The 63,241-nt window shown below is 41.3% G+C and overlaps 1 long non-coding RNA gene and 3 pseudogenes across 2 annotated transcripts; 3 read left to right on the top strand and 1 right to left on the bottom strand.

Annotated features, from left to right (window-relative positions):
• Positions 1-15,904: 15,904 nt before the first annotated feature.
• LOC120594150 (uncharacterized) lies at positions 15,905-16,023 on the bottom strand (annotated as a pseudogene).
• A 12,452-nt stretch (positions 16,024-28,475) lies between these two features.
• LOC120594237 (uncharacterized) lies at positions 28,476-28,591 on the top strand (annotated as a pseudogene).
• An 18,859-nt stretch (positions 28,592-47,450) lies between these two features.
• LOC120593396 (uncharacterized) lies at positions 47,451-50,574 on the top strand. Of its 2 annotated transcripts, XR_005650358.1 has the most exons (4): positions 47,451-47,675; positions 47,840-47,984; positions 48,153-48,358; positions 49,997-50,574. It is a non-coding gene; the product is annotated as an uncharacterized LOC120593396 (long non-coding RNA). The 2 variants fall into 2 exon arrangements; XR_005650357.1 differs by having other exon boundaries at positions 47,451-47,984.
• A 952-nt stretch (positions 50,575-51,526) lies between these two features.
• On the top strand, positions 51,527-53,146 carry LOC120594087 (dehydrogenase/reductase SDR family member 2, mitochondrial-like; annotated as a pseudogene).
• The last annotated feature ends 10,095 nt before the right edge of the window (positions 53,147-63,241 follow it).

The following is a 63,241-nucleotide window of genomic DNA, read 5'->3' as shown; positions in this document are numbered from 1 at the left end:
TGGAGCACTGAAGGGGCATTGACTTCCTGGTGTGCAACACTGTGGTCAGCCCCCCCGCGGGAGCATCCTGGGGACCAGTGAGCAGGTGTGGGACAAGATGAGACCCCGGCAGCACGGAGCTGTGAGGTCCTCTCAGTCTCTCATCTCTATTCACACACCTGTATGTGTTCCCAGCTGAGAGAAGGGACCCCCCTCCCCGCCCACCATCCAGGCCCACCATCCCCCTCACCATGGGTGCTGTGATCAGGGTGAGCCATTCCTTCTTCGTGGAGTTTTTCTCTGCTGACTCCTCTCCCTCACCTTGTTTCCCTGCCCTACTTTCTCTGCACGGTTCTCCCATTTCTTGGCCTTTCCCCACCCAGCTCTCTTCCTTTCCTCTTGGGCTCAACCTCTGGCTTTTACAAGACTCTCGGATTTCAGCATCTGCCTCTCAACAGCACCCCAGAGAGCGCTGGTGTTTACAGTGCTGTGCAAATTCTCACTTCTAGCTAAAGCAGACACTAATACACGTGCTTTCCTAATGTCCTTTCCTGCTACTCCTTTCACTGACCTGATCTTCTGGAGAGTGATGTGCCCTGAGGAGAGTCTGTGCAGCCAAGGACAGTAAGGGGATTCTTAAGCCAAGTATTCCTGGTAAGCAGGACACATCCCTCGGATCCCTTCTCCTCCACAACTCTAGGGCCACACTCTGGGAGAAGAGCAGTGCAGACCCCGGCTCCACCCCACAGAACTTCAGGCAAACCGGGGACCTTACAACTCTCCTGCCCCTCCCTGCTCTGATCTCAGATCTTAGACGTCAAAGTGAAGGCCCCAGTCCTGCTGCTGAGCCAGCTGCTTCCCCACATGGAAAAGAGGGTGAGGGCTGGAGGGGCATGGAGTTGGGCTGACTCTATTTTGTTCTCCTTTCTGTCACAGGGACACTCGGGGATGGGGCCCTGAAGTGTAGTATCCCAAAGGGGAAAGGGACGGGGGAAGTGTGCTCTAGATGCTAGAATCTCTCTCTTGTTGCCTCCTGAACCACATCTTCAGGCTACCTGGTCCCCAGGGGATGTGACCAACACGGTGAAAGGGAACAGTTGGAGGGAACGTGGCCAGCAGATTCCGAACCCACAGAGGAGCCTCTGTCATCTCTGGTGTGCTCTGTCCTCAAGAAAAGCAAGATAGCTGCAAGGGATGGGGCCTGGTGTTGTAACCCTGTGCCTAACTCCTCCAAAGAGGCCAAAGGAAGCCCCCTCAGTCCCTCCCCTGCAGCCTCTGGAACCTATCATGGCCGAGCTTCTCCTGGTTTTGCTCTTCTTTTCATCTGAGTCAGCAATCAGTTCCTGCTCCGGCTCTAGAGTTAGATTTGGAACTCAGGTGACTAAATGCAATTTCCCTCCCAAGGGAGTGCCTGTCCCCAGGGCCGGTGACTGCCGCTCTAGCCTCACGCCGATGGCTCTATTCTTCCAGTCTATTCTTCAGAGATCCAGCTGCTGATTTGCCTGCCCGTGGGACCCGTCCCAAGGGGTGCTTCCCAACAGGGGAGGCTGTGTCGGCACCCTCCCAGGTCCAACCACCCCAAAGAACTCACTTCTCCCCAGAACCATCTTCCTTTCTCTTTGCTCCTTATGGTTCAGTTCCATCTCCTTATCACTTGGAGAAGCCCATTTTCTGGAAGCACCTGGCTTCTCGGCTGTGCTCACCTTCCAATGCATTACACCCATTGTCTCCTCACAGGGGAGGCTCTGTAGTGCTGATTGTCACTGCCATCTATGCCCCTCCAACAGCGAGCAGGGCTGCGCTTTGGGGCAGTGGAGTGGGTGCCAGAGTGCGAAAAGCGAATATTGATCCTGTGTGATAAAAAAATCCAAGTACACAACATTATACACCTGTTTTGTCCACATTTAAATCACACTCATTGCTGTTACCTCATTCACTCCCCACAACCCCAGGGCTGCTGTGTATGGTTGTACAGGTTGTTCAGAGAACAAGGGCACCCAGTCCAGGGACAAGTGGGTGCTGAAATTCAGTCTGTGCTCCACTTGTCAAGTCATGCACCCTGGTGCGAAGCTATATTCTCCTGAGGAAGGGGGTAGCTTTAACATTTGCATTCACTAAGCCAGGCACCAGTGGGGCTGTTTCAGCACAGAGGGGAGTTCTTTTTAAAATTCACACCAGGGGGCAGTACAGGCTATCAGCATCTCTATATGACATTGCCGTGACTGTCACCAGGCAGAGCTTATAAACTCCATGTGGCAGATAAAGCAGTTGAAACCTAGAGACCTTAACTAACTTGCCCAAGGTCGACCAGTTCATGGTACATCAGGGATCTGGCCTTGAGTCTCTTCAGTCCAGTCCCCTGACCTTGCATCTGAGCTTGCTCTTGTTGGAGCATAGGCAAACATAGTCTCTGCCTTCCTGGCTTTTCTTTAAACCCTGGCTCCATCCTGCTCCTGCTCATATTTTGTTCCTTGGGGTGGAGTGAGAGAAATGTCTGAAACACTTAAGAGCCAGCATGTTCATCCTCTGCAGCCCTGGAGGTCGAGCGAGAGCCCCTTCTCTCACCTGCAGTGTACTTTTTCTGTTTCATTTACCTTCTTCAATGCTGAGGGCCTACAATAACCAGTAAAACTGTCTGCTGGGACTTACCAAGTCCTTGGCTGTGAAGTTGGCACCAAAGGCATCTGAGTAAACTGCCTGTGCCAGGACTCATCCAGACTTACTTCAGCCACGTGGTGAGGGTTCGACTCTCCTAGCTGCTCCCACACAAACCACACTGAGCTTTCCCCAGCCAGGCCCCTCACTCTGAGGCCCAGGCTTGCACCCTCTGAGACCAACAGGTTCTCACTTCTCTGTCACAGAATCAGGGCCCCGTCCTCTATGGGGGTAGTCCCCCAGCCTCAGCACTGAGCAGGGTCAGCTTCCCACAAAGGCACTCTCTTGCCCTTCACAGTTTTATCTAGCATGGACCCACTGAAGTTTTTCAGGTTGAAAGTAATCTGGCCCTGCAAAATTCTTTTAAATTTCTCTGTGAATGGCAGTGGTAGGTGGTCTCCCCAGAGTAGACAGGACTCTGATGGTATCTTTGCTTATCAGCCATTCCTCTTATAAAGTCTGGGTTGCACAGCCCAGGAGCTGGGAGCTGGAGGGCAAGAAGAACCCCATCATACCCCTGGAGGGGCCTGGAAGGTGGGATCCAGGAGTGGAGGTGTGCTGGGCCCAAGGGCTAAGCTAGCAGGGTCAAAGATCAGAATTCATTAGTGCATGGACCGACACCTCAGTTCTGTCCTCCTTCCATGCAGGGTAGGGAGGCCAGAGGACTGTGCAGGATTCATGTCTTACCTGTGCTCTCCAGATCCAGCTACCTCACCGAGAGAACACCATGGTGGCTGCTTCTCCTCGAGGTTCTGATGTGCACCACCATGATCGGGGGCTGCCACTATGGACGTAGAGACTGCATTTTACCCTGGGAACCAGATGGTGATGGGAGAAGAGAACGAAGGCCAGGACCCTAGGAGTTGTCATAGGAACCAGGTGCTGTTTGACAGAATGCTAAGGCAGATCTAGTGTAGGGTATGACATGTGATGGGACAGAGTTGCTGCTGGGCAAATAATGAGCTGAAATCTGAGTTTGATCTTTTGTTTATTGGCAATAAACTTGTTTTGAAACTCCTTGGCTTTCTTGTGAAGAAGGCAAATATGAACAGGCACTTTGCCTATAAGCACCATCCCCCCGCATCAGCGGTCCTTTTCCTCACCACCGTCTCCATCCCCAAGAGAGCCTTCCTTCACATCTGTCATCAGTACTTGAGCATCCTGAGATGCAGGAAAAGAAAAAGTCTTTGCCTGGGGAGTTAGGGAAGTGGTGATTAAATGTCACATTCCGTCTCCCAGGAGCACAGCTAAGAGCTGGTCCCTCAGAAGGCTAGTGGCTCTAAGAGGAAATCCATCCACTTGTCTCCCTCACCACCTGGGAGCCATGAAAATAATCCAGGATTAAGAATGAACTCTCTGCTGAGTCCCTCCTCTGCCACTGTTCTTACCTTTCCGGGACTCAGCTGTTAAATAAGGGGTGGGTCTCAGAATTCCCACGCCCTCCTCCTCTGGCTTTTTGTGAGATGCACTCAGTGTTTCCAGGTCACAATGATCTTAGTGGTTCCAGCTCCCCTCAGCACATGCCACTGAGTCCTGTCACCATTGCAAGGTGATGGCCTCTCTCCTAACCAGTTTTCTATCATGGAGCAAAGAAAGCGGAGAAACTGGAGCCCTCAAGACTCCCAGCTTCGCCCCACAGTGTGTGTGCCTTTCAGTCCAATGTCCGTTGCTTGCTCCTCTGAGCTCACACCGCCAGCTCCACAGGTTCATCAGCGCCGTGCTGCGACCCTTCCCTTACACCTCTCCCTTGGCTGACTCAGTCTCCCAGCTCCCTCACTGATTTCCCCCAATAGCTTTTAAAACTGCCACCCTCTTTCTCCAACAGCTGCACTTCTGTTCACTCTAAGCAATGACCTTGCCACATACTTCACAGAGAGAACAATGGCAATGAGATGGTATTTGTCAACTTGTCCCACTCTGGCCCAAAACTTACTTGCATTTACTTCTATTTCTACCTGAAAGATCACACATCAATGGAAGATGCGTATCTCCCTTCTCCAGGGGAATCCTTTCACAATCTCTTGGGATTTTGTCTTCTTCCAGCCTTCTGGGCACCTCATTCCATGAACCACCTTTTATCTGCAGCTTCGATCTCTTCAGAGCTCTTGAAAAACAAAACAGAACCATTCGACAGAACAAAACACAAACTCATATCTCTAATTATTCTAGAGCCATCACATTATTTCTTCTTTCCCATAATAGTCCCTCCTTCCTATGTCTTCCGCAGGTTTTTTCATTATCAATGCACTTGCTGATATTTTATTTTCCTGCCTTTTTAGGTATTTAGGAATTTAACATGCAGATCTCTGGTGCTCTCCGCATACTCAAATACTCAGTAGAGTTTTCAGGGATTATTCTCCAGTCACAGAAGTAAGCCTCGAAGCCTACTGCTATCTTATTGTTTTATTTTTTCTTTTCTGTCTCAGACATTGGCCATTTCTGCACTACTACTACAATGTGCCTGCCATCGTGGGCCTCACTGCCTGCCCAGTCCTGCTCCAAGGAAATTTTTTTCTAGGTCTCTGGGGAGTGAGGGAAGGAGTATTTGTCATAGAATTTCCTTCAGGTTCTGGAAACAAGTTAGTGTTCATAAGTGTCACCTTCCGGACAAGCTTCCAGGACACATCTATGACCTGCTCAAGATAGTTTAAAGTGTGCTGTCTCCTTGGACAACTCACAAAAAATCTGGGCAGTGTCTCATTGCCTGACATTTTGGGGCCCCAGCAGTCCATCCTAAGGCTCTAATTAGACAAAGAAGTTTCCCCTCTGTTCTGGTTGTTATCTCAAGGCTCACAAAGGGACAGTCTGTGAGGGCAAAGGGCAGAGATGCAAAACTGATGAAGCAGGAGAAGGAGACAGACTGCACCACATGAGGAAGGATGGGAACTATTGGAGGAATAAAATCAAATACCAGGGAATTGGGAAAAGTTTGTGGGAGAGGGGAGGGGATGAGACAAAGAGAAAGAGAGAGTAGCCATAGGTTGTATATATGTGAGATAATATGGATAGGTGGAACTTGAAGATTCCTGGGCCCCAGAGAGTGTGTTAATTTGTATAAAGAGGCCAGCATTCCGAGAAGAGAAGTAAGACCCACATCCCTTCCTAATGGACTTAAAAAATCAGGTTCCTGGGGACAACTTAATCAAGGCCCAATAAAGCTTCTAGCATATAATACAGGAGAATATGTTCATTATCTCGTGGTAGGGAAAGATTTCTTTAAGAGGATGCAAGAACACCAGCCATACAGGAAAAATCAATACATTTGACTACATTAAAATTAAGAACTTTTTATCAAAAGACACTAGTAAGAGTATAAAAATGTAAGCTACAAAGTAGAAGAAAATACAACCACTGAACAGAAGAAAATGGGGAGAAGACTTTGACACTTAATGAAATAGGATTTCTGAATACCCATAAACATATGAAAAGGTGCTCAGCCATATTAGTAATCAGGGAAATTCAAATTGAAAAGGCAATGAAATACACCAGAAAATTAGGAAAAAAACTGACCATATCAAATGTTGGTGAAGATATGGAGCAACAGGAGTGCAAATACACTTTGGGGAAGTTTAAATGGATGCCACCACTGTGAAAAACAGTATGGCACTGTCTACTAAAGTGAAACATTTTTCATGGAACAGCAATTCCACTTCTAGATCCATAAAAAACAGAAATGTGTGCACTTGTATCACTTCATTTTTAATAGACCTAAACTGAAACAACCCAATATCCAACAAAAGTAGAATGTATAAATAAATTGTGGTCTAGTCATATGATGGCATACTTTGCAGATATGAAAAGGAAAAAAATGAACATGGACTGTTTCTGAACAAGGAATGAATGTACAGTAACATGGACTACATGTACATCAATGTAATATCGAGTGAAATTAACCAGTCACAAAGTTAAAAGAGAAGTTAAAAGAAAAGATGCAAAACTAAACCATCGTGTTTAGGGATACATTGAGTGCTTAGTGGTAGAAACATAAAGAGAAGCAAGGCAGTGATTGTCAAATGGCAATATTGAGGGAGGAATAGTAGAGAGAAGGGGTGCATGGTGTTTGAGGGGAGATGAAAGAGTTGTTGGGGTGCTGGCAGTGTCCGTTTACTGGCCTGGGTGGTGGCTGTGGGGGTATTTATCTTGAAATAATCATTGTGCTTGTTGCACATTTTTGTTTTGGGTTTCCCTTTGCATATGTGCTCTACTTCGCAAATTAAAAGTAAAAAAAAAAACTTTATCTTCATAGCAAAGAAGACACGGATGTTTGGAGTGGATCTGCTTGCAAAACTCTGGAAGCTGTAGTGTGTGTGTGTGTGGGTGTGTGTGTGTGTGTGTGTGTATCGGTGGGACAAAGTGGTGGCACTTTGTTCTCTGGTATTGCAATTGGAACCACTTTTTTCTCCTTCATTTTTTCTATTGGGGCTTTTTACCAATCATTTGACAGCTGATGCTGGAAAATCTGGCTCTGAAAGAGAATTCAAGGACCTGGTTATCCATCTAAAGAAAATCATCAAGTCTGATCAAGTTCAGAGTATACATCAAAGATTCAAGTTCTCTAGATGTGGCCTTATAATCGGTAAATGCTGCTCCAACGAGTCTGTAAAGAAACCAGAGCTGTCCTCCTAGGGCCTCAGCAGTGTGTAGATATGGAAGTTTGTTGTGCTATGGCAGAGCTGCAGATGTTGATTCAGTTGATACAGATTAGATCTCAGATCCAGTGCTCTGGGACAATTGACTTTGGAATCAAAACTACTAAAGATGAAGATGGTAAACCATTCTTAGAGTTTATGTGGTCTAGGATTCTTAGAAGTAGGAACTACCTTTCATGTTTGTCCTGCATGATGAATTGTGAAAACTGGATATAGAAAGAGAGGGAATCGATTGGTTATAGTACTTACCATACATCATTAGGAACCGTTGACCAAAAACAAATTCCTTTGTGTCTTTATTCTGGTCATGTTTATACAGTGTTTAAGGGAAACTCCATAAAAGAGGACTGTGATCAATTGTTTATACATTTTAACTAATGGCCCAGAATACTTCTTATATTTCAGTTTGGGAGAAAGCAATAAATAATAACTGTGAGTCCATGGGGGACAAATTAGCTCAAGCAAGTTTATAAACCGTCACATTTATGAGCTATTTTAAAAGCCCTAAGATGTACTCATGGATTATTTTAAAACAACGAAGAAAACCATTAATACCTAAGCGGTATATATAATTTTCTATGGTTCAATTTCTAACTGTTCTGTTCTTAGAGATTTTACTATAAATGTTGAAGCAAGAGCAGGTTAGAATCAGGTGTGGCAGAGGTTGGCTGTCACCAGTGCTGATATTGCTCCCATAGAGTTCTGCCCATCTTGTTCCTTTGTCCTTGATCTCCCTTAGATCATTTTTTCCTATTACAAAGAGGCACACATGTGCCTGAAAAAGCTGATGTGTTGTTAAAATAAATATCGTAATTGATCAGTACATACCTAATTCACCACCTCTATCACTATTCGTTTTTGTATCTACCTAACTGTACATGCTTGTAGTTTTTATTTATCAGTTATATCTATGTTTCTATTTATTTATCTAGATAACTGGCAACTTCTTATGGTCCAACTAAATAGCTATCCCTTCATCCACCTGCTATCTCTGTTCAGGTAAGAACCTGTTCTCCTTAACACCCACCTGCTCCAAATAGTCATCTCATCATATCCTGAAAGGAGTTGAGGAGGGTGGATGGAGAAGACCCCTCTGAGTTTAAGCTCCAGGGCTGCTCCACCTGCCTGGCTTACACCTCACCCTACCAAGCATGTGTTTGGCACTGAGGGGGACAAGTGCTCCACCAGAAGTGCCCAGAACAAGCAGGAAGGAGTTCACAGGCTATATGACTTTGGGAAGAGAAAGTGAAGATGTGTGTAAAAGGAGAAGGGATGGATAGGAGTGTCTCTAAACTTCCATTCTGTTTCTGAATGATACCCTGTGGGCTCCAGATCCTTATCGGAGGCTCTCTCTGCTTTATGAGTAGGGATACCTCAGTCTTAAGGCCTCCTTCTAGCTTTCTTGCTAGAAGTGAGGTCAAAGTTTCCATGATGATTTCAGGTCAGAGACAAAAAACTAGCCAATTTGTGCCAAATTGGCCAAAATGCACAGCTGATTCAAAAGCCACAAATTTAAGGAAGGCATTTTACTCATCTTTACTAGTACAACTTTAACAACTGTGGCTGAATCTTATATGTAATTAAATGGAGATATAGACTTTAATATTTTTTAGGTGTTGTCACATTTCTAAATTTTTTCATGAGGGATAAATTTAAAAAATGTTTTTAGGTCAGATGTGTGGTTAAATATGTCTGTTTATCATGAACTTAACACACCATTCAGGGCTGGAATTGGATATTTAACAACAATCACATTTTCTTAAACAGAATAGAAACATGGTTTGAAAAGTGTATGCTTATTTGTGGGGAAAATGGAATAAACACTTGAAAGTGGAACTTTTTTGGAAAACCTGTGTCACATACATAGTTGTGTATTTCTTAGAGGATACATGTGCCATCAGCAGAGCCCAAATTGTTTAAGAATTGAGCTTTTCCACTTCGCTCTGTGTTGGGCAAGTCCAACTGCCTGTGCTGCTCTAGGCTAAGGTGCAATTGAGGATGCTTTGACTATTGGAAATATAAATCTAAGTTATTATTGATATATATTACATATCATTTTTAGTTGGTAGTGTTTTTGAATCGAATATCTGTAAGTGCCAAGAGTAATATAACTCTTCAACATATATAGTTGCTGCTGCACTCATTAATCTTGGATTCTTATTAATTCATTGATTCATTCACCAGTTTTTATTGAGAACCAAATAAGTGTCAAATGCTGTCACAGGGTTTGGGGATATGAAATATAGACTAATTCCTGACCTCAGGATGCATCCAATCTAGTAGGTAAATAGACATATTGACATGTCAGAGTGTGATAAGTGCTGTAATTGTGGCCATATGGAGGATAAGCATATGGCCTCGCCTCCTCATCTAAGTGAGAAAAGAAGAGTCGAAGGCTGAAATGCACAGCAGTTAAGCCAGGGAAACAAGAAAGAGAATGGCATTCTTGACAGGGGAAATGTCACGTGTGAAATCACAATGCATTTAGGGAACTGGGTTTGGTATACCTGGGGCTAAGACACAAAGAAGAAGGAGCAGTAGGAAATGAGATAGAGCTGAAGCCGGAGCAAGAAATCCCTCAATGTCAAGCCGAGGATGTTGGACCCAGTCTTAAGGACAATGGAGAGGCATTGGAGGGAGTTTTTCTTATCCTTTACGAATGAGACAACATTTTGTGGCTCCCAGCTTTATGCAAGCTTACATTGAGTTCCTGGCCATGTTCAGGCCTGAGGCATACAGTTTTTAAAACTCTGGACTTTATGTTTCAAGACTCTCCATTCATTCATCATGGAATATCTACCCTGTGCCTGGCATCACAATGGGTACTATTAATACAAGGTTGAATAAGAAAAGTGAATTGATTAATGTAGTATTCTGCTATAACAGATAAATTCCAAAATTGTAATGATTTAATACAAGGGTCAGCAAACGACCACCCATAGCCCAAATCTAGCCTGCTGCCTGTTTTTATAAAGTTTTATTGGAACACAGCCATGTTCACTTATTTAGGTATTGGCTATGGCTGCTTTCACACAACAATGGCAGAATTGAGTAGTTGCAACATAGACCATGTAGCCTGCAAAACCTAAATATTTACTATCTGGCCCTTTACAGAAAAAGTTTGCTGACCCCTTGACTGCATATGGTAGAAGTTTATTTTTTTTATATAAAGTCCAATTGGAGGCTGAAAGTAGTTCTGCTCCACAGAATCATTCAGAGACTCAGGCCGATGGAGGCTCTGAGGCTCTGACATCTTCAACAGGTCACTTCCAAGCTAACCCTGACACCAATATCTGGGAAGCCAAGAGGGGAGAGAAGTCACGGAGAATCACCTGTGAAGGTTTTAAGTGTCAATCAACAATTCTACTTACTTCTATTGGCCAGAACTCAGTCACATTGTTCTATATAGATACAAAGGAGTCTAGGGAATGTTGGTCCTGGCTAGGCAGCACTCTGTAGTGATAACTCTACATTATGAAAGGGGAATCTGAGACTTTGGTAGAAAGCCATCCATCTGCCACAACATGCTCTCTGCTTAGGAAGCTTGTGCTTCCACTAAGATGACCATGCATGCACAAACAATCAGAGAGTGATTTTTTAAGGGGCTTAAATCATGATGACTTCATCAGTAGCCCAGTAATCACTGAGCCTAACAGGATACATCATAATCAAATGTGTGACTACAGTACAAAGATGAGACATAGTCTCTGTTCTCATTACTGTCTAATAGATGGAAAATATCAAAGAGACAGCTAATGAAAATAAATACAAATGTCTACTGAATGTCTATCATATGCTATTCTGGACATTTTGAATATAAGATCTCTTTAAATATGTGCCATGGCCAGAGGAAGCCAACATCAGATTCATCCATGCTGGCTATATGAGTGTTTTCCCTCCTCTGCCTCTACGCCCTCTGGAGGAGCAGAGGCAGCCTGGGGAGAAGCCTGAGGTAGGGAAAGAGAGAGAAGAGGACCACTCAGCCTCCTCTATAAGTGCTTCTGTGTGAATCCGATTTTAGCTGGAAAAGGAAGAAGTTTTGTTGAGAACAGAGTCTAGAATTTTTATTATTATGTTGGACTGGACCAGTTAATTACTAAAGTGAGACTATTCTTGTGACTGAAGGAGACTGGAAGACTTTTATTGTCTAGGAGGAATTTCATCCCGCATCAGTGCCATGCTTCTCTCAGGAACCCAACCTTGAGGCCACCACAACCTCTGAAAGTCAGTTGTCTCTGCAACCACAGTAGTGGCAAAATAAGGAATATGTGCAGTGACTATTTCATTTACTTCTGAATAGAAGTCTTGCATAGGGTCCTCTGGTTGGTGGAGCCAATGCAGAGATGGCAGGGGAACTTGTTTTCTGGCTGGAGAGACTGGAGTCAGGGGTGGGGACTCATTAGTCAGAAATTCTCTAAACATTAAAAGAATCTTCAAAGGTGCCGGGCAGTCAGAAGACAGTCAGTGGTTCAAGTTTTAACAAGAGTTTAAAAAATAAGTATATACATGTCTGGGATATGTTGGGGCAGATGGTATAGTACAAAGATTGGTGGTTCTAAACTCAACGAGTAGTGACCTTGGGCTAGTTAGTGAACTTCTTTGTGCCTCACTCCTTTAATATGTCAAATGAGAAAGTGGGCTAAGTAATTTCTAAAGGAGTACAGCTGTATTTGCACTAGTTAAAACTTTCAAGTCAATCAGAAATTGAGGAAAGGCTGTGCCCTTCCACAAGTTTTGGGCATGGGAAGGTGACTTGGGAAAAATGTGAAAATGGGGACAATTTCATCAAAGAACAGTCTATTCTCAGACAATACCATAGGACACTGAATTATAAGAACTCGCTGAATTCTGATTTGCACTTTGGAATGGCATTTGGTTTGCATTTGGGCATACCTTTGCTGCACTCTCTTCCATTCACTCCTGTTGAAGATGGTGGTGGCTGATACACTGAAAACAGAACAAATTGAGGCTTGTTGAGCTTGGTCTGCTCCTGTCTCATCCCCTGTCCCACCTCCTAGCTTCCCTCAGAAGACCTTTTTCCCATCAGGTAATTTTAGCTGTTGATTGCTAGAAACGCACTTCTATGACATAGTCACTTTCAAAGATTATCCTAAAGCAGTACAGCAGAGTTCCTCAGGAATGGGGGGCAAGTGCTCCCATAAATGCCAGTGATATCCCAGGAAAGGCTGAAGTTTCGCTTTTGTTTTCGTTCTTAAAATTATCCTGCATCTTTCTAGTTCTAGAACGGTTTCCTTGGGTCTACATAGATGATACCTAATGATCCTGAGTCTCTAGACAAGAGGGAGCAAACCTCAGACTGATGTGGTAAATGAGTTTCTAATATGCAGTCCACATCTCTTGTGTCCCTTCAATTTCAAACTTTCACTGTGGGTCTAGAGGAGAAAGTACAATAAGGGCAACACGCAAATGACTAAGACCCACTTTTTATGATTAGGAGGAAATTTAATGTTCTGATTAAAGATAAGATGTCAAAATAATTTTCCCATCGAATCAGTTACCTAGCTGTTTGGAAAGCAGCAGAAAAGTAATGGCACGATATATAATGGCCTCTTAGGAAATTGGAAGTCCATTTAAAAATGAGTGAATTTGAAAAACTTAGTGGCGAACGGGAATCTCAGAATAAGTACATGGAGAAAAACTTAGCAAAATGTTTTTCTTGATGAAAATAGCAGTATTTACTTATGTTCAAAGTATTTTGAAGGGACAGAAATGTAGGGATGCCACCTAAGATCACGTCCATAGGAAAGTTGCAGGAACTGGAAATTTTAGGCTCCATAATTAATTGAGCTCAAATTATTTCCACCTTTTCTGTGTCTCCAATGAGAAGATTTTAGATGAGAAAGAGGAGCTCAGTAAACTTGGAGTTTACAAAGAATGGACAGATTTATGTGTTGGGAGCATCAATAAATGCAAGGTAAATAGGACCACAAGGGGCTGGTCCTTCCTCTGAAGTCATACTTTTCTTTGAAAGAATTTCTTAAGTGATTCTAACAAATGGAAAGACATATGTCATTGACAATGTCCTCAAGAAGATCTCTACAACAATTATAGTATCTGTTTCATAACTACCAGTCTGCTGATTGATCACAGAAGAAAGGCCAGATCAGAAGCCTAGATGTAGAAAAGACATAAAATAACTAAAGGCATTTGTCAAACAACTTTGATGAAAGATGAATTAAAGAAAAATGGGATAGATCCTTCCACACTCATAAAAATGGCCACTGTGCTCCCAAAGACTTCTATTTCCCAGCTCCTGATGGCAGGGATCGCTAATTTCCTATCTACAGTCTTAGTCCCATTTTGTTTCTCTGTCAGTCCCCACTGAGGCAAGTGCTGCATTAACATCTCAGTCCTAATTCATCTTCGTAAGCCCAGCCACTTCCATTTTATTTCCCACATCTCCATCCCTGCCAGTCCACAGGGGCACGTGGCCAGCTCCCCTGTCACCCTTCCTCCCCTTCAGGTTGGTGCAGCCCTTTAGCCAGGTCCTCTGTTGGTTCCCATGCCTAGAATCTGAACAGATTGCTGGTCTAGGATCTAGATCTAGGGCTTACCTTGAATCCCAAATAGATAGATGAAATCCTGCTGCCCATGGATGGGCATCCTAGGTCACAACCATCTGCTCCAGGGAATCTCTAGTCCTGAAAATAACAGCCAGGATAATCCTCACTGATGAAACTCTCCCTCTCTCCAGAAATGCTGTTGTAACTTACACCTTCATTTGTCATGTTTTTCACACACTTCACTTGAACTGAACTTCCAGAGACCTCTTTGGATCGTCAGCTCATGTCAAGAACTTATTCACTGTTGTCTTTTAACTACGTCTGACATATTTTGCAGGTTACGTGAAGGATTCTTTAAAAACTCTAGAGAAGGGAGATCTGTGATAGATTCCACCTGTTCTATGATTAGCTACAGTTGCTCACCACCTTCACCAAAGGGGAACCTGTATATCCTCTGTTCTGAAAATGGATGAAATGGTCCAGCTGCCCATGTCATTCCCGATTCAGCCACATAGGTCTCAACTGGTATTCTTTAAAGAAAGTCTTCCTGTTTGACAATTGTCATTCTGTGCAGTTTCTACATATTTAAAAAAATCTGTTTATCCCCCTCTCCTCTTATTCATAATTACAATAGTCAGAATTGAAAAGGAATGAAAAAAAATAAGAAAATAATTCAAGAGAAATTGTTAAATTTGGAGACCTAATTTCCAAATAAAAGGGACTTTTTAAAGGTGAAAAAATTGACAAAAGGATCAAAATCAATACTCAGAGAAAATATACTATATTTGAAAAAAAAAATTGCAGAGAGTACTTCCAAAATCCTAGGCAAAATCAATAACAAAAGCAACACCATGACAGTTTCATAAAAATGTAAAACTATAAGGAGAAAAAAAGAAGTTTCTTTTTTTCTGCAAGTTTTCAAGCAGAAAAAGTAGGTCATTTTCAAAGAGCAAAATATCAGACTAGCTTTGGCTTTTTCCATTGCAATGAGCAATGCCAGATGACAATGCAATGAGATCTTCTATGGAAGGGATAAACTGCAATTCAAAAATAATGGACCACATCAAGCCATTTGTATAGGGAGGCAACAGAAGGACATTCTCAGACATACCCAATTTCAAAAAATATGGCAGCCAAGGGCCTTTTTTGAAAAGATTGCTCAAAGCTACAATATGTAATATGCAAAGCTAAAATTAGAGGAAGAGATTTGAATGGATAATGGATAAAAAATGAACCCCATGAAAATTATTGATACCAATTACTGTTAAAGAAGTAAGGAAGTAACTGTAGAAGGGTTATTTTTGATACCAGTGTAATTATTTGAAGAAAAGTAAGATACAGAAAGCATTAAAGAAACATGAAAGAAAAAAAGTGAGAATTATCAGATTTAATTATGAATGGGAAATCAACATAGATAAAAAGAGTAGTATCCTTTGTTTTCCACAAAGAGAAGTGGAGCGTACTTTGATTAGGGAAAGAGGGGCTAGAGTGCTTAGTGTTTTAAGATATTCACATGTGGCTTTAGAATATTCTTTTTTTGTCTTCCAAAACATTTTAAATGATAAAGTAGAAAATATAGCCCATAACCAAAGAGACAAAGATGTCTACTATACAGTGAAAGAATTAAGACCCAATGTACCAAATACTAGATTTAATATAAATAATCTAAACCATTAAAAGGCTGTTTCTGCCTAAATCAATAAGCAAAATTAATATCCCAAAGGTTAAAGTTAGAAAGGTGGATCCGAGATAGGTCATTTAAAAACAGTAAAAATGAATAAATAAAAACAGAAAAAAGAAATTAAAATATTTAAAAATTAATACCCAGTAAGAGAGTTAGAAACAAAATTGAGTAAGTATGATATAAAGTTTCAATAATAAAATTACCAATATTTGATTAAATGAAACTGTGAATAGACATTAGACATATAAGAAATTTTCCATTGCTATATTCTTTTTCATCTTGTAGAGAACTGAACCAAGCACAACAAAAGATTATTTTTATTTATTTTTATTTTTTGGGTGAGGCAACCCTTGGTTGACTTCACAGATTGCATGGACTTTGACAGTTTACAGTCTCTTATTTTTTATTTTTTACATCTACAGCACCTGGTCTTCCTAGATGGTCTCCTATCCAAGTACTAACCAGGCCCAACTTTGCTTAGCTTCCGAGATCAGATGAAATCAAGCTTGTTCAGGGTGGCAGAGCCGTAGACAAAAGATTATTTTTTATTCTCATTGATCTATCATAGACTTTTTTTTGTGATTCTGTGGACAAAAACTGATTATATAATAAGATGTATATTCTTGGCTTTTAATTTCTCTGCAAACTTGTATGTTAACTTAATATTATTGTGAGGGTCAGGAGGCAGACATATATAAAGCCCGCAACTGGGTAACATTGACCAGAAATAGTTAATCTTGATATAAACTGTTAAAACATCATTGGGTTATGTTCACCAGGCTTTTGGTGAGCTTGATAAGTATTTCCAGGAACTCTGGTTTAGTTTAGTGTAATGGTGAAAGTGAATATTAAGGCTGGAAATAGATCTTTTTTATGTATCATTATTAGGTACTAATTTTCTCATTTGGATTAGTATTGAGCTAACTGGAAGAACAATATCATCCATAGTATTTTTTTTTTTTTGACAAGAGAATAACATATCCACATAGGAACAACTCCATTCCATTTACAGAGCTTACCAGAGAATAGAGATTCTGCAAAAGAATTTGACCCTGTTCCTTAAATAAGGTACTATCTAGACTTGCTGGAATGATCACTTTGTAAGTTATAGGAACGTTTAATCACTATATTGTACACCTAAAACTAATATACTATTCTATATCAAGTGTAATTGAAAAAAAATTTAAAGCTTTAATTTGAAGGAGTAGATAGCTCTGAAATGCATCATTTATTAAGCTCTGAGGCATGTTCTGAAAAGAGTGTGAACAGGGCTCAGCATAACAAAAGGCCAAGTCTGGCCTGGGAAGGGGCTGAGGACCTGATGCTACAATCAGGAAAATGTTTCTGCTTATGAATGTTAATTAAGGCTCTAAAGTCTCTGAGATTCAATGTCTGTCTTTGGGAGGTGGGGTGTCAAAAGTTACCCATCAGATGATTAGGATTAATGAGAAGACATATTGTCCTTACAATGTCTGGAGCCTCCAGAAGGACAGGACTTGGAGGTGAATGCTCACTCTAACATTTCTATTAGACTTCCTGCAAAAGTCTTTGTGATTATTTAGATGGAATAACCCATTCACTGTGTCTCACTGATATAAGGCGAGAAGGAGTTAGACCCTAGAGCCAGCTTTCTAACCAAGATTCAAAATCCAGAAGTAATAAAAGAAATGAATAAAACAAACCAGGACTCTTAGGAGAAATGGTTGATTCCAGGACTGGGACAGGAAAAATATACTATGAGCCTGGAATGTCTTGTGGAGACAGTAGGTAAAAAAGTACTGAAAAAAAAAGGGAAGAGATATGTTGGTGTGTTGAAAGGACACAAAAGCCCACCTGAAGGAGCTGCCAATGGCCAAAGGTGAAATAATTTGAGCAAGACTATAAGTGATGACAGTGTTAGATTATAAACCATAGAATAAAATAAATGTCCATGAGTCCATAGTGATATAAATACATGATTGAGTAAATACACGAGTGAAGAGGAACAGAAATGCAATTAATAAATTAGGAGGAGTGAGGGAAATGAAAAATTATCATTAGGCAAACACCAGAGTAATATTGTTGCAGGCAAGATCCATCTCTCAATGCTAAAATTAGTGAGCAAAAGCTTAAAGAGAAACAGGATACCTGCTTAGCCTCAAAATATCTCTGTGCAAAGGTATTTATGAATTACAAAGGGAAAAATATTTTTATTACTGTGGAGAAATCTGGAAGACACCATCTTAACCAAGAAATCAAGGTTAATATCATCAGTAATGCAACACATTAACATCATGTACCCCCTGCTGAGATGGCCCAGGAAGGGCACAACATCACTTCTGTAGTATCCTTGCTAAAATGCGTAATCTCAAATGAATCATGAGAAAGCATAAGACAAACCCGAATTGATAGGCATTCTACAAAATCACTGAGCTGTACTCTTCAGAAGTATCAAAGTTATGAAAGATCAAGAAAGGCAACTGGCTAGAGGACACTAAGGAGAGAGATCAACGAAACGCGATATGGGATCCTGGATTGGATCTTGGGTCAGATAAATCTGGTGAGATTTGAACAAGCTATGCAGTTCAGTTAACACTGTTGCATTGATGTCAATGCCTTGGTCTTGAGCATCATACTATGGCTCTGTGAGATGTTAGGAAAAGCTAGGCGTAGGGCACATGTAAACCCTCTGTATTATTTTTGTGATTTTTCTGAAATTTTGCAATAATTTCAAAATTAAAAGTTTTTAAAAATCTAAAAGAATAAACTTTTCTTATAATTGACTTTTAAAAACAATATTAATATAAGAAGCACTTATAAATGGGAAGAACAAGAAATTCAGTGATTTCTGAAACTATTTTTCTGCTTCTTGTACTTTAAATATGTAGTTCTTCAAAAAAATGTTTCTTGGCAAAGCTGTAATAAAAAATCGAATTTAACTATGAGTTTAATTAATGGTCTTGTTACTATGTTATAAGAAGTAAGTATCTTATAAATAACTTTAAAGTTTTGATATCAGTTATATAATTACACAAGAAAATATTTATAATCAAGATGTGTCTTTGGATAAATTAAACTGACTTAACAATTTTTATTTAAAAGCAGTTCTATTATCTTCTCCCTGACTTCTACTATATAAAAATGTTTATATAACATTCCAGGTTATGAAAGTCTTGAATTTATTTTCTCATGAAAAGCTTAATTAATTTGAATTTCCTAAGTTTCCTCTATCAGTTATTTTGGTCAAATAAATTAACACCACTTTATAAAATTGCAAAATTATGTGTTCAACTACATTACTTGATAATATGTAATGTGTTTATAAAAGATTAATTTTTATGATTCAACAAATGGCTTAACATGTCAACTTAAATTATAGTTTCTAGATCCTTAGTTAATTTTCAGACCTTAAGCCAATATAAATTAGAGTTAACTAATAAATAATCTGTGGACAACATAATTTTAATATACCTATGCACTTATTTAGCTCTTTACATGATAGCATCAATTACCAGATTTTAAAAAAATGTACAAATGCCCTTAAGTTAAAAATAGATATTTATTTTTGCAATGAATCTTCTTTAACACCTCAAGTTAGTACTTGAGAATATCCTATCTGGAATATAAAACAGTCTCTATAACTTGAGACTTTGATGCTAGAAGCTGGGTTTTGGGATAACACATGGGCATTTAAAATAGTACGTGATGTCAGGAAGCCTGTAGTAATCAATTGGAGGTATTCAAGAACAAAATTAATTTTGTATTTTACTGTATTTACTTTATTAGGGTATCAAAGGAGAGATATGTCTCCCAGTGTGTAAATATCAATAACCTCTCTTCTGAAAGCAGGTACTGCACACCTTGGTGGTGAGGGAGGAACTTGGTATAACATTTGTGGGGAGCCATTTGGAGATATTTATTCTAACTGGTTATTGAATATGCTGGTCTTAGTGGGGTGCAAGCTGCAGGAGAAAAGCACGATATTTATTCATAACCCTACCTTTCTTCCATGTTAAGTTGAATCTCCAGTTTCTAAACTCTAACGAAACCTTGGCTAGATCCGATAGCTTTTCTAGTCACTTGCAGTCATTAGTGACTTTTCCAGGTATTAACAAGTTTGGTCCAATTTCACATCAAATCTTTAATCTCACTCAATTTAAACTTTCTCCCCAACTCCTGGCTCAGTCCTGACTCAGGCTCAGAAACCTGAAACCCAGAAAGGGGGTTCTGATTGGCTTTTCCCTCTTTCCCCCTTGTTCTTTTCCTCTCTCTCTCCCTTACTCATTCTGTGACGTCTGGCTCCCTGCGGGGCTGGCTCAGGTGGGAGAAGGACAGGCACAGGGTGGAAAAAGTCTTTGGGGGACTGGGATAGTTGTAATCTGGCCATGGTGCCCTCTGGGTGTGGCTGAGCTGGGAATTCACGACACACAATGATGGAGATACTTGAGAACACTGAGGGCCGCAACTCACCACCAGTCACACTCAGGCTGCGACGATGTATTTGAGTGTGTCTATTTCACAGTGTCCACAGCCCTTCTCTCCTATAGTGCACACACTCTAGGAGGTGATCTGCTTCCCATGAATGTTAGTGTCACCTGCTACCCTCCTCCCAGACCCAGGCCTTCCCTCTGGTCCAAGACACCAATACTGATGATCCTGGTTCTCTTTGCCTAACTCCATCTCGTACAGTAAATTCTCATCTGGGTTTCTTGTCTGTCCCTGCAATCTGCCTCCTTTGAGGCTCCCCCAGCCATCAGACATTTCTCTATGTATGAATCCCAGGGCCCTTCAACCCTTATGGAAAGAAATAGCTATGACTAGATAGGAGAAGTGTCATTCTGTCTCCCTCACCTGCAACATCTGAGCTCCCGTTGTTGATGGAACAGGATCCTGTATGTATTCAATATGACAATGCATTTATTTAAGCTGAAGCACTGCTTAAAACTTAGAAACCTCCAGAAATATCATTCAAGACCCTCCATATTCTGGCAACGGTCTATCTTTACAATCTTTCCTTTCCTTCACATATACCTGTTGTCCAACACCAAATCGCATCCCCATCCCTGATGTGTCTCATGCTCTGTTGACGCGTCATGAACAGCCTCGTCCTCCCATGCTTGTTCCTCAAGTCTGAAACGCTGCAGTAGACAGCCATACATAGAACGAAAATCCTCTCATTCCAGAGGCCTATAGCACTTTGACTGAACTTTGGTATAACCATTGTTTATTCTTGCTGCAAATATTCACTGAATGAAATTATTAAAAGTCAATATAGCATAGTGGCAAAGAACACTGGAGTAACATTGCCTGGGTCCACATTGCCACTTGCTAGTTGCGTAAGCTCTGGCATGTTACTTCATCTTTCTGTGCCTCAGTTTCCTGATATGTAAAAACCGGGATAACGAACTACTGCTCTTTGAGGGATATTATGAGAATTAAATTCATTCATTCATGCAAAGCACTTAGAATAATGCCTGAACAAGTAAGGACTCAGTAAGTTTTAGTTATCGTTATATATTTTATGTTTAAAATATAGCACAGCACTCATTCCATTAAGTTGCCTCCTGGTCACTTTCTCTGGGTCAGCATATAGGACAAATACAAAAGCTTAACATCTGACTCCAATCACACTGAGCCTGACAGGCTTTCTTGAAGCATGCTTTGACACCTTCATTTTTAACAATTTTTATCCAGCAGAGAATCGTCCCAGAATACATGAGCTGGACACTTTTTTTGTCCTGACTACATCAAGTTTTCTTGGCTTCAACTCTCATCGAATGGTGACTATTTGGAACTTACTACACACCAGGGCTCTGCTAGGACTGGATATGCCATTATGAGCAAAACATATGTGATCCTGTCCTCAATACAACTTAAGGAAGACAAACATTAAATACATATAAAAAATGCACAACTAAATATACAACAAAACTACGGTAAGTGCTTGAAGAAATCGAGTGGAAAGGAAGCAAAACAAGAAGCACCTAATTTACGTTGGGAGGTTAGTGAAGATCCATTTAAAGAAGGGATGTTTAATCATAGACCTGAAATATCAGCAAGTTTAGCCAGGTGAGGAGTGACAGGAAGAATCTAGGTGTGTGCAAAGTCCAGAAGGAAAGGAAAAGCTTGTTGACATCAAGGAAATGGGCCTCAGCCTAGGGAGAGAGATGAGACCCGAGAGGGAGGTGGGGCCAGATCACGTGGGGCTCATAGGCCACATCAGGGATCTGCGATTCTATTCTAAGTATTGGAAAGCCACTGAAGGGTTTTATGCAGTGGAGTGATGTTGGTTGTACATCTTTAGAAGATTGCTCTGGCTGCAGTGTGAGGTATGGGATTGAAAAGCAGTGAAAATAAGTGAATTTCAGTCCCCTTGCAACATCAGAGGTATCTCCCAAAACCTATTACTAAACAACAACAACAAAAATGCGAATCACAAGAGAATGCATTCAGATTGATTCCATTTATATAAAGGTCAAAAAATAGGCAAAATGGAGCAAAACATTAAAGATCTGTACATATCTGTTACAAATATAAAGAAACGCAAGAAAACAGTTATCTCAAAATTCAGGATAGTCGTTACTTCTGGGTGACGTGGCAGAGTTTCTGTTGTAGAAGGGGCATATGGGAGGCTTTAAGGGCATTTGGAAATATTCTATTTCTTAAGCTGAATGGTGGGTACATGAATATTTGTCCTTTAAACTGTTCATTTACATTATATTTACTCTTCCCTATGTGTGATATATTTCATGGTAAATATTTAGGTTACCTAACTCCAAAAACTTTTGCGAAATGTTAAAATATGAAAAAGTTGAGTGATGAATGTGTAAGTGCACGTTATATCACTTTATTTTTTCTATTTACCTGAAATACTCCAATAATAATAATAAATAACAAAGAGAAATGATGTAATAACAAATGACAAAAGGAAATAATAATAAATAACAAAGAGAAAATAGCTCTCAAGAGGGAGAAAGGAGGGAGAGCAGAGGTTGGGCGACATTGCACGACTCCAAGGACCCCTTCCTATTGTAACCTGTTGTGCAGGTAGAGTGTGCTCAAGGGGTGTGCTTACATAGGCTACAACGTAAATGTTGCCTACTGGAGCTCTGCAATGCAATGGCCTTGCCACTAGAGGAAGCTACTGCAGAAGTCTACACTGTAGATAACAATGACTTGGGCCAAGATAGTGGCAGTGGGGATTGAGAAAAATAAGACATTCAAGTTACATTTAGGAGGTAGAAGAGAGGACTTGATAACAAACTGGATGTTTCAGTGTATCAAAGGGAGGAGAGACACATCTGCTCCGCATCGTTTGGCTTTTCACAAAATGCAGTTCCAAGAGCTGGGAGTCTGCTGGGTCACAAATGCTTCACAGATGCTAATAATGCCTCACTTGAAGACTTTGAAACTTTGATACAACTCTCTCAGCGTGTGGTTTTTCCATAATCACCCCAAAGACCTTTGAATTCTGTTTTCATGCTAGATTCCCCAACAGCAACTGCCGAACAGCTGTGGAGGGAGTGTGAAACAGAGAAGAGACTCCTGTAGCACCCCAGAGGCTGACCGACTTAAAATACTTATAGAACTTCACTTGCATATTCATTCCTGCTAAACACCATAATTTATATTCACAGATTTAAGTTCCTAAGTTGTAGGTTTCACTTAGGAAAATAGCTGCTGGTACATACCACAATGCCTGCCCCCTGGTGTGTTCTCACTGGTTCCTGCTTTTCAGCTTCAATCAGCCTTCTCGACACCCTTGAATTGGCAGCCACTCCAGAACAAGGCATGGCAGTGGTGCTGGCCTGCCCTGGTTAGAAGAGACAGCCTAGGTGCCCCTTCTCACCAGCATATTCTTCCGTGGAGGCACAGACATTTGTGCAGTGATGGGAAAAAGGTCGATTTGGCACCGTACTCTAAGCTCAGCCCATCAGTTGGGACCACAGAGTTGCCCAGTGCACTGTGGTGTGGCTGTGGACACTTGGGATACCTGTGTGGGAGCGGACAGACCAAAAGGACAATCCTTTCTCTTTCATTTTTTCAAAAAATTTACTGAGGGCTTCTCTGGTGGGAGGCACTTGCTATAAAAACTAAACATGACAGTCAAAATATCACTTGTATTTCGTGAACTTGTATTGAATGTTCTGAGAGATAATTTGAACGGTCATAATCTTTCTTACCCATGCACTAAATTTTTCTGCCTTTCATTAAAGTTTTGCTTGTGTAACAGTCTTTTATCCATTGAACTGGGAGAGTTTATATTCAATTTGTCTTTATTTTTAGCGAGGAAATATCACTAAGTTGATTTTCAAAAGCAGCTATTTCTACCAAGAGTATGTTAAAGCCCATGGTCTTAAGCTGATACCCATAATCCGATGGTGTTTCTTCTGGCTTTTTTTACCCAGGGGCAAAGGAATAGTAATGATCTGTGTTCTTGGATTCTGTAGACAAGTGATGAATGGGGAACTGAGTGAAACACCACAGCAGCTAGATTCAATTCAATTCACCAATGTCTATTGACATTGTGAATAGGCCACAGTGGGAATATCATGATTCATATTGACTTTAATACAAAAACCTGACAAAGAAAGCAAATGAAAAGAATATCATAGACCAATTTTACTTGTGAATATAGATAGGAAAAATAAAGTGTTAGAGTAGATTCAACAGTATGTTAAAAGAATAATACATATGGTCAAAGAGTTTTATTTCTGAAATGAAAATACAGTTTACTATAAAGAAATTGATTATATTGATAAATTACAAGAGAAAAAACAATGAAATAATTTCCGAAGATGCCAAAAAGGGACTTAATATAATTTAACAGGCATTTCTAATTAAATAAAAGCTGTAAGTGTATTACAATAAAAAAGAATATAGGAGAAACCAAAAGCAACAATGAATTAGCAGTGACACACTAATGGCCATTGCATTAAAGTCAGGAAGAAGACAATGATATTTGCTATTACTCCTATTTAATATCGTGCAGGAAACCAATTTAACAGGTCAAGTTTAAAAAAAACTCTAAAAATATTAAAAAAGAAGAGACAAACTTTTCATTATTTTCAGATGTTATCATCATCTTCCTAATAAATTCAAGAAAATGGCCCCCAAAATTATTAGAGAAATAAGACTAACATAGTAACAAATTACAAAATAAGCATTCTAAAATGAAGAGCTTCTTATATACTGGCAACAGCCAGTGAAAAATACCTGAGAAGAATCCATTCACAATTGCCACCATAAAACCCTAACACACCTAGGAATAAGTGTAAATCAAAAAGAAACATATAAAATCTATATGAAGAAAATTGTTCAATGTTGCTGAAGGACAGAGAGGAAAACTTGAATGTGTAGAGGGATGTACCAGGTTCATAGATGAGAAAATTTGATATTATCGCAATGGCAATTTTTTACTAAATAAATTTTTTAATTCAAGGCAACCCCATTAAAAATATTCTACATTTGAAGTTGTAAAAATTGGAATCTACAATAAACATTTGTACATGGCTCCGCTCGATTTACCAATCGTTAACATCCTGCCATATTTTTTTCATTTCATACACTCATATTTTCTGAACTATTTGAATGTAAGTTGCAGGCACCGATGGCCTCTACTTCAACATGCAACTTCTAAGAATTAAAGCATTTGACACATCTGTAGTATTGGTTTCACACTTGAGATATTTAACAATAATTCTCTAATACCATCAAAAACAGTGCTTATAGACCTTTACTGTGCATGCGAGCACCTGGGGATCTTGTCAAAATGCAGATTCTGATTCAGCAGGTCTGGGATGGGAGCCAAGTTCTACATTTCTAAGAAGTCCCCAAATAATGATGCTGCTGCTGCTGCTCTGTGACCACGCTTCAAGTTGCAAGGATCAACAAAAGATTTCAGATCCAATGTTCTCTAACGAGCCCCCCCAAAGTCTTTCGCAGCTGTTTTTTTTCTTTCAATTCAGAATCCAGTCAAGTTTCACGTATTGCCATTGATTGCTACATATCACCCATCTTCTAATATCTAGAACAGTCCCCCGGTTTTTCATTGTTTGAAAAGTACAGGACAATTGTTTGGTAGAATGTCCCATATTTTAGATTTCTTTGATAGTTTACTCATGATTATCTTCAGGTAAAACTGTTTGGCAAGAACAAAGCATAGCCGATGTCATGTACTTCCTATTGCACAACAGCAGAAAACATACGTGTCAAGTGCTGCTCTGTTGTTTTGTATTTCTACTTTAAAAAATTTTTATTTTAGCAGAGATTTTGATTTACAGAAAAGTTGTAAAGGTAGTGCAGAGAGTTTTAATGTTCCCTACATCCAGTTTCCCCTATTATTAACATCTTACATTCATGTGGTTCCTTTGTTACAATTAATCAACCAATAATAATTTGTTATTAACTAAAGTCCATACTTTGCTTACTTAGATTTTCTTAGTTTTTATCCAAAATCAGGATTCCATTCAGGATACCATATTACATTTAATCATCATGTCTCCTTAGGCTCTTCTTGACTGTGACAGTTTCTCAGACTTTACTTGTCTTTGGTTACCTCGGTATTTTTCAGGAGTTCTTGTCAGATATTTTGTAGAATGTCCTCAGTTGGGATTTTTTCCTGACGTTTTTTCATGGTTAGAGTGAGGTTATGGGCCTTGGGGAGAAAGACCACAAAGAGGTAAAGTGCCATTCTCATTACATCGTATCAAGGGTATATACCAACAACTTTCTCCATTATGAAGTCACTAATTTTCCCCATTTTGCAAGCTGTGCTCTTTGGAGGAAGTCACTACATACAGTCCACACAGAAGTGAAGAGTTATGTTTCACTTCCTAGTGAGTGGAACATTTACATAACTTACCTGAAATTCTGCATCAAAGATTTGTCTATTTGCCTTTCTATTTATTTATGCAATCATTTATTTATATCGATATGGATGCATGTATATTATTTCATACTTTAGATTATAATCTAATACTCTTTTATTTATTTTGTTGCTCTAATTGTTCCAGCTTGACCAGTGGGCTTATTTTTTGTTGACACACACATTCTAAATTTTGCATAGAATTGCAAGTGTCAAGAACAGCAAAGAAAAGCGAAGTTCAATAATTTACAGAAATCAAGACATTTTACAAAGCTAAAATAATTAAGCCAGTGTGGTATTGGTACAACTATAGAAAAATATACTAATGAAATAGAAGAGTCTCAAAAGAGAGCCATGCATATATTGTCATCGGATTTATGACAAAGGATCCACAGGAATATAGTGGGAAAAGAATAGTCCTTACGATAAGTGGTGCTGGATTAATTGCATATTCAAATAGATATAAATGAACATTTGTACCTATTTCAAACTATATACAAAGTTCAATTCCAAATTAACCATATGTTAAATGTGAAAGGTGAAACAAATAAAGCTTATCGAAGATGACATAGGTTCATAGAAAGCACCTCCTCTCTGTGTCCTCACATGGTGGAAGGGGTGAGAGATCTCTCTGGAGTCTCTTTTATAAAGGCACTAATCCCATTTGTGAGGGCTCTGCCCCATGACTTATGCATCTCCAAAAAGGCCCGCTTCCTGACACCATCACATTGGCATTAGGGTTTCGACACATGAATTTGGAGGAACACAAACATTCAGACTACAGCATATATTAATTCCTGTAAAGTCTTGGGGAACTTAGTATTTCCAAGTGTTATGAATGGGTTTAACGTTCATTCTTTTATTCACAGTATTTATTGAGGACCCACTGTCAGCCAGATACTGTATAAGGTACTAGCGGTATGACAATGAGCAAAACAGACCAAATCCTTAACCTCAAGGAGCTTACAGACTGGTTGTTAAGTAAGGGCCAGATGTTAATCAAATGATCGCATTCATTTATTAATTACAAACCATGATGATTATGGTTTACCTAAGTTGAAGAGATAAAACTAAGAGTTTGGGAAGACCAAGGCAGCCAGAGTTTGTAGGACAGAGGATTGGAGAGGAGAGAGCTGCAGAGAGAGGACTTCACAGGTCTACAGAAGGTGCCTCTTGAGTAGTTAGAGTACTGATCACACATGCATGTGAGGAAACTAACCAAGGCCAGAGAAAGAACCACCAGAAAGGTGCCAAGGTGCTCTCACAGGTCCAAGAATAGTGCTTGTTTTCATGAGCCAGATTACAAATCTTATTATTCATGAAGCATTGGGCAGAGTGCTCGCAGGGGTCTTGCCTCAAGAGTGGAGAAAAATTATTCCTACACTGGGCACTGCTCTGATCTCATTTAACAAACTTTAAAAACAAGATCCAAGAGGTTCAAACTGTTCTCAAGTAACTTAACTGCATCCCAGAATAAAATTCAAGAGTTATTAATGAGAATACAAAAATATCCAGCACCTAACAAGATAAAATTCATAATGTATGGCTTCTAATCAAAAATCACAAGGCATGCAAAGAAGCAGGAAAATTCAATCATAAGAAGAAACCAATTAATCCCAACTGACACAGAAGTGACACAGATGTTAGGATTAACAGACGAGGACATTAAAATAGATATTATATAGCTATATTCCATATGTCCACAAAGTTACGTAGAGACATGGAAGATTTTATTTTTAAAGATCTAATTTGAACTTCTAGAAATTAACGCTATAATGCACGAGATGAAAAATATACTGGATGGGATTAACAGCAGACTAAACATTACAGAAGAAAAAAACAGTGAATTTAAAAACAACAATAGAAGCTATCTATTTGAAACACACACAAAAAGAATTTTTAAAAAAATGAACAAATCATCAGTGAGTTGGGACAACTTCAAGTGACATATCTACACATTACTGGAGTCCCCAAGAAGAGGGGGGATGGGGAGGGGGTGAAACAGGAAAAAAATATTCAAAGAAATAATGGCTGAAAGAGTTCTAAATTTGGACGTAGTTCCATAGTGTAGCGGTTAGCATGTCTGCTTTACACACAGAAGGTCCTGGGTTTGTGCCCCAATGGAACCATGGTTCATGGTCTACAGCCATGCCATCCTGAACAAGCCTGATGTCTGATCTCGGAAGCTAAGCAGGGTTGGGCCTGGTTAGTACTTGGATGGGAGACCACCTAGGAAGGCCAGGTGCTGTAGGCGTAAATAATAATAATAAATAATAATTAAAAAAGAGTTCTAAATTTGATGAAAACTATAAACCCACATATTCAAGGAGCTTACTGAACCCAAAATACACAAAAAATATAGAGAAAACTATAGCAAGGCACATTATAGTCAAAATTTTCAAAACCAGTGAGAAAGAGAACATCCTGAACCTTCATGAATACAAGAATCATTTCATTAGTTTTGATACTTTGGCTACAGGCTCTAGAGTAACCCAATGATTCCCAGAATAAATGTAGGGGGGACCTTTTGCCTCCTACATTCATAACCCCCTCCACCCAGGCTTCTCAGACTGATGGCGGAGCCCTGAGGAAACATTGTTTAAGAGAAGGAAGGAACCTCAGCTCCCAGTGAGTAACTTCTGTTACTCACAAAGTTTCATTGCAGGTAGTAGCCCTTCTACCCTCCCCAGGTGATTAAGTCATCATGAATTCCAAATCTACCTGCATGAGAGACCTTGTTTGTCAAAGGGGTGAGAAAGACAAATACTCCACGAGTTATTTGAGCATGGACAAGATCATAAACAGTCCAACTTCTAGCCTTCCTGGTATAGCACAGTGAATAGTGTTCTAATGATCTGAGCAGAAGCCTATTTTTACCTAATTAAAATCAATGACATACTTTCCGGCATCTTCACCATCACGCTTTTACAAGGAGAACCTGATATCTCTATGCATTTCACTGTTTTGATGCAGTGGTGAGTAATTTGTGACTCAGAATGAGAGAGACAGTCATATAACCTCAGAACTGTGTACCTTCACCCTATTCCTGATCCCACAGTGAGGCTTTGGGAGCTGAGCTGTGGTTTGGTAACGTCTACTGCCTATGTTACTTGGCAATTTAAAAGAAAGCCCTTTGAAGAGAGAATTGGATAGGAGCTTTGGAAAGCTAGGGTTTTCAAGGAAAGTAGCATTTGTTAAATTAAAGAAAATTGAGATGAAGCGCCTCCTGCCCCTTCCTCAGGTTCAGGGTGAGGTGGGTAGGCGTTGGCAACAAGGGGCTAGGTCTTCCCAGAGAGATATCTTTATCAACCTATTTCGAAATGGAGTAATGTCCCTCTCCATACTCTGATTCCTTTTTTATGTCCTTAAACTGAGAGGATTTTAAAAGTTATGGCACAGGTTTTTAAACATTTTCTTTGAATATTTGCACATGGTGACTTGGCTTTGAAATTCCTCATCTATAGTATCTGGGTGTTGTTAAAATTAAATACAAACGGAAACCAGCCTTGAAAATTCCCTGAGCACACAAACCCCATTTAGTCATAATAAATAAAGGATAATTTAGCTTATTTTGCAAGACTAACTTGACCTTGGTCATTTCTTCCTTATACCTATGAAAATTACAAGCAAAACTTGAACTGATTTGGGAGGCTGAGATGAGGTAACCACTGATCAATTCCCTATCATTTAAGAAAATTCTAGTTATTATAACTTATCACTATGATGAAGAACAGTCACTGCTTTCTCACTATGTAAATTACTTTATAACAACATACTCCTGAGCCTCCTTCCATGTCTTAGTTTGAATGCTCCCAGTTTGTAAACTGCCTTTTTTGTGTATGTACAATAAATTTTTACTAATTACTATTTCAAAGATTCATTGGTTTTTACTTCTGCTATTTATAAATCTTTGACAGTCCTTTGATCATAATTCCAATTTTAACATCCTGTTATATATAAATATAAATTAAAAATTGACAGAATTACAAGGGAATAAAGGCAAGTCCATAACATGAAAGGAGATCTTAATATATTATTTTTTGGGAACCGACATCAAGTGGACAACATTGATAAATAAATATAAAACATTTATAATTAAACCTAACAAAATATGCACAAGACTTTCCAGAAAAAAATTTTCATTGAATGTAAATAGATGTTTAAGTTTCTGGATGAGAAAATGTAACATTGTAAAGATGTCAATTATTCTCAAAATTAGTCTATAAATTCAAAGCAATCCCAACTGAAACTCCAGCAGGATTTTTAGGGAATATGTTCTAAAATGGCAGTGGAAAAATAAAGGCACACTAATAGTTTAGAACATTTCGAAAGAGAAGAACACGGGTCTGTTTGTGTGCCCTTTAGTCTGCATGACTCCATAGCCTGCTGGTTCTGTTCTATTGGCTTGCATCTTTTTCTGATCTTGTCTAGTCTAAGACCTGGACCATGACTCTTGAACTTAGAAGCTGAAAATGTGGTGCTCTATTCATTGAACTTTCCCAACCGTCTAATTCTTCACTAGGTATGATAGTTTTAAAATATATTCACAATTTCATTGACACACTTCCTTTCAAGTGGTAGAGCCAAATTCCTATGCCTTTGTGTGTTAGTTTGGCTTAGTAACTTGATCCTAATGGATAGAATGAAGTGGAAGTGACAATGTGCAACTTGGGAGAGTAGGTTAAAAGTGGTATTACAACTTTCTGCTTATTCTTCATTGGATCATTCACTCTGGGACAAGCCAGTTGCCATATCGTGAGGTCCTTCAAGCAGCCCATAACGAAGCCCATGTGGTGAAGAACCGAGGCCTCCTGCCAGTAGCCATGTGAGCGAGCCATCTTTAAAGTAGATACTTCAATCCTTTTCAGCCCTGGCTAACATCTTGATTGCAACAGCTCAAGAGACTGTGAGCCAGACCTACCCAAATAAATTGGCCCACAGAAACTATGAACTAATAAATACTTGTTCTTTTAAGTCACTAAGTTTTGGAATAATTTGTTACACAGCAAAGGCAACTAATACATTGAAGGATTGGCAACATCTTATCTCATGGCTAAAATGGAGGTAATTGGAGAAAAAAAAACATCCAGAACCCCCCAACACCATCAAATTCATATGTTGAAGTCCTAATTCCTAGTACCTCAGAATATGACTGTATTTAACATAAGGTTTTTAAAGAGGTAATTAAGATTAAACAAGGTTATTGGGGTTATATCCAGTATGGTATAAGAAGAAGAGATTAGGACACAGACATACATGGAGGAAAGACCATGTGAAGACAAAGGGAGAAATTATCCATCTCTAAGTCAAGGAGAGAGACCTGAGAATGAAACCAAACCTGCTAACACTTTGATCTTGGACTTCTAGCTTCCAGAACTGTGAGGAAATAAAATTCCGTTGTTTAAGCCACACAGTCTGTGGTATTTTGTTATGGTAGCCCTGGAAAACTAATAAAATATTTCAAATAATTATTTCATCACATTCTTCTATTGGTAAAGATTTACCATCCAAAGAAAAGAGCACTTACTTTCAATAGAAGTTTCAAACTCCCTTCCAAACAGGTAGAAATTAAGTCTCTGTCTAAAATTGCACTATACAATGCATTAGCCACTAACCATATGCAACTACTGAGAATTGGAAATGTGACCAATGTGACTGAAAAGCTAAATTTTAAAATTAAAATTAATTTTAATTTTAACTTAAAACTTCTGCTTGGTTCAGTTATTGGAAAAGTTTTAGGTGTGTTTGGAACAACTTGGGCATGTAAATCTACTTTTTCAATCATAAAGTTTATTAAATTTAAATACATACTAAGTACTTTAAGTTTTGCACCCAAATTGACATGTGTTATAAGTATAAGATATATACTGGATTTCAAAAAATAAGATGAAAAAATGAATGTAAAAGATCTCTCTAATAACTTTAATATTGATTACATGTTGAAAGAATATTTTGGATAAATTAGTTTAAATAAAATGTGTTATTTAAATTAATTTTATCTATTTCTTTTAAAATTTTTTAATATGGCTACTAGAAAATTTAAAATTACACATGTGGCTCACATTATATTTCTATTTCTCTCATTATAAAACATTCACTGAATGGACTCAATAGAAGAATGATGATGACAGAGGAAAAAATCAGAGAACTTAAAGATAGTCCCAGGAGATGAGAAAAGATGCAGTGCCAAAAAAAAAAAAATGTTTAAAAAACAATGGCTAAAATTTTCCCAAATTTGATCAAAGACATAAACCTACAGATCAAGAACATGTGAGAACTCTTAAATAGGAAAACCAGCGAAAAACAAACAAGGAAATCTACACCTAGGTACATCATAATCTAACTGCTATAAACTAAAGACAGAAAAATCCTGAAAGCAGCCAGGGAAAAACAAAGTGTTACCTAGAGGGAACTATAATTTACATAACTGTAGATTTCTCGTGGAGTCAGAGGAAGTGGCTATGCAACATTTTTAAAGTGCTGTAAAAACATAACTGTCAGCCTAAAATTCTATTTTCAGTGAAAATATCCTTTAGAAATGAAGGAGAAATAAAGATATTCTCAGATGAAGGGAAACAAAGAGAATTCACAGCCAGTGGACCTGGTCTAAGAGAAGGGCAACAGGAATGATAAACACTGAGTAAATATAGTAGACTATTCTTTCAAGTTCTTCAAAATACGTTTGATGGTCAAAAGCATAAATTGTAACATTGTCTGATGGGATTTTCAATGTATGTATAAGTAATATATAAGACAAATACAGCATAAAGTAGGGAGGGGAAAGGATCCTATAAGGTGGTAAGTTATCTACATTCCAATTAACGTGGTAAAATGATGCTAAATAGACAGTTAAAAGTTATGTATTTTGTTATCCTAGAGCAACAAGTAAAAAAGAAAAACTATGCTAAGAGATATGATCAAAATTACAATAAAGAAATCTAACTAGAGGATTCTGAGAAACATGGCGGAGTGAGGGAAGCTCTCAGATCTCTCCCCTTGAAACAACAATAAGCTAAACATCTAAAACTCAACAAAAACATCCAAACTGGACACCAGCACGTCTGAGCACGGGATCTGCGCATAAGAGCTACCACAGGTCAGAACCCCGGGTGTCGGGCGGTGGACTGGGAGAAATAAAGAAGCTGCCTATCGCAGCTGCTGGAGCTCCCTGCAGAAGGAGGGGGAGGGGAGAAAGTACGGCGACTTCTCTGCCTGAGAGTAATGAGTTCCAAGCAGCCAGTGACAGGGCCCGGTCATCAGGGCAGAAAGCAGAGAAGCCAGACAGGACCGCAGAGAAACAAGTTGATTTTTACCAGCCGCGGTTGCAAAACTAAGGCTAAGCCGCAGCCCCCAACGACCAACCCAGGGCCCCTCCCCGCATACCCTCCATGACCCATCACCGCAGAGCCCCAGGGGAATTTGAGCAAATGCTGCCGAGACTGTCACTGACACTAACAGGGACTGAAACTGAGGGTAACGAGCATGATTAAATACAAGAAAATAAAAAAAGGTATTATATAAAGCAGGGATCCAAGAGTCTTAAACGCCATCTACTGGAAACCAAAAGAAATCTAACTATGGGCAGTGAACATACAATGCAATGTGTGTGTGTGTGTGTGTGTGTGTGTTATATATATATATATATATATATTATATATATATATATAATATATATATATATAATATATATATATATAATATTATATATATATAATATTATATATATATATATAATATACATATATATATATACACACATATATATATATATATGCCTTGCTGTCGAATTGTACTCCTGAAACTTACTGGATTTTATTAACCAATGTCACCATAATAAAAATAAAAATATATATAAAAATAAAAAATAAAATGATTAAATGATTTAAAAAATCACAATAAATAAATTAAAATGGAATATTTAAAAGATAGCCAAATAACTCAAAAGAAAGCAGATGAAAGAAAACTAGTGTCCTCCATGCACAGAACATTCTAACACCAAATTTGTGGGTTTTCAACACCAAGAAATTCTCTAGTTCTCTGCAGACACTGAACTAGGTGTCCGACAATTTAATTCAATTCTGACACTAACTACCCAGAGTTAATGCAGACTCAACAGGTTAAAGTCTCTGTCTCACAAACTGCACCCCACTTCAGATGCCAGTCTGGGCCTTCCATGCATCTGACTGGCTGGCTATAAAACAGGTGTTCCTACAAATCCCTCTTCGATTTCAATAATTTGTTATAACAGCTCATGTAAGTCAGGGAAACACTTTACTTACTATTACCAGTTTATTATAAGGGATACAACTCAGGAACAGCCAAATGGAAGAGATGCTCAGGGCAGAGTATGTGGGAAGGGGTGTGGCGCTTCCATGCCCCTCAGGGTGCTCTACCCTTCCAGCACCTCCATGTGCTCACCAATCCAGGAGCAATCTGAACCCCTTCTTTTAGGGTTTTTATGGAAGTTTCATTAAGTATGCATGGTTGATTAAATCATTGGCCTTTGATAATTAAGTCAGTCTCCAGCCCCATCACCTCTCCCAAGGGTAGTTGAGGTAGGTCGGTTGAAATGTGGGGTGAAAGGTCAAACCCTCTAATCACATGGTTGTTCCTGTGGCAACCAGCCCCCAGCCTCCAAGCGTCACCTAATTAGTGATAAAAGACATTTATCACTGTAAAGACTCTAAGAGTTTTAGGAGCTCTGTGCCGAGAACTGGGAAAGATGGCCAGCTATTATATTTCTTCTTATATCACCACATCACAACAAGAAAGGGGAAACAGAAACAAAACAGAGAGAACAAGGAAAAACAAATTTATAAAATGGTATACCTTAATCCAAACATATTCATTGCATTGGAAAAGGTCTGGAAATATATTCAAATTGAAAGTAGTTCTCAAAAAATCACTGGGACTGAAGAGGAGAAACAGTATCAAGAGAAACTTTTTTCTGTATAATTTTAATTTTGACAAAAATGTATTTATGTATCACTCTGTCATTAAAAATAAATGAAATTGAATTAATTTTAAAAGAACATATTGTTTCACAATGTGCTGATGATACCATCTGGGAATTAGACATTTTTAGGTCTCCTGACTCAGGAGTGTACTCAACAGTTTTTAGCAGAATTTGTCAAATGAAGTTATTAGTATTTCAATCTATTTCCTATTAGTGCCATTTATCTTCTACTCCCATTTTTCCTCCTCTTCCTAAATTTCAACCCTCAGGTCTGGAGGCCTATAACACTAAAGATTGCATATCTATCTGATCTCTCTTTCCTTCACCCATCCCAACATCATACCAGTTTTCTAGAATTTTATATTTTCAAAATTTAAAATATTCTCAGGTATAGCTTTTGTATTAAATATGTTAAGCAGTTTTTTCATTGGTATTTTTAATGTAGCTTTGGAGCAGTGTTTTTCAAATTGTGGGTCTCAAGCAGTAGTGGGTCGTAAAACGAATGCAGCAGGTCTCAATTTGATGCAGGACAGGGCAAATTCCTCTGAGTTGTAGGGAACTCAAGCCCTGCACCGAGAGAGAGAGTTCTTGGTTGAGAAGCAAGAAAGAATTCAAACGCACCCCAGAGTTAGAGTCAAAAGGAAATTTATTAGGAAGGAGTAATGCTCCATGGACAGAGTGTAGTCTCCTCTCAGAGACAGAGAGTGAGAGAGCCTGAGAGAGACTCAGAGGGACAGACAGAGAAAGGGACAGAGGCAGTGAGAGGGACAGAATAAAGACACTGAGAGAACTGAGAAAAGACACTGGGAGGGACCGCCAGTGTTTAGGGAATTCAGTTTATATATCGATTTTAGTTTCTATGAATTACAGTTTAAAGACTTTGTCTACCCATTTTCCTTTGATGATATGGACATACAGTGTGAAAGAATAAAAGCATATGTAGTACACAAGGCCTGCTGGCAGTTTCCAGCCTCTAATTCAGAGGTTCCCCATGGTTTTAGCTGTAGGGAATGTATGATTTTATTTTGGGTAGGATACCATTTAAAGGCTCTGTTTTCCTTTCATGGTAGGGGTAAATGGTTAGTTAACAATTCCAGGGGAAATTTTCCTTTGTTCTGCAGGTTTCCTCGTGGTCTGCTGTAGGGCTGATCAGCATATTGCCGTCTCTGAATATAGCTTGATTTACATTTTAGTTCTCTTGTCTCCTCCCTACATTAAATTCACATTTATTTTTTAAGAAATGAATAGAATAGAAAATATCAGAGTACCGTGAAACTATAGTGAGGGTGAAAATTGTTTTGTGAAATTTTTGTTTCATTCATGTGCGTATAGCGAGTTGTAATAAAAATGTACTTCTGTGGGTTGAGGAGGCGCTGGAGGGGAAAGATTAAAAAAACACTGCTTTAGTGAAAACATTTAAAAGAAATTTGATGCAACTTACCTTCTTTTCTTCTAATACTTAACACCATGCTTATTTAATAACTAGCCAACAGATTCTTAGCTATGTAGGCCTAAACCTGTTAAGTAACTGGAATTTTTACAAATGGTGACATTCAGTCATTCATTCAATCAATACTTATTTAGCATCTATAATGTGCTAGACCTCAATGAAAGACCCTGGAAATTTCAGGAGACCGCCCCCCACCCTCACCCCAGTCTCTTGAATGGAATAATGAACAAAAATTAAAAAGATGTTTGTACAGGGATTCACAATTCAACTCAGCATAGGATTCCCTGGGTGGGGATGCAAACCTTCTGGGGCCAGAAATCATTCTCTTCACTTAAATTGGCTTGGCGCTATCCCCTATTGCAATAGATTTGAACAAAGTTTTCTTTGCATGTTTAACTTTGTCCAGGGAAATTTTTGCTTTGACACAGCCATGGTCTAGCCAGGAAAAAAAAAAAAAATACTTGGACTGGGAGACAGAGAGCTGGATTAAGATACCCCTTTGCTTCTAAGTTACAGAGACTTTGGGCAAAGCACTTCATTTCACTAAGCTCCAGGATTTTCAAAATTTAGAGGATGAAAAAAAAAATGATCTTCAAGATCTCTTTTGGCACCAAGGTTTTTTGATGGCCAGATGCGCTTGATTTACACTAGGGTTGAACATATAAATGCCCAGAGAAACATATAGCAATTTGAATCCTTGGGTGAGTTGTCATGAGAGCTGAACAATTTAAAACATTGAGGACTAACTGGACCATACATTATAACTCTGTTCTTTTTTTTGGTCCTTAGAAGACTGAGAGGTTCTTCAGGAACAATGAATGTGGTCCAAGGTGAGAAACTCTTGTCACAGACCCCAAGGTTCTACCCTCCTCAGACTCCCCAGAGACACTTGTTTCCAAGAGGCACATTCGAGGCCATTTAAAAATATTTTTTCTCTACAGATTCTTTTTAGTTGTCATAAACGCTACTGTGTTCTATCATGGGTCAGACACCAAGACAGCTGGTGGGGATTTGGAACAAGAAGGATCAGAGCAGAGATAGAAACCCAAATAAGCAGTTGAGGGATTGTAATGACCATTTCCCGCTGTTTAACTCACTGTGCATTTTTACTGTGTAAACCCAGCATTGACTCATTCTCCCCAAACAGAAAGGTCATTCACTCACCCAGAAGAAACATTGAGAACCTATGATGTGCCAGGCACTGAGCTGGTTACTGGGACAAACCTACTGTAACAAAGATACCATGGTCCAGTGGAGAGCCATACGTTTTATAATTACACAAATAAATATTTAAATTTCAATATGGTAAGTTCAGTGATGACATGGGGGTTGGGGGATTAACTTAGGCAAAAGGGTCAGAAGAGGATGAGGAGAAATTAAAACCCCATGTGCACTGCTGATTAGAATGAAAAATGATGCAGCTGCTGTGGAAAACGGTACGGATGTTCCTCAAATATTAAACATAAAATTATGATGTGGTCCAGCAACTCGACTTCTGAGTGTATTCCCAAAAGAATTAAAACTAGAATCTCAAAGAGATATTTGTAAACTCATAGTAACAGCAGCATTATTCACAGTAGCCATAGTGTGAAAGCAAACCAAGTGTACATTGATGGAAGAATGGATAAACAAAACATGGTATATGCATACAATGGAATATTATTCAGCCTTTAAAAGAAAGAAAATTCTGAGAGAGAACCAGAATTCTGAGATGGAAACATGGTACAAACAGCAAGCCTAGTCGCCTGGGAGTCTAGATGAACAGAAGCCCTACAACTAGAGAGAGAAATAAGAAATCACCCTGCAATGTTTGGTGGCAAAAGAGGACGAAGACACGAGGCTGTCCTGTCCCTAGTGACTGAGTGTGACAGAGGCCACGGCAGCGGCAGCTGGCAGCTGCAGATGCCTTTTAAAGTGGCTGTGTCGCAACTGGACTTTCTCAGTGACAGACCTGCTCACTCTGAGCACCAGCTCCCGGTTGGCTGTTTGGGGGTCACCAGAGACTTACAGGGGGACACTGAATTGTCAGAGCAAGGGCCAGAGGCAAGGTTTTCTACTGGGCAAAAGTGCTGGCAGTACCCATTGAACCTTTGTTGAACAGAGGTTGCTCCTCCCAGAAGTCTGTGAAACTCTGCCTCTCTCAACTCGCGGCCCTGCCCAAGCCACATCCAGGTGTGTCCTTGGTGAGTCCAGTGCTCTTTGCTGAGCAGTTGATCTTGGTTTCTGATGTGGCTTCTTGAAACAATTATAAGCACAGCATCTGTGGATTGCTTGCTGAATCTTAACAGGTGGCCCCAGAGGGACACAGGCTGGGGCTAAACTTGGCCCGCAGCTGGATCCCTCTCAGGGCTGTGCTGCTGGACACTTGCTACACAAAGCCGTGCTAGTAAGACCGGGAGACTTAGAAACAGATACAGAAAGGCAACCCAAATGGGAAACAAAGAAGCTGAAACCATATGAAAGAACAGAACAGGGATCAAGGAGGAATGGAGTTAAGCAATCTCACAGACGCAGAGTTCAAAACACTGGTTATAAAGATGCTCAAAAATGGAAATGGAAATTATAAAAGGGAACCAGTCAGAAATGAAGAATACATTCTCTGAGATGAAGAGTATATTAGAGGGAATCAGCAAAGAGGAGGAAGAAGAGGATCAAAACACTGATATAGAGGATGGGGAAGCCAAGAACACCCAATCAGAACATCAAGAAAAAAGTTACCAAGAATATAATAATAATTTAAGAAGTCTATGGGACACAATTAAGGGTAACAACATCTGTGTCATAGGGGTACCTGAAAATGGAGAACAAGAAGTTAAATATATATTTGAAGAAATAAAGATGGAAAACTTACCTAATCTGGTGAAAGAAATAGATGTACGCCCCAGGAAGCTCAGAGAATCCCAAAAAAGAGGAACCCAAAAAGGCCTACACCACGATACATTATAATTAAAATGCCAAAGTTTAGATAGAAAGAGAGAATCTTAAAAGCAGCAAGAGAAAAAGCAGTGGGTTACTTACAAGGGAGCACCCATGAGACTGGCAGCTGATTTCTCAAAAGAAACTACATAAGACAAAAGGGCTTGGCGCAAAATCTTCAATGTGATGAAAACCCAGGATCTACAACCACAAATATTTTATCCAGCAAAGCTCTCATTTAGAGTTGAAGGACAGATGAAGAGCTTCCCAAACAAAAATGAGCTAAAGGAATTTATCAACATCAAGCCAGTATTACAGGAAATGTTGGAGGGACTTCTTTAAGAAGAAAAAACATGTATCAAAAACATGAATAAAAAATGGTAATAACTACATATTTATCAACAAGTACCTCAAATGGAAAAGAATTAAGTGCTCCAACCAAAAGATAGAGTGGTTGAATGGATAAGAAAACAAGACCCCTACATATGCTACCTACGAGAGACTCATTTCAGATTGAAAGACACACACAGACTAAAGAGAATGGATGGAAAAAGATATTGCCTTGATGGACCTAGAGGGTATTGTGCTGAATGAAATGTCAGATAGAAAAAGACAAATATCGCATTGTTTCATGTACATGAAAAAAATGGAAACAAACTCATAGAAACAGAAAATATTTTGAGGGCTACTACATGGGGAGGGTGTGGGGGGATGATGAAAAAGGCAAAGGGATTAAGAAATACAAATGGATAGATACAAAATGGTCATGGAGGTATAAAGTGTAGCAGAAGTCAATAATGTTGTAAACAATATATAAGGGGGAAGAGGGGTATCTGATGTAGTGGGGTAACCCCTTCGTGAGTTATACAGATCTCTAATCACTATTCTGTACAACTGAAATTAACATATTGTTGTATGCCAACTGTAATTGAAAAAAACGCATTGAATTGTACAATGTAAATATGAGCAACTAATTGTTTATTATATTTCAATAAAGCTGGGGGTGGGGAAGAAAGGAAATTCTGACACATACTACAACATAAACCAACCTTGAAGACATTATGCTAAGTGAAATACTCTGGTCACAAAGGGATAAATTCATAGGGACAGAAAGTAAAATGATGGTTTCCAGAGGCTGGGAAGAAGAAAGAAAGGGAAGTTATTGTTCAATGGGTACAAAATTTCCGTTTGGGAAGATGATAAAAGTTCTGGAGATGGATGACAGCAATGGTTGCACAGCAATGTGAATGTACTTAATGTCACTGACCTATTCACTTAAAAATGGTTATAATGGTAAATTTATGTTATGTGTATCTTGCTATAGATTTTTTAAAAGCTCAAGCTTAAAAGATGATTATGAGACAGACAAGGAAGAGGGACATGAAGAGACTTCTAGGCAGGGGACAATATACACAATCTTGCATATAGATACATTTCAATTTTGAGGCTAGAAAGAAGGCCAGCACTGCTGGAGGGTGGGGTGTTGGCAGAAGGCAAGGGATATGGTGAAAAATGAAGCTGAGGAGGTAGTTAATCTCACAGCCAATCGGTCACCAAACCTCACAGACCAAACCACAGAAACCATCCCTGGATATATGCTGCCCCTGTTTTAGTCAAGAACCTAGACATCTTTTGATAGAACTAAAACCACCTCTTAACTGGGTTCCCTCCTGACCTCCAGTCTTTTCGTATTTGCCTACCAATGTACCACATGGATGAGACACCAGGTTCTGGAGGTAGATGGACTAGGTGTGAATCCTGGTTTTGCCACCTGCTAATTATAACCTTGGAAAAATCACTTGGCATTCTTAAATGTCCAAGGTTAATTTTGGCAAATAATAGTTCCTGCACCATAGGATCTTTGTGAAGATTCAAAGAGCAGCATGTACAAAGCTCAGGCAACAAATTCAAGTCTATAAGAAATGTAATTTTATTCTACTGTGATTAAACAATTTTAATTTTGAGCCACCATTCTGATAGCTGCCAGAAAGTTAATCTCCACCAACACAAGGAAGGTATCCTTGAGGCTTTCATTTCAGAGACTTTCAAGAGCCACAGCATGGGATGGGGAGGAGCCATCCAATCAGAACCTTGAGAGCAGGATCGAGGGCGAGCAGTTTATTTCAGAGGTGATCCCAGGAAGCACCAGCAGGTAAGAGCGGCATGGGTCACAGAGAAAAGGAAGCCTGAGTGAGCAAGTAACTGCTTTGGGCTACTGATAGGTTTGCCAGATAAAAGACACAACTCCTGGTTAAATTTGAATTTCAGATAAACAATAAATAATTTCTTATTATGTACATGTCCCATGATTGAAGGGACATAATTATACAAAACATATATATATATTTATAATTTATCTGAAATTCAAATTTAACTGAGTGTTCTGTATTTTTATGCTTGCTAAATCTGGCAACCCTAGCCATGGGGCTCAGTCCCCACTGAGAACTTCTCATGGAATGTGCCTCAAAGATGGAACATGCCCCAGAGTTGTCCCCAGTGATGGATGTAGAAAATGGGGTTATTTATCTACTCGCTCCCATTCAGCATTGGTTGAGGACTCCCCTGGCATTTCTGGCTTCCCCTGCTCCGAAGCTGAATGTCCTCTGGTCAGCCAAAGCCCTTGGGCATAGTTCCGGGTGCTTGCCGTGAGAATGGTGGGTACTGAGGGAAAAGGGACAGGGCACTGGCAGTGTATGCTACAATGGTCTTCATCACAGAATAAGACTGATACTGAGACATCGCACCCTCTTGTTGTCCTGTGTTTCTTTTGACGCTGACAGCCCATTTCCCCAAGGTCATAAAAGCTCAGATGTGCTAAAAAACAAAGGAAATGAGGATCCATAATACTAAACAAGAGTTCCTGTGTGACACACACACTCATATCTGTTTTCTTGAGGAAGCAGTCCCCATATGGCCCGAGACGAAGAGTGGATATCTATCCCTGTCATTCAATATCATTCACTGCAGTAATCTTAGACTATAGCCAGACTGCGCATTAGCCAACCAGCTCATCTTCAGTGAAGTGCCTGGATCATACTGCACTCCAGCAAACAGAAGAAGGCTGTGAGAGGAGAGGCAATAAGAACTGACCCTATGTGTCCTGCTCCATCAAGAGTGACTGCTATTATGCGGCAAGGACCTCTGGTCACAGGCCTGGAAGAATTATCCAGAAGCTGCCTTACTTACTATTCTAATAAACCTGTGAGGAGTGAGAGCTGTCCCCAACCACCATCATGTGTCGACCATCATGAGAGGACAGGGGGCTGCCGCAGCAGTGTTCTGTCAGTGAGGGCTCTCCTGGTAAAGGAGAAACATTTCCGTATTCCAAGGAGAGAGGAATTAGAAGCTTACACAATGATTGGAAGGGTTGAGGAAGCAATATGGAAACGGCTGCTGGTTCATGAAATCGGACCTTTATTGGCACACTCTAACCCAGAGTCATATAGGAAAATGACACTGGGAAGCGGAGCTCCAGGCTTCCCTGCAATGCAGAGAATGGAGAAAAGGGTAGATGATACCAAATTGACAAAGACAATCTGGTACAAGCAAATTAAGCCAAATACCCACATCCAGAGCAAAAGGCACAAAGATGTCATTACACATGACTCCTCATGTGTTAGAAAAGAACCTCATGGACGCTGTGAGCAGAATCCCTAGGACAAATCAAGTCCATGCAGATGTGGGGGCTTAATAATTCAACCAGCTTCTATTTCTCTCTCAAATGTCAAACCACCTGGAGTCTCGGCTATGGATCTGACACACACATAATTCCCATGTGGCACAGACTATATATCCCTCAGACTGGTCATACCCTAAAACATAATTTGCCTCTTCAAAGCCCAGGCCCAAGAGAGCAAGGTCTAGAAAGAGAAAGGACTGTCCTTCTCCCTTGCCTAAGTCCCTGGGGCACCGCTTTGCAAGACCCAGAGCCTGCCTGATAATTGACACAAATATCCATGGCCATCTGCTTTCAGTGACACCAGAGGAGTATGGCCTGAACCTACGGCCCCATAGGACAGCCATGTCACTGTGCAAAAAAATAACAATTCACCACATAAGACATAAGTATACACAGAAGCAGGGGTTCATTCTGTTACACTCTCAGACGTCTAAGGAGGCAGATGGTAGTATAATAAGTGCAGAAGAGTAAGGAGATTTAGAGGAGGAAGGTGAATTCAGTTGGACGCGGTGAGTTTAAGCTGTCTTTGGGAGAGCCAGGTAGAGGCAGTCAATAACACCCTGGGGCCAGGATTCTGTTTGTTCTTGTTGAGAATGCACAACAAAATCACCATACTGCAAACTCCCTAGCCCTTCCCAGATTCACTCTTGTTCCTCCAGGCATTTCACGCCCTGAGATCATACTGCTACAATCGTCTCCCCAGGAGCCGCACAGCTCTGTCTCCCTCTCCACCCCTCTCTTCTCTCATTCTCCTGCCATGTCAACCGTAACTGTTTACCAATGGACCATGCATGTTTGAGGCCAAGCTACTGAGTGTAACGACTTGGTTGTCGCAGAGCAGTCATTTGAAAAATATGTGTTAAATTGAATTGAACCAAGCTGATGGGAAAGGCTAAAGTTGTTTAAATTTTTACACCTTAAGCTGTTTCCAAATCAGATTTGAGGAGAAGCTAGTCAGGGCCAGGCCGAGCCAGAAGCAAGAAGAGACCATTTATAACCCTTTGTGCTGACACATCCAAATCCACCAGCTAATTAATCCTAGTTCACCAGCTAACTGCTATACAGCAGAAAGAAGAATCCAGGTGACAGGAGGACACTGTGATCAACTCTGGAGACATGGAGTTCTGGCTTAGAAGGAAGCAACTCACTCTTTCCCCACCTCAGCCTTACACACTAGCCTGGTCATGCTTTCCCCGTGTCTGAGACAAGATGTGGTTAGTTATCTTTGCCCCCTGGCTTCCCTTTTAATTTGGTTAGAAGGCTAGATCCATACTGCTGGCCTGGGTGCAGAAGCATTGACCTCTAGTACCTGCCTCTTCTGGGGTTCCGAAAATCATAGGACAGCACTGAACAGGACGGAACTGAGGGCTATAACTGTGCTTTGTCATTATGTCGAGAATCCAAGCCCAATCCAACACCAGTCATAATGCTGTGTCTTGGCGGGTTCCTTAGAAATCAGAACTCCAGGCAAAGCTTACATGCTAACACTTTATTGAGGGGCAAGGTGGCAAAAGTGAAGAACAGAGGGCAGAGAGTGGGGGAGGGAGGGCAAGCAAATTCAAAGGGGCATATTTCAGAGCTGTCCACAGCCTCACAAGAAACACGGCCAGTTGGTCACTCATGCATGATGTCTGGGAGAGGCTGAGAGAATCACAATGCCTCAGAACAGTCTGCCTGGAACAGAAAGGACAAGGACTTTATCTGTTGACTCCTTCCCATCTCCTGTCTCTCACTGGTCCAGGTTCACTCCATGGGGTGTGAACTCTCCTGTACTTCCTGGTTTGTTGCCAGCTGCTGGCTGGGGGAGGCCAGAGCTTTCATAGGTCCGATAAAGTCAGATCACTTTTCTAGAATCCTTGTGGACATAAAGTATGGGAGAAAAAGCACTATGTTCTTACCTCCCTTTGCACTCCTCATATGTTTTTTTAACTGAGTACAATCCAAATGAGATAGTTTGTGCTCACTTGGGGCTGTAGTTGTGATGACTTAGTGTCTCTGCCAGTGCTTCCCATGTTTAAAGTCTCTGATGGATTTCTCAAGGACTTGAAGCCACTTTTAAGAAACAGGAGGAAAATCTTAAAGAGTCTAGTGCTCTTTAATACATTTAGGTATTTTAAAATAATACACATTCAAATTTTTAATGTCAAATAAGTATTAAGAAGATAATCACAAAGTCCAGTGAATCGGACACAAGCTCTCTGCAACCCTTTTATTCTTCCCATTGCTGCAGCAATAGGCTTCATGCAGGTGTAAAACGACATCACCTTCCTCAGCCTCATCATGTCTCTCTCGCTCTTCCCAGTGTGTCTCTAACGCTGTGGCATGGGACTCATGGGCAGTCTGAAACAGCAAGGGAGTTAATGAGCCCTGGGACTTGCCTGGATCAATGGTGGAGGAAGCTGGTGGATAAATGTGCCTGCCTCCCAACCTTTCAGTGGTGATTCCGAAGTACTTTCTCTGTGGTTTCTCGGAGGATCCAGAGGGCTCGAGCCCCACCCCTCACAGTGTTGACCACCTGGAGAATGCACCTTTGCATTGGCTTTCCTTTACTTCAGACGTTTTAATCAACACCTCAAGATGTGCCTTTAAGCCACAAAAGATTGGTTAATTCTACTGTGAAACATTTTAAAACTTCTGGTTGGTAGATGACAAAGAATTGAGAAAGAATATTCACAACACATCTAATAAAAGGACTTATTTCTTTAATGCATGAAAGTGAGGCACAGGAAAAGTATTAACCTAGGAGAGAATGTATAGGCCGAATGAACTGAATGAAGTGCCTTACTGTGGAGGTTAAGGGGCCATTTTACAGGCCACAAAAAAAGTGGCAAATTTAAGTGCAACCCAATTTTTTATACACAAACTTGAAAATTTGTAAGAAATTTTGAGGTTTTGTTGAAAGACATGGTTAATGGTGAAAAATGCAAAAGATTCTCAAGCAACTCGAAAGGAGAAAGACAATGAAAACTAGTCTTCTTGGAAAAGCTCTTCACGGAAATGGATGACAAACTATCAATTTGAGCAAATGTCTCCTAAAATAATCCAGTTCTGTTTACTGAGTCCATAGTTTTCATGCAAATCTCTGGTAAGAATTAGGGTCTCGGTCAGATTAATCTCCTGAAGGAAAAAGCTCTGACTGTGTGGCATGACTTCACCCACTGTTTACTTGGTAAATTTATGGAAGTAAAATATCCTGCCACGAATCCATCTTAGTAAATTCACAAGTCTGAGGCATTTTCCAATGGTCTGGTCACTCATGAATAAGATGACAGTGGGACCTGGGCCCGCAGAGCTGAGGGAAGACTTCAAACTGGTGGTTAATCTATGAAGGTGAGATGCCCCAGGAATCCCAGCTCCGAGAAGCCGGTGCCAGGTGTTTATGACTTCTCTCTTGGGAGCACCCCAGTTCATTCTGTCGCTCTTATGAAAATAGAAATGGCCTGGCACACCTGCCACTGAAACCCAGGACCCTGCTGTCCACACCATCTTTGCTAAGGCTGCTGAATCTTCAGACCACATCCTCAGTGATTTAGACTCCTGTCCCGAGGTTGGGTTTACGAAGGGAGGCAGAATTCACAAGGAGGTAGATTTTCAGCCGGAAGTCTGAACCACCAATTTGGGTACCGGGAGGAAGAAAGAGGAAACACAGAGGTCTCTGCCTCAGTAAAAGCCAGGACAGGATACACCTCCTGAAAAGGCTGGCAGATGAGTGAGTGGACTCTCACCCGATCATAACTCCAACCCACAGCCAGCACTGCCACCCATCCCCACAGCCAAGGTGCCCTCCACTCCTAGAAGGTGACTGCTGCCTGTTGGTACCTGGCAGGGGGAGGGGTGGAAGAAGGAGAGTGTAGGTTGTGAGGGCGGGCGAAGGAGGTAGAGGCAGTACATAGCAAGGCAATGTTCTTGCCCTGAGACTAGCTCCGGGACATTTGGCAATAATAGAGAATTATTATCTAACATAAATCCAAACATTTGAAAGTACAAGATGTTAAGAACATGATTCATGCCGTCAACTCCAAACATCCTTGCAGCAGAAGACAAATATTTACACCCTCCACGTAAGAGAATGAGCAGTAGAAGACTGACAAAGATCCCTTAGTTCTATCTGTTTATAAGCTGTGACACGGGAACAGAGACTCTCTTATTTCCTCTAAAACTAAGTCTCTGTGTCCTCCTCCAGCACGCTCTGCTAGTACACCAGCACCTCTTTTCTCCCCTTCCCTTTTCCTTCCTCGCATAGACTTCTAAACTAGCAGTATGTCAACCGGGTGTGTTTTGTAGACCCAAAGAATTGTTTTAAACTTTGAATTAGTTGTCGACGTTTGATAAATCATGTAAGTCCATGTAAACATCTAAATTTCCAGCTCATTTTATTATTTGGATTAACTGTCTGAACTCTCTAAAAAATTAGAATGTGAAATCTCTGTCCTGGAATCCCTCTGGGGACACGCTTGTCTCGCCGAGACACAAAAGCTGTCTTGTCTTTTTCTACTTACAGTCAGCATCATAGACTGTTGGGATGGGACAAGACTTAAGATATTTGTCATCACTCTTCACTTCATTCTACAGAGGAGCAAACGAATGGATAGGAGATCATAGAACGTAGTCAAGGTTATAGATGAGTTAGCAAAACCAGGAGAGAGGTAAGTAAACCTTTCTCATTTCTCCCTTAGTTATATTGTCTTGACATCTGCTGTGCCCGCTCCTGTTAAATTTGGGTATCTATAGTCTACTGGTGTATGTTCCACTATTAGGTAAGAGAGGAGAGCAATTATTCTTTAATATAACCCAGATATTCCTACCTTCTCTAGCTACCAGGGATCACGCTTCCCGTAGAATGAGTCTCACTGAATCCTCACCCTGCCGACTTGTAGAAAATCCCATCTTTTACCAAGATTCCTTTCCTCAATATTGCCGATCATCTCCAAGGAATGTCGAAAGGTCCCACGAATCCATCCATCCAGATTTTCCCTTCCCCTTGCCTGGTCCCCTTGCCTGCCTTTCAACTCTACCACAGGTGAGTCGTTTCATTTCATCACTAGCTTGTCCACTCAGATAATTCTCCCCTCAAACAGCTTTCTTTCAAGTCTGGACATAGAGATACACTTCCAGATTTCTGCTGTGTCACATTTCACAAAACTTTGCTTTGGCCTTATAAAATAACAGGATCAAGTTTCACTGCAGGAAAGAAATTGTGTAACTGTAATTGATTGCATCTGCTCTCCACCTAGGTTCCGCAGGTTATGACCATCCACAGGAAATTGCCCATTAACTAATGCCCGTGTTTGCCATCCCTCCACCCCCGCACTTGCAGCAAAGCTGCAGGGCCCAAACATGGGCCTTTGACTATTTCTCTATTTAGGAAGTCGGGCTCTTCTGAGCCAAAAGAGGAAAATCTAAGTTTAAGACCAGCTTGCTATCAATTTACAGAGATGATGAATCCCTCCACAATAAAGAAAAGCTATTGCTTTTGTTTTTTTTTTGTTTTTTTTTTGCATAGCAGTCTGTTTCTTTTCTGTCTTGTATCTCTCTACTCCAGAATAGTATTTTGGCTTGGCTTTGCGTAACCAAAAGGCCTAGTGAAATGTTTTCACAATGTCAAAAAAGCAAGACCTCTGCTCCCCAAGGATAAATTCGAACCTTCACCTTTAACAAAACAGAAAAATTGCTGGAGTTTTAAAATGTTTTCCTTCCTACTTTTAGCCACCCAGTTTTTAAAAAATTACATGTATATAAAATAGACTTAACTTCAATTAGAAGAACCAAGAAAAACATTTTATAGAGTTTCCTGGGAGGTAAAAGTTTATGTTTTTAATATGTCCAGGTTGATATGGTTCGTGGGGAGTGAATGAATAGTGAGGTTAAGTGTGGTGATAGAATAAAGAAAAATCTCTGAGATTGAAAGGAAAGAGGCCCACACGGGGAAGAGCAGACCACCAAATTTTAAAGCTCATCAAATACATTGCCCTACTCTTTACTAAATAATTTAGGAAACTACAGCCCTGAGAAGTAGGTGATTTAGCCAAAAGGAGACATCTAATTAGTGGCGGGGACAAGTGAATAAATCAGACCTCTTGACTCACTTTGCATTTTTCTTTCCACCACATCGGGCTGCCTTCAGCAGACGACAGGTAGATAAGGGAATGACAGAGAGGCTTCTGAAACAGAAGTTCAAGCGCCTCCCTAAAAAGATAGTGATGTCTGTTTCACCTTATAACTACGAACCCTCTGGGGGAACACCTTAGGGTGTTAATGGTCAGGGCGAGGGATATCTGGAGCTGGGAGACAGGACACCTGCATGTCTACACATTGACCGAATGTCAGCAAGTTGTGAGTCGTCGATTCCCTAATGAGAAATTTATTTCTATTCGACACGTGGTAAATGTTTTATTGTATGAGATTCTGACACTCTACAAAAATGCTTTTTTAAAAGTTATCAGATGTGAGAGGAAGAGAGGAGAGTGGGGGTTACTATTTAATGGGCACAGAGTTTCAGTGGGGAGATGAAAAAGTTTCAGAGATGGATGGTGGTGATAGTTGTACAAAAATATGAGTGTATTTAACGACACAGAACTCTGCACTTAAAAATGTTTACAATAATAAACTTCATGTTCTGTGTATTTTACCACAATAAAAACTTTTTTTTTTTTTTTAGGAAAGAAGTTAACAGCATTTGGGAGGATGTGATCCCCAGATGCCATGGCAGAAATGACTTGCCAAGGCAGTTCCTACTTCAGCCACAATCAGGCGGCTGAGGGGTCAGGAGTGCCATCACGGACATTGGCTCCAGAAGAAGATGCCAGGGCCACAGTCCATGCCTAGCTGCTACCCTTATGAAGCTGGGGACTGGATATTCATGTCCTTTTAAGAACCAATAATGATAAGTATCACATTACCATGGTATGTAGGTTCCATTGGATACATTTAAAAGAGTGATATAGTTTTATTTCAAAATATGAATATTTTAAGTATGCTAGAAATTACTTCCTTTATAGTGATTTAAATTTAAACATTAATATAAGAATTGTGAGGGCTGAATTAGCTTTTCAGAATCTTTCCAGGGGTTCATGAGCAAAAAGTGTGAGACCAGAGGTGGTTCCACAGAGCAGTGGTTAGCATGTCTGCTTTACACACAGGAGGTCCTGGGTTCGAGCCCCAGTGGAGCCACGGTCCATACCCCGGGTGCGCCTGCCCCCCACTCCCCCACCCCAGTGTGCCAGGACCCGAGTGCGCCAGGACCCGGATGTGCTAGGCCCCCTGGTTCTGGCAGGCCCCAGGCTCGCAATGCGAGCACGTGGGAGGAGACGCCTGGCCTTCAGAGATTCAGTTCTTAAGGGGAAACAGCAACATCTCTAGGTTAGCGGTGGAAGTGGGGGGAGGGGTGGGAATTAAAAAAAAAGTGTGAGACCACTGCTTGCTCTGGCACTGTGATTATTTTTGCACGTATGACAGTTGTGTAGGCAAGAGAACACTGTACTTTGCGCCAACCGGCTGCGAGTCCCATCACTCACAAGGCTGGCTCTCCCACCCACGTCATTCAGGTCTCCACTCCGAAGTCACTTCCTCCAAAGCCTTCTCTGATCCTCTTGTAAAGCGGTATGCCATTGTCCTTCCACCCTAAATTTGCCTGACTTTTCAGCCCAGCACCTATCTACTACAAAATGACGTGTATTTCTTTGTTCGCTGTCTGCCTCCCCGCTTAGAAAGTGAGCTCCCTAAGGGCAGGACCTGGGTCTCCCTTGTTCACTGTGGCACCTCCTGAGTCTAGGACTGTGCCTGGCACAGAGAGGTAGATTAGTGCATCTGCAACATTCCAGCCCCAGGAGTTGCCTAAGCCTTATAGCTTGGTTCTGCAGGAGATGACGTTGCAGCCGAGCAGACACCAGGCGAGATGTGGCGGGCAGAAGCAAGGAGCGTCAGGGCTGCAAATAACATGCAACTGTTCATCCAGGCTTCGAGTGCAGAGACAGAAGCAGCGCGGCTGCAGCCTCCAGCAACTTCTGCTTTCCTAGCTCTTAAAAAGTCTTTGTAGACCAAATACAGTTTGGAAACTATGAGATCGAGACTGTTTTAAGAACTTTAAGCATGAACAGTATGGCTAGGCATTTTAAAGAAAGCAAACCATTTTTAGTCTCTTAGAAACCACTGCTGCAAGCCAACTGTGTTGCAATCTCAGAGCCAGGAGATGGGTGTCAGGGCGAAATCTCGAAGGACGAGGTATCGCGTTCTGACAGAGGTCGGGAGTGAGGAAACAGCAGCAGGTACAGAAAGAGGTCCCTGAACTGATGTAGCAGAGAGGATTCATTGCAGGGTAAGTGGGGACTTCCATATTGGATCTGTCATAACCTCTGAACGAGGCCTCCTCTAGCTAAGTCCTTCAAAAGGGAGACCAGACAGAGGTCAGCATGTTTAAGCCAGTGACCCAGGTGTGGAGGAGCCTCCTGCCCCTTGAAGTCTCACTCTCACAGAGGAGCACCAGCAGCAGAGCCACCACAGGGCGGGGACACTCGTCAATCAGATCACTGTGATCACAGGGTCCACAAATGGGTAAGCGCTCTAAGTTAGGGGTCCACAGGGTGACAAGTGATCTCGGGGCTGTTTGCCCCATGGCCTGACTCACCCCATTACTCCTTATCCTCTGACCATAATAGAAAGACGGAGGGGCTATCGGATCCGGGCTATGGAGAGAATCCAAACACAGGGGATGGGAACAGGGACTCTGAGACAGGAAAACAGTCCGAAGAAAGGGGCTTAGCCCAAAGCTCAATTGTCAAATCCTCTCTCCATCTCAGACCCTAGGATCAGCCTTACGATGTCCAGGCGTCTGGCCCAAGACGGGGCCCATGTGGCAGTCAGCAGCCGGAAGCAGCAGACTGTGGACTAGGCTGTGGCAACGCTGCAGGGGGAGGGGCTGAGCGTGACAGGTACCGTGTGCCACATTGGGGAAGGCCGAGGACCTGGAGCAGCTGGTGGCCAAGATAAGGGACGGAGGAGGGGGCTGTGTGTGCAGAAGAAGGAGCAGGGGTTATTTTAAAGACATAACCTGGTCAAATGCACAAGCGCAGGAATTAAAAGCTGACCATGTCCTTGGCATTGGTTACTGAAGAGGCCCACCATACACCCAAACGAGTTCACAGATCTAGGCAAAGAGAGATGTTTCAGGTCTGATGATGGTGCTCTGCCCTCACTTGCTGTGGTCCCCTCCTGGATTTGACCAGGCATAACCCCGGGGGCAGCAAACAGGAATCACCTCCCACTGCAGCAGAAAACTTACTTTGCTCCTTGACCCTGGCCCTCACTGTCCCCTTCTCCCCAAGGGCCCTGGAACACTGCTGGGGTGTCGACTTCCTGGTGTGCATGGTAGCGGTCAACCCCTTGGTAGGAAGTACCTTGGGGAGCAGTGAGCAAGTCTGGGACAAGATCAAGTCTGGGTAAGCTGGGTGGGGCATGTCAGACGTCATCTGCACCCTCTGTGTGACCCTCTCTCCATTTTGGCTCACACAAATCCACCTCCCCTCACAGACTCACAAGCATAGATCAAGGCCAGGTGCCTGGACTCTGATCCTCAATTCCCCATCTGTGAGATGGAAGTAAGAGTGTCTACACTGCAGTTCTGGTCCCCACTGTCCATGAGCTCCCAGTTTGCAGGGAGGGTCCAACAGAGAACCAAATAATCACAATAAATGCGGAGCACAAAAAAAGGAATGACTCCCTTTCTTGTCCAAGAATGCTCCATGCCCAAAGCTAGAACCCTGAAATCTAGCTGTATTAGTTTCCTAGGGCTGCCGTAGCAAAGTGCCACGAACCGGATGGCTTAAACCATGGAAATATATTCTCTCACTGTCCTGGAGATCAAGATGTCAGCAGAGTTGGTTCCTTCTGAGGACTACGAGAGAATCTGTTCTGTGCCTTTCCCTAGCTACTGGTGGTTTGCTGGCAATCTTTGGTGTTACTTGGCTTATAGAAACATCATTCCTATCTCCGCCTTCATCTTCACATGGTTCTCCGTGTGTGTGTGTGTGTGTGTGTGTGTGTGTGTGTGTGTGTGTCTGTGTGTGTGTGTGTGTGTGTGTGTGTCTCCATACTTTCCCTTTTTCGGAACACCATTCATTTTGAATTAGGGCCCATCCTATGACTGCAACTTAACTTCATCTGCAATGATCCCATTTCTAATTAAGGTCACATTCTGAGGTACTAGGGGTGAGGGCTTTAACATAGAAATTTTGGGCTTACACAATTCAGCTCGTAACACCAGCCATCTCCAGACTCAGCTAGCCAGTGCCTCTTCAGACCCAGGTGGATCATTCTTTCCAACTGGTGCCCGTGGAGACACGGGGAGACTTCTTGCAGACTCTGGGGTCTTCCGCCTGCAGAGTCAGACTGATCCCTGTATTTCTGCAGCTTCAGAATGACTCCCCACCATACGTATGTCAAAGAAAGCCAGAACTCTCCCCACTTCCCATTGTCAGAAGCCATCATGTCCATGTTCTAATGTGATATCTTTGTAATACAGTGAGAACATGCATTCGACTGAATGTCTCCCTTCCCCCACCCTCATTTGCTCTTATATCAGATCCTGAATGTCAATATGAAGTCCCCAGCCCTGCTGCTGAGCCAGCTGCTGCCCCACATGGAGAACAGGGGGCTCGGGGAGGGAAGGGGATAAGGAAGAACACATCTGGTGTCAAATATGGAGCAGAAGAGCTAGAGTGAGAGGGGCCAGATGTTGAGTTAGACCTTCCCACTGGGCAGCAGGCTCAGCTGAGCCAGTAATACAAGAGAAGGAGGAGTCTGACTTTCAGACTCTGGGTCAGCTAAACAAACAAAAGAATTCTACCCATTAGCATCATTCTCTCATATCTAGAGTCCCAGGAAACCTGGGAAGGACTCTACTGGAAGCAGAACAGGGATCTACAGACAGAAAGGCCCAGAGTCCTCACAGCTGTCCTGGAATCAGAGAAATGCAAGTGGTCTCTCTAGAAGAGTAAAAGTTTGACTTCATATTTCTAGGTCACTGAAGAGAAAAAAATTCTGTCTTCTCACATTTTCCCCCAATTTCTAGAGTACCCGGAAATCAGGCAGGGGCTCTAACGGAAGAGAGAAGTAGGATCCTCACGACATGAAGGCCCGGAGTTTCCACAACTGTCTTGGAGTTGGGGGAACTACAAGTGGCCTCTCTTGGACTACAGCAAGTCAGGGCACAAAATTTTAGGCCGATGACTCTGAAGTACTCCGCAGCCTGCCCATAACAAAAGCAGTGGAGTTTCCCAGTCAGTCCCACTCAACTCTTATCTCTTAAACTTCTTAACTTTTGGACCAGCCATGTCCTCCATCATCTCCCCCATAGTTCCTGCTTTGTGTGTGCTGCACAGAGCAAGCCGTAGAACCATGGGTGAGCGAAGGGAAGAGGTTAGAGAGAAGGCTGGACAAGCACGATTTTACTAAATTATGAACAGCCTTGAATATTGTGATAAGGAATTTTGTTCTTATTCAAGAAGCAAGGGTGAAAATCGTATGATGGCTTGCTATAATTATTTTAGGTATACTTTACCTTCTTTCTAAATTAAAAGAGAGCACGAAGAGAAGACACCTGAGGGACAAAAGAAGTATCTCGATTCATAGGCCTAGGCAGAAGAGACACCAAGGGAAAGGTGATAGGTACGTAGAGCAGAAAAAGAGAGTGTGGCTTTCTCAAGAGGACCAAACAGGTTCCAGAAAGGAAATTTTAGTCTACAGTATTTGATGTGACAGGAAACTGGAGAGTAGTCAAGGTAAAGGTCTGAATAAGAGTCATTAGACTTGATAAATGATAAAGCATTGAAGATCCTTGAGGAAAATTTTTCCAGAGGATTTTGGGCAGGGTTGTGGGAGAACATGGAACTTCTGGGATCCACACTCCAGTGGATCCTCTGGGAAATAATTTTAATATTACTCCTAAGTATGCCTCATGTAGAACACCCTCAAAGCCAGAAAAGAGAACAATAGTCTAGAATAAGGAAAAATGTTGGCTGTATCTCATAAAAGTTGTCCATACTAGTACTCCTTAGTGAATATTGAGCATCCAAGTGTGGCATGAAAACATAAAGTTGGTCCTGGCCCTCAAGATGCTCCAGGACCAAGGAGACGGGCTGGAGGGAGGTAGAAGAAGACTCTAATCTGGACTTAAACTCCTTTTGTTCACTTTCATGGTCCGCAGTCTCCACTTCTGTCCATGTTCCACCTATGTGTATTTGCCCCATTCATATGTGGTTCCATCTGTACTTATCCCAGAAAGAAACTGCCCAGTCCACCATACTTTCAAATATGCCAGAAAGAATACTCTGCCCTAGACTACAGCCATCAGCAGCAGATGGGAGGGCATGGGAGCAACAGCACATAGAACCAAACCCCACACCAAGGAGAGGTGAACAGGACACTGTCAAGACTCAAGACTTTACGTTTATTGGTAAAACTCTTTATTGCTAGTAATAGTAATATCCCAGCACAGACGAGGAGCAGGCAGATCAGATTTGTTGATAATTCAGGAAGCCACTGAAAGGTTTATGACTCAGCACATGTCAGAGCTCAGCCTGGCCAGGCTCAGGCTAGGTCAAGCCTCAGAGACCTGCCCTCCCTCCACAGTGACAAGGATCAGTAAGGACCTTCTGTATTGGTCAGTCCAGGGGAGCAAGCCCAGGCCAACACAGACAGGGACAAACTGAATGAAAATGGATGCTGAGGACTGAGATAATTAACCCTAGGTTTGCTCAAACACAAGGAGTCATAACCAGACCTGTGTGCGAAGCTGGGGAGGGGAAAGTCACTATCTTTAAGCCAGATCTCCATGCTTCTGAACTCCCTGTGCCACAGCAGAATTCCAGAATTTCAGGAAATATTTCTGGGTGCAGGCAGAACTGCTGGTCTCTACTTGCCTTTTGCTTAGCCTGATCCCTAAATCTGGCTTTTCTTCAATCTGATTGGGAGACAGCTAAGCCAAACATACTTAGCTTTCTATATTAATTCAAATATTATGAAACAAGTACGGGGTGGCCATGTTATCACACAGTGACCTAGGTCTCAAATCCTTATGTGCCATTGGTAAACAGGTGCCATTATGGTTTAAAAAATCAAGAAAGCTGGTACACTGTGATGGGGAGAAAGGTAGATCTGCAAGGACACCCGAAAACACTAAGTAGTTGCAATAACCATGGGGATTAAAGACTGTGTGAATATAACAGACTGATTCGGTGCTCACCAATTCCATTTCCTTGCCTGCAGACTTAGGAAGCCTCCCTGACAATTAAGTTGAAGCTATATAATAATTTCTGCCTGTGCCTGCCCCCTAAAATTTCCTACAAGAACTTTGACTCACTCTCTCTCCCGTTTGCATGAAGGATTCTGAAATGATGGAGTTGCAAGATACAAGCAGCCAGAGTCTCTGACTTAACTACTTGAAGAAAAGCTGCCCGCAAGTGCCACAGAACCTGCATTGAACTGTGACACCAGCAATAAATTCTTATTGGTTTAAGTCACCGAGATTTGGGGATTGTTTATTAGCCGGTACAGCTTAGCCTGTCCTATTACCATGAGCAAGTGTGGAGCTGGGAGGGTCAGGCAGCCACTTTCCCCACCACTGGTAGTGACCTCAAGCATAAATAGACTCCTTGAAACCCAGGAAAAAAGGAAGGAATTGGACTTCTTAGGCAGGTGTTAGTCAGGGGACAGGAGCCTCTTCGTGGTCCATAGCCTCTCTGGCGATTGTCACTGGGATGGCTATGGCTTCTCTTTCGGGCAAAATCCTTCCTACTCATAGGGCTATGGCCTCCCCAGTTGACCTCACAGGTAGATGGTGGCACCACCTGCCACCAGCTTCAGAGGAATAACATCTTTAGGGGGGAAGCAAATGCAGAGACTCGGGTGTCAGAATATTACAATGCACAGGTATCCACCAGGGCATGGTAGCTAGGAGACTATTTCTAGAGGTCATCCAGGATATGAATTAGGTAGATTTCTTTATTCCTCCTGTTTAAAACTTTTCCTTCCCCACCTCTGGACACCTGCCAGGTTGTTTCACTGTGGTAGTACTGTTTACCAATTGCATTTACACTTTCTGAGACTAAGGCAGTGTGGCCGCTTGGTAAACTTCTGTTGAATTAATAGAGATGACTGAGTCAGCTTGGATTAGAGTCACACCCTTGGCATCTCCAAATCAGATTTGAAGAGAAGCCAGTGGCCATACTAATCCCAAGGCAGAAAGAGAACAGCCCAGTCCCACAGTAGGACCAGGGGTACCACGGTCAACTGCAGAGTCATAAAGTTCTGACTTAGAAGGAAGAACTCTTCCCTTCCCCCAGCCCCTTACACTGTCCAGCTCTGTTTCCTGTGTCTGAACCAAAATGCTGGTGATGCGAAATCATTACATTTCCCCCAGTGGCCCTGAGGAATTGGCACTTTTGGAAAGACAGGACATTCCCAGAGAAACGAAGAGATACAAAACCTGAGGGCACTGACCAAACCTCGTAATTTTATAGAGAATCCAACCTTGGTTAACAGAAATGTGACAGGATTTAACAATGGAGCAACTCATTTCTTTGTGAATTACTTGTATAACAGTAAACGGATATTAAACTGAGTGAGGGTCTCAGTTCAGACTCTGCAGGCAGATGAAGTCATATCAGTCCTCCCCTGACACACCCATCGGAATATGATATATGGTTCTTAGATGCTACCAGGATTCCAAACCAACCCAAACATAGCTCTCTTTGCTCCCTTACATTTATACAGAAGCAGAACTCCTGTGAGGAATAAATTTGAGTCCTTTTGACAGCAAGAGTTACTACAGCATGCCTGAGGACATGGGGCCTCCCTGACTGAGACCAGCTGGCAGGACCACTGATGCAGCCTGAGACGGGGAGAATCAAGAAGTGGAATTAGATTTCAGCCGAACCAGAACCCGCCCCTCACCCCAGCCCAAAATTGGGTTTATGTCTCCGGAAAAGGGCTCGAGGAGGCTCTAAGTGGTAATATTGACAGATTGCATCAATTATGTGCTATCCCTTTGACCAGGTGTAACCCAGGAGAAAGGGCATTATCCCTACACACTCACACACACTCACATACCCCTTTTATAAGAATAACCCAGTGAGAACGGTTCCCCTAACTGCGAAGGCGGAGGCGCTGGGGTGGGGGACTGAGGAGTTGCCAAGAGATGATATACAAACGGATTCTTAACCAGGCTGCTTTGTCTTAAGTCCTAGAATTTAATTCACAAATTATTTGAAGCCCAAAATAGGAGTGCAAGATATTAACCTGCTCCCCACTTCTTTTCTTGATTTCTGGATATTCTTACATAGCATTCAATCATTTTTAAAACAAAAATTGCAAGAATAAAATTTAAATGGGTTATAATACCACTTCCCAGACATTTGTTGTTAACTATTTATAAGCGAAAGCAATATGATACATGGATATAGTTAGATAAGTCACAAATATTACAGAAAGGTATAAAAATTTTTTTTCTCAACCTGCCAATTTCACTCCCTAAAGGCAACCGCTACTTATATATCACTCAGAAAAATATCGTGTGCGCATATTTATATCTTTTTATTTATATCAAATGATTTATGTAGGCTAGTCTGCACATCGTACCTACTAATACATTTTGGAAATAAACATATATAGATCTACTTCATCCTGTTAATAGATGCATAGTGTTCTGTCATGGGGACAGATATACCATAATCTATTTAATCAACTTCCTGTTAATAAATATTAGATAGTTTCCAACTAAGTTATTTTGTTGTGTTTTGAGTTTTTAAATATAAATAATTCCAATATAAACATTCCTGTACACATATGTTGGCACATTTTTGAAAGTACATCCATAAAGTAAATTTCTATATCAAATAGGAAGAGATTTGTATTTGAAGAGATTTCCCACATTGCCTTTTCAATGTGATCCTCCCGCTCCCAGTGTGTGACAGCAGTTTATCTTGCTTAATTATCAGGGTCAGTTAGTCCTGTCAGGATGGTGAATCCTCTGTTTCCTTGTTGTCCCTTGTCACAAGGAGCCCAAAGCATACAGATGGCAGCTAAAGCTATCGTTCAATAGAATTCTTGCTTTTTTCCCCAAGTGAAAGGGTTTCCTCTTTGAGAATGCTTTAAATTCACAGAGCTCAGAGATGTACGGGCAACTTGGGGAAAACTTTTTCCCCAAGTTGGTGACTGGGAGTGACCTAAACAAAGCCACTTCTGCTCCAGCCCTTGGTTCCCAGAGGAAAGTGAGGGTTCAAGATTCTGGGGTATCAACTCTGATGGCCCATCTCATGTATAGGGTCTCCTTCTCTCCAACCCGGTGTCCTGTCCTTGGCGTAACAGACCTGCCTTAGTTGGGAGTTGAACCTCAAGGAGCTCTTCTGCTTTTCATAGTTAAGCCCTGAACCTGATTTTCAGCTTTCTCTGCTCCCTCGCTGCAGGAAATAAGAGCCTCTTTGTATGCCTCCAAGGAGGTCCTCCAGCTTTGAACCTAGCTTTTAATAATTGATTAATCACTCTCGGTATTTCCTTATACTTTCCAGACCATGAATATAATTACTATTTCTCAAATGCCTTGTAACTAACAGTGAACGCATCACCTTCCTCCAGTACACCATCGTAGTTCATAATTAATGAATAATTTCACCTCCACCTTCTACTGATGCTCCGACTACCACCAGTGATGCCAGCTGAGTGGCCAGTAATCCAGCTCTAAAACCCTATCTCATCGCCTGCTTTCTTAGAATACTCTTGGAACCCACTGTCTTTGCTTGAGTTTCCCAGGAAGCAGACGTCGAGATGGAGACCAACATGCAGGGGGTTTATTGAAAAATGCTTTGGTATCAGCACCGGTGAAAGGGAAAAGAGGGAAACAGGGTTGGGCAAAGGATAAAGTCTAGCTGCAATGCAGTCTCCAAGGAACACCTCAATCATCTCTGCAGAGAGGTCTGAAGATGGGGTGACCGTTCGGAGTTCTCCTGAGTTGGGGTGAGTGGGCTGGGCTCTGGTCCACTCATTAATCGGTTATTGGATGTGGGTTGCTGGGAAGGGGGCATGACCTTGGACGTGGCAGCTCTCTTTGGCCAAAGAACCCTGAGGAGTTAGATCGTTGAGTGCTTTCTGCCAGCAGCACCCCCAGAGCTGGGACAATAAATCCTCTATACCAACAGTGACCACACTGTTGGGCACTCTTTGTCAGTAGAAAAATGTACCTGTTTTTGCTCATTCCCAGGAACAGGACCTCTAAGGAACAGAGTGCCCCTGACATCAGACAGCCTGTGCCCTCACGGGTTTACTGAATGCGTTACAATAATTTCTTTATGGCTCAATCACATGGTTGTTGGCAGGAAGCCTCAGTTCCCCACCACCTGGGACTCTACGTGGGTCTGCTTGAGTGTCCTCACAACATAGCAGCTGGCTTCTCCCAGAGAATAAGAAAGAAAAACACTCAACACCATTCAAGTCCTAATCTCAGACATCAAAACCATCCCTTCTGTCACATTCTACACTTTAAAAGCAAGTCACTAAGTGCATCCTATACTTAAGGTGAGAAGAATTAGGCTATGGCTTTTGAAGGAAGTGGTATCAAATAATCATGGACATATTTTCAAATCATGACATATAGAGAAAAGGATATTTCCCAAATCAACAATGACAGATACTTCCAAAGGAGTAGGCTAGTGGAATCAAGTAAAAAGAGGTTTCTGGTTTCTCTTTGCTTTTTAATAAAAGTACAAACTCTTCATCCTTTTGTAATTAAAAAAATAGAAATATTATTGTAATAACTATGTATGGTGCTAGGTGGGTACAAGACTTACTGGGGTGATCACTTCCTAAGTTATATAAATATCTGACCGCTATGCTGTACACCTGAAACTAATATAATATTAAACCTCTACTGTAATTTAAATTTAATTTTTTTAATTAAAAAAATTTAAATAGAAGCATTATCGGCTATTAAAAATGTGGCAACCAGTGAAACTGAGTAGGAAACCAGATGCACATCTAAGGGGAAAATAGGGATTGACTGGCCATCTCTGTCGTAATTTCTCCTGCACGTCCCCACCCAACTAGACACAAGAGAATGAGGAACAAAATGATCTTTGCTAAGAGCTTCCCGGAGGAGTCATCGTTTTCCCAGCACATAAACAAGGAATCAGATGACTGCACTTTATTGAGAAGTGAAAACCTGGGGGCAAGCATTAGAACCATTAGTCTGTTTCCCACATTCCCATTCTTCATCCAAAATTTCATTAATACAGAAATCATCTTATTAGCTCTAGCTGGGGCACAGACATCCCAAGGAAAGTGTCCAAGAGGGCAGAACTTGGAGATTCTACACACTCCTGGCCCCATCCATCTAGGCCCTTGGGTTCATTCCCTTTCCTATATCCCACATAGACTCTCATTCTCCAACATTCAGGGCCCGCCCCAGTATCTCCAGGAAGGTAAGGGAACCCTGTGGAAGGATCTGTCAATGTCCAAGCAGAGAAATCTCACAGCACCTAGGTAGAGGCTATCCCCTGGGGCCTGACAGCCTATTAAGAATATTTTCTCTCCTGGGAGGCACGATGTCTCCACTCTTCCTGGGCCTTTGCTGACCCCTTCAGGCGAGGGGAGGAACTTCAGCTGTGTCCACACCGGCATAAGACTCCTATCTCCTCAGGCCCCAGCATCTCCCTTTCTTGGCCCTTTACTAAGAAAAACTGCCAGAGTCCCTACGCTCCATGCTACATAGGAGGAAACCTACCTGTCAGGATAGAAAGCAGAAACAAACAATATCTCCTACCCACCAATAGGAGAGACTTTGTAACCGTGGCCTATCCCCTCCTAGTACAGACTAAGAACCATCCTGTGGGCCCCAAAGGTGTTGCTAGAGGCTCCCAAGTTTCAACCACTATCTCTTGCCACTTGTTTGTGACTTTCTCCCTTTTGAAAGAAATCATACACTGGAGAAGTCTCAGTTTGGAGACATTTTGGAGTTGGGCAGGGCTGCTTCCCCAAATTGGGCTCCTGCTGTGTGGGCCAAAGTTTGGACGAGAGGCAGCCAGCCACCCCCAGAGGATGTGGGCAGCAAGAGCAATGTTCTGAACTCCTCTGCTGCCCCGGGAAGCTACTTAAGAGGCAAAGTCTCTCTCTGACCCCATTTCCAGCCACAACACACCCTATCCTCAGCCTCCCTGCTCCTCTCAGAAGGCTCACCAAGGCCAGAGTTGATGGTCAGCAAAGCTTGAGTCGTCTTTTCTAGGAATGAGACTCCATCTCATCAACTTCCCTAGAAGTATCTCTAAATAGGGTCCCTGGTGTTTGCTTCCTAGAGTAATCAGGTGTTGAGGAATTTCCTAGCACCTCACTGGTCAGACTGTCAAAGACAGCGTTTTAACAGAGGAGGTAATTAGACGTAAATTAACAAAGGGCAGATTGAAGTCTATAAAATAGGGATTAGCTTTCAGCAAAATGGCAACATTTGTCTAAAGGGTTATCCTTTTCCCAGCCACCCAAACCCAGGTGAGAATGAGCTTGCAATGTTTAAGGCCGCTATATTGGGGATACCTTATAAATCTGCACAAGAAGTAACATAGTCAATGATTTCTGCACAGTGAGCTTTTCCAGATAGTATTCAACCTGGAAGTTGTCCTCTCTTAGAGAGCCGGGATTGGTTATAAACAGCTCAGTGCAAAGCAGAAAGAGGTAAGCCATTCCCAGATACCAAGCAATAATCATTTTTACAGAGTGAACAATACACCATCTGAGGCAGGCTCGGTAACAGCCCCCTGAAGATCTCTACATCGTAATCCCCAGAATTTGTGAATGTTTCTTCCTATGGCAAGAAACAAAAACAAAAACAAAAACACCATTGCAGATGTAATTACCTTAAGCATCTTGA

This window comes from Pteropus medius, unplaced genomic scaffold, assembly GCF_902729225.1.
Source record: "Pteropus medius unplaced genomic scaffold, Ma_sr-lr_union100, whole genome shotgun sequence".
Taxonomy (NCBI): domain Eukaryota; kingdom Metazoa; phylum Chordata; class Mammalia; order Chiroptera; family Pteropodidae; genus Pteropus; species Pteropus medius.
The sequence above is the reverse complement of the archived record's forward strand: the minus strand, read 5'-3'. Positions and strand labels throughout refer to the sequence as shown.